General features: G+C 49.1%; 1 protein-coding gene, 1 non-coding gene and 1 pseudogene across 8 annotated transcripts; all 3 read left to right on the top strand.

Annotated features, from left to right (window-relative positions):
- The first annotated feature begins 20,277 nt into the window (after nucleotides 1-20,277).
- Nucleotides 20,278-20,869, top strand: LOC115893904 (annotated as a pseudogene).
- Nucleotides 20,870-21,986: 1,117 nt separating this feature from the next.
- On the top strand, nucleotides 21,987-22,048 carry LOC115894069. The gene has a single exon (XR_004054121.1). It is a non-coding gene; the product is annotated as a U7 small nuclear RNA (small nuclear RNA).
- A 15,433-nt stretch (nucleotides 22,049-37,481) lies between these two features.
- On the top strand, nucleotides 37,482-51,506 carry GFI1B (growth factor independent 1B transcriptional repressor). 7 transcript variants are annotated; one of them, XM_010372818.2, is made up of 8 exons: nucleotides 37,482-37,604; nucleotides 38,108-38,485; nucleotides 46,631-46,750; nucleotides 47,253-47,390; nucleotides 48,160-48,431; nucleotides 49,023-49,160; nucleotides 49,720-49,885; nucleotides 50,685-51,506. In XM_010372818.2, exons 3-8 carry the CDS (start codon nucleotides 46,651-46,653, stop codon nucleotides 50,861-50,863), a joined length of 993 nt encoding a protein of 330 aa, XP_010371120.1. In that variant the 5' UTR covers nucleotides 37,482-37,604; nucleotides 38,108-38,485; nucleotides 46,631-46,650; the 3' UTR covers nucleotides 50,864-51,506. The 7 variants fall into 7 exon arrangements, with proteins under 7 accessions (XP_010371120.1, XP_030774909.1, XP_030774905.1 ...); XM_030919049.1 differs by having other exon boundaries at nucleotides 47,312-47,390; nucleotides 49,654-49,885; nucleotides 50,685-51,504; XM_030919045.1 differs by having other exon boundaries at nucleotides 49,654-49,885; nucleotides 50,685-51,504.
- Nucleotides 51,507-59,724: the final 8,218 nt, after the last annotated feature.

Here is a 59,724-nt window from a genome sequence, read left to right as displayed (position 1 = left end):
ATGGTTGGTCTACAATGGACCTGTGACTTGAGCTGGACTAGAGTATTCCTTCCGGTCTTTATAGATGGGTGTTCTTTTTTAAAAAAAGCAATTTTTCTCTTTCCTTTGGGGTCACTAAACTGCGATGAGGAAGCTGTGGTCTCTCCCTTCCCCTGTCCTACAGCAAGGTGTGTGACAAGTCGAGTTAAAGAGTGAAAGAGAAACAGAGATGGAAAGAGAAATTCATGCTGCTATCTTCTGCATTTCCAGAGTCCCTGAAACCAGCTTTGCCCTGGCCTTCCAAGTTCCATGAAGCAATAACTATTTTGGCCAATGCTAGTTTCACTGGATTTCTGTCCCTCATAAACAAAAGGCCTTCTGAATGTAGTGGGATTCAGAGGCCTTTGGAAGGGCACCACCAGTCAAAAATATTTCCCACTCTGTGCCCGAAGTTCATCCACTTGAATTGCTTTTTGGCTTTAGCTTTCAGCTGTCTGTGCGGCAGCCTCCTGGCCAGGTGCCCTGCCATTAGTGGGCATCCCCTACAGGATGGGGTCTGAGCTTCTGCTGGTAGTCCCCAAGGCCCTCTGCAGCCCTGGCCTCGCTAGCGCATTGGTTTCCCCTTGCTGTCTAGCACTGTGTCCTCTAGTACCAAGGAGCGCCCAGAGGCTTCACAACGCCCTTCGTTGGCTCAGGCCGTCTCCTCTCCTTCCGCACCAGATGGCCTCTGCAGCCTGTGCTGGTCATTCTCCATTTGCCCTTCTCTGTCTGGACTCCCCTCTAAGCCACACCTGCTAAGCATGTCCTCTCCCTCCTCTTGGATTTCACCAAAGTGTGGCAGGGTCAGGTGAGCGAGGAAGAGCCTTCCCACCTGGCCTGGCCTGGCCGTGATGCACAGCTCCTGCTGCGTGGCCTGTCTCACCCGTGCTGTTAGTAATGGTTCCCCTCACTCACTCTTCACACTCAGAGGTGATCACGGATCCCCACAGCTCACTAGTCCTTAGGTGCTTCAGCACCTTCTTTTTCTCTGAAGCTGCTCACACCTGTCTTTTTAATTATCCCTTGGAGGGTGCTACTGTTTCCCGCCAGGATCCCAACTGCTACAACCCCTTGGAGAATCTGCCTTCAGCCCGGGCTACTCACTGTGAATCAAACCAAACCCACAGATACACACACACACACACACACACACACACACACACACACACACACACACACACACACACACACACACAACCTGATTGGACCTGGATCAGGGCTGGAAAACTTCCTCACACTGAACCAGCCAGATTCTCCTTCTTGAGAATTTGAACTGAGAGACCCCAAGAGTGAGATACATTGTGTTGGTGGAGGATTACAATTTTACACAGCTGCAGGGGGATCATTCAAACTGCTGTACTCCAGGAGAGGCAGATCACTTAGAAAACACCTCAAACAGGTGCCCTCAGGGGTTGTGCAATAAGATGGAACTGTGCTAGTCCCTGGGGGGATAATATGGAGTTGGACCCAGCTGTGGCCATCAGCAACACTCTGGACAGCAGAGGTTAAGCAGGAAGAGCTACTAGGAGCCTTGCTGAGGAAGCCGGCATGCCCAGACCAGCAAGGAGCAGGTGTGGCAACAGAGAGGAAGGAGATCTGCAGGACTAACCCATTGCCCGGGAGGCCTGCTTGGGTTTGGAAGATGCCCCTGTATCTTTTTAATAAATTCCACTTTTTCACGCCTGTAATCCCCACACTTTGGGAGGCTGAGGCAGGAGGATTGCTTGGGGCCAGGAGCTGGAGAGAAGCCTGGGCAACATAGCAAGACCCCATCTCTACAAAAAGTGAAAATTAGCCAGACACAGTGGCATGCAACTGAAGTACCAGATACTTGAGTGGCTGAGGCAGGAGGATCACTTGACCCCAGAACATTGAACCTGCAGTGAGCCACGATCGTGCCACTGCACTCCAGCCTGAGTGACAGAGTAAGACCCTTCCTCTAAAAAGTAAAAATAACACACACAAAAATTCCACTTTTACCTGAGCTAGAAGATGTTCGCTTCTGTTCCTGACAACCAACACCACCATGGAGGCTGGAGGTGGCCAAGAATGCTTTCCTTTCTTTGTCACCCAGATCATACCTGTTCTTCCTCCACGATTCAACTCCAATGTGATCCCCACCAGGAAGTCTTCTTGGGACCCCCAGGATGGCATTGAAGGCCCCTGCCCTGAGCCCACTACCCCTACCAAATGCACACCTCCATTCCTTCCACCACACCACCTGCTTACTCAGGTTGTGCTTGTGGGCCTGTCTCCTAAGCTCTCAAGAACTCTGCTGCCCCCAGGAGGTGGGATGGATAAGAAGGCCCTTGAAACCTCTACTTCAAGGTCAAAAGACAGGAACAGGCCAGGCTCGGTGACTCACACCCGTAATCCCAGCAGTTTTTTTGTTTGTTTGTTTGTTTGTTTTGTTTTGTTTTGTTTTTGAGACAGAGTCTCACTCTGTCGCCCAGGCTAGGGTGCAGTGGCATGATCTCAGCTCACGGCAAGCTCCGCCTTCCGGGTTCATGCCATTCTCCTGCCGCAGTCTCCTGAGTAGCTGGGACTACAGGCACCCACCACCATGCCCGGCTACTTTATTTTTGTATTTTTAGTAGAGACGGGGTTTCACTGTTTCACTGTGTTAGCCAGGATGGTCTCGATCTCCTGACCTCGTGATCCGCCCGCCTTGGCCTCCCAAAGTGTTGGGATTACAGGTGTGAACCACCGCACCTGGCCAGTCCCAGCACTTTGAGAGGCCGAGGCAGGTGACCCCCTGGAAACCAGGAGTTCAAGACCAGCCTGAGCATCTTAATGAGACCCCATCCCTACAAAAAAATTTTAAAAATTAGCCAGGCATAGTGGTTCGCACCTGTAGTTCCAGCAACTTGGGAGTCTGAGGCGGGAGGATCACTTGAGCTCGGGAGTTGGAAGCTGCAGCGAGCCATGATCTGTCACTGCACTCCAGTCTGGGCAACAGAGTGAGACCCTGTCTTAAAAAAACAAAAAACAAACAAAAAAAAGCTTAGAATAAATCTTTCAAGACTTAGGCTAAGACTAAGGCTAAGTGGGAGCAGTGTCAGGGGCCAAGAGCTACTCTTGCTGCATGGCTCGGTGTCCATGGTAGCTCAAGCGCCCACAGGGCTGACCGCCATCTTGGTTTGCTGTTATTCCAACAATTGGAGTAAAATTTATTGTCTTACAGTTCTAGAGGCTAGAAGTCCAAGATCAAGGTGTCAGCAGGGTTGGTTCCTTCTGAAGGCTTGGAGGAGATCTGGTCCCTGTCTCTCCCCCAGCTTCCGGAGTTTGGCTGGCCATCCTGAGGCTCAACCCATCCTCCTGCTTTGTTCCTTGGCTTGAGATGCATCCCACCATTCTCTGCCTTCATATTCACACGACATTCTCCCTGTGAACTTGTCTCTGTGTCCAAAATTTCCCCTTATTATAACCACACCAGTAACGTTGAGTTGAGAGCACACCCTATTCCAGCATGACCTCATTTTAACTAATTACATCTGCAGCGACCTTATACATAGTCACATTCTGAGGAACTGCAAGTTAGAACATCAACATGTCAATGTTTGGGGGAATAAATTCAGCCCACAACAGGTCCCAAGGGCTGAGTTAGTCACATTACTATCATGGTTTGTGCAGGGGCCCTCTCTAATTTTTATACTTGCATTTGTTTGTTCCCTTTTTTTAATTTTTAATTTTTATTTTTTTCTTGAGATGGAGTCTTGTTCTGTCGCCTAAGCTGGAGTGCAGTGGCACAATCTCAGCTCACTGCAACCTCTGCCTCCCAGGTTCAAGCAATTCTCCTGCCTCAGCCTCCCGAGTAGCTGGGATTACAGACACAAGCCACCACACCTGGCTAGTTTTTGTATTTTCAGTAGAGACGAGTTTCACCATGTTGGCCAGGCTGGTCTCGACCTCCTGACCTTAAGTGATCCACCCACCTCAGCATCCCAAAGTGCTGGGATTACAGGCGTGAGCCACCACACCCGGCCCTGTTTGTTCCCTTTTATCTTCATTCGCCACATCCAGTTTCCTCCTTGCACATAAGCAACCATTGCCATGCATATCATGTGTGTCCTTTGGTCTGTATGTTTCCTTGCAAAATGTATGTGTGTGTATTTTTAATTTATGTAAGTGGAATTATGTTATAGGTGGCAATCTGTTTCTTACTTTTCCCCCCATTCAGCATCGTTATGAAGCTCCATCTAACTGCTGAGAATTATTCTGTAATGTGAACCTACCCTAATCTACTTTCCACTCTCTCAGGGATTGACACCTGCAGTAGCACCAGAAGTAACATTGTGACAAACATCACTGTACACTATACTCTATGCACTGTACACTGCACACTATAAACTATACACTATGCACTATACATTGTACACTGTACACTATGCACTATACACTATGCAGTATGCACTATGCACTACACACTATACACTGCACTATACATTGTACACTGTGCAGTATGCACTATACATTATGGACTGTGCACTATACACTGCACTATGCACTGTGCACTATGCACTATACACTATACACTGTGCACTATGCACTACACACTATACACTATACACCGTGCACAATACATTGTACACTGTACACTATGCACTATGCACTATACATTATGCACTATGCACTATACACTATGCACTATGCACTACACACTATGCACTATACACTATATGCACTATACGTTGTACACCATACACTATACACTATGCACTATACCCTATGCACTATGCACTATACACTGCACTATGCACTATGCGCTATACACTATGCACTGTGCACTATGCGCTATACACTATGCACTGTGCACTATGCACTATACACTATGCACTATACACTATGCACTATGCACTATACACTGCACTATGCACTATGCACTATACACTATGCACTGTGCATTATGCACTATACACTATACACTATGCACTATGCACTACACACTATACACTATGCACTACACACTATACACTATGCACTACGCACCGTACACTATACAGTACACACTACACTACACTATGCACTACACACTACACACTATATGCTGTGCACTGTGTACTACGCACTACACTACACTATGCACTATACGCTATGCACTATGCACTACGCACTACACACTATACACTATGCACTACACACTATGCACTATGCACTACGCACTATGCACCATACACTACGCACTATACACTATGCAGTATGCACTATACACTATGCACTATACACTATGCACCATACTGTTCCCTTATGGATCCAGCTCAGAATTTATTTGGGATACACAACTGGGAGGAAAACTGATAGGTCATAGGGTGCATGGACTTACTTTTTTTTTTTTATCTTTTACAGATAGGTCTTGCTCTGTTGCCCAGGCTGGAGTACAGTGACTCAAACACGGCTTACTACAGCCTCTACCTCCTGGGCTCAAGGGATTCTCTCCTCTAACCCCCCAAGTAACAGGATCACAGGCTTATGCCACAATGCCTGGATTTTTTTTTTTTTTTTTTTTGTGGAGGCAGGTCTTGCCATGCTGCTCAGACTGTAGACTTACTTTTTTTTTTTTTTAAGTTCCGGGGCACATGTGCAGGATGTGCGGGTTTGTTACATAGGTAAACGTGTGCCGTGGTGGCTTGCTGCACCTATCAACCCATCACCTAGGTATTAAGCCCAGTGTGCACTAGCTTTTCCTGATGCTCGTCCTCTCCCCGCCCCCACCGACAGGCCCCAGTGTGTGATGTTCCCCTCCCTGTGTCCATGTGTTCTCATTGTTCAGCTCCCACTTATAAGTGAGAACATGTGGTGTTTGGTTTTTTAGACTTTTTTTTTTTTTTTGAGATGAAGTCTTGCCCTTCTCCCACAGGCTAGAGTGCAATGGTGCGATCTCGGCTCACTGCAACCTCCGCCTCCTGGGTTCAAGTGACTCTCCTGCCTCGGCCTCCTGAGTAGCTGGGATTACAGGTGCATACCACCATGCCCAGCTAATTTTTTGTATTTTAAGTAGAGATGGGTTTCACCATGTTGGCCAGGTTGGTCTCAAACTCCTCACCTCAGGTGATCTGCCCACCTTGGCCTCCCAAAGTGCTGGGATTACAGGCATGAGCCACTGCACCCAGCCTAGACTTACTTTTAAGATACACCACCAAATTATTCTCCAGGACACCTGCCCCAGCCTACACTTTCACCAGAACCCCACAAAAGTGTCCATATCCCTGTCCACACTTGGTATTGACTAGCTCTTTAATTTTTTCAGTAAAACGGGCTAAAGGGACATGTTCTTGTTTTAATTGGCCTCTCTTTGACTTAATGAGATGGAGCATTTTTATATCCTTGTTATGAGTCTGTGGGTTACTTTCTCTATAGATTGCTGACTCTTATCTTTTGACCATTTTTCCAGTACAATTACTGTCTTTTTCTTGATTTGCTGAAGTGCCCTATGTATTCTATACATGTGTCTCTTGTTGGTTATAGATATTTCTTTCTTTTTCTTTTTTCTTTTGTTTGAGACAGAGTTTTGCTCTGTTGCCCAGGCTGAAGTGCGGTGGCCCAATCTCAGCTCACTATAACCTCTGCCTCCCAGGTTCAAGCGATTCTCCTGCCTCAGCCTCCTGAGTAGCTGGGACTACAGGCGCCTGACACCATGCCTGGCTAATTTTCATACTTTTAGTAGAGACAGGGATTTCACTATGTTGGCCAGGCTGGTCTTGAACTCACCTCATGATCTGCCTGAGGCCTCCCAAAGTGCTGGGATTACAGGCGTGAGCCACCGCACCCAACAGGTTATAGCTATTTCAAGTGTCTTCTCGCAATCTGTTATCTACCTATTACCTATTTATATTATGCCCCATTGGAAAAGGTCACTAACTTGGGTGTCATCAAATTCACTTCTTTTTCTTTTTGACTTACTCTTTGGGTTTTTGAGATTTTGTTTAACAATGCCTTTTCCAACCCTTAATCACACACAAAAGAAATGCTTAAGCTTTCTCTGTTTGTATGGGGTTTTTTGTTGTTGTTTGTTTTTGAGACAGGATCTTACTCTGTCACTCAGGATTGAGTGCAGTGGTGCAAACATGACTCACTGTAGCCTTGACCTCCCGGGCTCAGACCATCCTCCTGCCTTAGCCTCCCGTGTAGTTGGGACCACAGGAGTGTGGCACCACACCCAGCTAGTTATTTTATTTTATTTTATTAGAAATAGGGTCTCACTTTGTTGCCCAGGCTGGTCTTGAAATTCTGGGCTCAAGCAATCCTCTTGCCTTGACCTCCCAAAGTCCTGGGATTACAGGTGTGAGCCACCCTGCCTTGCCATTTGTATGTTTCATATTTATATTGTTACATAAAAATATATTTAAACATAAAATATATATTAAAATAAAACGTAAAAAATATATTTATGTTTTACATTTCACTTTTAGGTCTCTGCAGAGGCCGTGAAAAATGTGCTACTCAGTTTTTCTGCTAACTGTTGAAGGCCTAGCTGCCGCCACTCTGGATCTATGCCCCATTTGCAATGAAGCCACACATCTCGTGAGCCACTCCCAGCGTGTGACTAGGCACAGCAGGGGCCCTAACGCAGGATAGCTCTGAGGAGGTGTGGGACTCTGACAGTGGAGTACATGGGCCTGAGAACTCTTCATCAACCTGATCAAACCTCTCTTGGAACTGCAAAGCAGTCTGAGACTCTTCTCCCAGTCTATTATCTCCCTATTAACTATCTATATTGTAGCTCATTGGAAAAGAGTCATTAATTTTGATGTTATCAAATTCGCTTCTTTTTTGACTTGCACTTTGGGTTTTTGAGATTTTGTTTAGCAATGCCGCTTTCAACCCTTAGTCACAACCAATCCCCCTTTCCTCACAGGTTTCAGATCCATATCATAGCTGAAGGCTCTCTTTGCTCTGTCCAGCTCCTCCTCTGTGTGGGACATTTATTCGAGTTTTAAAATGTCCTTCCCAAAAGTCTACTTTAGTATTATTCTATTATGTATTTTTGAGACAGTGTCTCACTCCAGTCCAGACTAGAGTGCAGTGGCCTGACCATAACTCACTGCAACCTAGAACGCCTAGGTTCAAGCCATCCTCCTGCCTCAGCCTCCCGAGTAGCTGGTACTACAGGCACACACCACCACACTGGGATAATTTTTTTTATTTTTTGTAGAGGTGGGCTCTCACCATGTTGCCCAGGCTGGTCTTAAACTCCTGGGTTCAAGCAAATCTCCCACCTCGACCTCCCGAAGTGCTGGGAATACAGGCGTGAGCCACCGTGCCTGACCTGTAGTGTATTATTGATTTATTGTTAGATATTTTATAGTTTTTAATATTATTTTGTGTGTGTTTTTTTTTTTTAATTTTCAACTTGGTTGTTATTGAAGTAGAGAAATTCTATTGATTTTTGTAGGTTGATCTTATGTCTTGCACCTAGTCAAACTCTCTAATTTTACTAGTTTGTCATTTTATTTTTATTTATGTTGAGTTTTCTAGGTATATTATCACATCACCTGAAAATAAAACAGTTTTATCTCTCCTTTTTTTTTTTTTTTTTCTGGAGATGAATTCTTGCTCTGTTGTCTAGGCTAGAGGATAGTGGCATGATCATGGCTCACTGCAGCCTCAAATTCCCAGGTTCAAGTGATCCTCCTACCTCAACCTCCCTGGTAGCTGAGACTACAGACATGCCTGGTTAATTTTTTAATTTTTTTTTGTAGAGGTGAAGTCTCCCTGTGTTGCCCAGGCTGGTCTTGAACTCCTGGACTCAAGTGAAATTCCCGCCTTGGCCTCCCAAAGTACGGTCATGAGCCATCACACTCGGCCTGTCTCTTCTTTTTACATTATAATTCTTCTCATTTCTCTTTCCCTTTTTATAGTGTTGGCTGGGACCTCCAGTACTATGTCAACCAGTAGTGGTGATATTAGGCATCTATCATTATTCCCAATCTTCAAGGAAATGCATATAAATTTTCTACAGTAGGTATAATGTTTGCTTTCAGACTTTTGTCTATGACTTTTACCAAATTAAAGAATAAATGTGGGCCTTATCCAATGCTTTTTCTGCATTCATTGAATAGTCAGAAATATCTTTATTTTAGCCTATCAATGTGGTGAAGTACACAGATACATTTGTTTGATGGTAATTTATCCTTGCACTCCTAGACAAGCACAACTTGATCATGCTGTTTTTTTTTGTTTTTTTTTTTTTTTTTTTTTTTTTTGAGACGGAGTCTGGCTCGGTCGCCCAGGCTGGAGTGCAGTGGCCGGATCTCAGCTCACTGCAAGCTCCGCCTCCCAGGTTCACGCCATTCTCCTGCCTCTGCCTCCCAAGTAGCTGGGACTACAGGCGCCCGCCTCATCGCCCGGCTAGTTTTTTGTATTCTTTAGTAGAGACGGGGTTTCACCGTATTAGCCAGGATGGTCTCGATCTCCTGACCTTGTGATCCGCCCATCTCGGCCTCCCAAAGTGCTGGGATTACAGGCTTGAGCCACCGCGCCTGGCCGATCATGCTGTATTTTTAAAAACACTTGTTGATTTGGTTGATTCATGTTTTATTAAGGATTTTTGCATTTATTTATGCGCTTATGGTTCTTTTAATTGGAACATATAGACCATTTACATTTAATATAATTATCAGCGTAGTTGGGCTTCAGTTTACCTTCTTGATATTTGCTTTCTATTTTTCCATCTGTTCTTTGTTCCTTTCTTTTGTCTTTTTCAGCCTCCTTTTGGATTAATTTAGCATTTTTTAGAATTCCATTTTTCCACCACTATTGGCTTCTTTGCTGTGCCTCTTTGTTTTATGCTTTTAATGATTGCTTTAGAATTTAAAATGTGAATCTTTAACTTATCACCATCTATATTCAGTGGCTACTATACCATTTCAGATATAATTTAAGAGCCTTATAACAATATACTTCTGGCCAGGCGTGGTGGCTCCATACCTGTAATCGCAGCACTTTGGGAGGTCGAGGCAGGTGGATTACTTGAATCCAGGAGTTCGAGACCAGCCTGGGCAACATGGCAAAACAGTGTCTCTACTGAAAATACAAAAATTAGCTGGGCATGGTGATGAGTACCTGTAGTCCCAGCTACTTGAGAGGCTGAGGCAGGAGGATTGCTTGAGCCCAGGAGGCGGAGGTTGCAGTGAGACAACATGGCACCACTGTACTCCAGCCTGGGCGGCAGAGTGAGATCCCATCTCAAAACTAAAATAGGCCGGGCACGGTGGCTCATGCCTGTAATCCCAGCACTTTGGGAGACTGAGGCAGGCAGATCATGAGGTCAGAAGATTGAGACCATCCTGGCTAACACAGTGAAACCCTGTCTCTACTAAAAATATAAAAACATAGCTGGGTATGGTGGCACGTGCCTGTAGTCCCAGCTACTTGGGAGGCTGACGCTTGAACCCGGGAGGCAGAGGTTGCAGTGAGCCAAGATCGCGCTACTGTACTCCAGCCTGGGCGACAGAGTGAGACTCCGTCTCAAAAATAAATAAATAAATAAATAAATAAATAAAATAAACTATACACTTCTATTTCCTGCCCCCTGTTCTTTGTGCTATTGTTGTCATAAATTTTACTTCTACATAGGTTATAAAACCCTAGGTAGGGGTTTATATTATAAAAATATTGTTATTATTTTTGCTTTAAAGAATCAATTTCTTGTGTGTCGCCAAGGCTAGAATGCAGTGGCACGATCTCAGCCCACTGCAACCTCCACCTCCCAGGGCTCAAGCAATCCTCCTGCCTCAGCCTCCTGGGTAGCTGGGACTACAGGCATGTGCACCACCACACCCAGATAATATTTGCATTTTTTGTAGAAACAGGGTTTTGCCGGCAGGGTGCAGTGACTCACTCCTGTAATCCCAGCACTTTGGGAGGCTGAGGTGGGTAGATTGCTTGACATCAGGAGTTGGAGACCAGCCTGACCAACATGGTAAAACCCCATCTCTACTAAAAATACAAAAAGTAGCCAGGTGCGGTAGTGCATGATTGTAATCCCAGCTACTCAGGAGGTTGAGGCAGGAGAATCACTTGAACCCAGGAGGCAGAAGTTGCAGTGAGCTGAGATCATGCCACTGCACTCCAACCTAGATAACAGAGCAAGACTCTGTCTCAAGAAAAAGAAAAGAAAAGAGAAGAAAAGAAAAGAAAAGGAAAGGAAAAGAACAGGATTTTGCTATGTTGCCCAGGTGGTCTCAAACCCCTGGACTCAAGTGATCCTCCTACCTTGGCCTCGCAGAAGTGCTGGGATTACAGGTGTGAGCAATCACATCTGGCCAATTTTTTTTTTTTTTTGAGACTGAGTCTCCCTCTGTTGCCCAAGCTGGAGTGCAGTGATGCAATCTCGGCTCACTGCAACCTCCTCCTCCCGGGTTCAAGTGATTCTTCTGCCTCATCCTCCTGAGTAGCTGGGACTATATGGCACGCACCATGCCCAGCTATTTTTTTTATTTTTGGTAGAGATGGGGTTTCACTATGTTGGCCAGGATGGTCTCGATCTCTTGACCTTATGATCCACCCGCCTTGGCCTCCCAAAGTGCTGGGATTACAGGCATGAGCCATTGCACCCGGCCAAATATTTTTTAAAGAAACAAAAAACTGGCCAGGCGCAGTGGCTCACGCCTGTAATCCCAGCACTTTGGGAGGCCGAGGCAGGCGGATCACAAGGTCAGGAGATCGAGATCGTCCTGGCTAACACGGTGAAACCCCGTCTCTACTCAAAATACAGAACATTAGCTGGGCGTGGTGGCGGGCGCCTGTAGTCCCAGCTACTCGGAGGCTGAGGCAGGAGAATGGCGTGAACCCGGGAGGTGGAGCTTGCAGTGAGCCGAAATCGCACCACTGCACTCCAGCCTGGGCGACAGAGCAAGACTCCATCTCAAAAAAAAAAAAAAAAAGAAAAGAAAAGAAAAAACTGAGAAAAAATGTTTTATATTTGCCCACATATTACCATTGCTAGCATTCTTCATTTCTTTGTGTAGATCCAAGTTTGCATCTGGTATTATTTTCCTCCTACTTAAAGAACTTCCTTTAACATTTTTTAATAAAATGAACATGCAATAAATTCTGTTGACCTTTCTCTGAAAAAGTATTTTACCTTCAATTTTGAAAGATATTTTTGCTGGGTATAGAATTGTAGGTTGATGGTTTCCTTCTTTCAGCTTTTTTTCCTTTTTTTTCTTTTGAGACAGGATCTTACTCTGTCACCTGGGATGGAGTGCAGTGTTGTGTTAATAGCTCACTGTAACCTCAAAGTCTTGGGCTCAAATAATCCTCCCATCTCACCCTCTCAAGTAGCTGGGACTATGAGTGCATGCCACCATGACCAGCTACTTTTTAAAACATTTTTTTTAGAGATGAAGTTTCACTATGTTTCCCAGGCTGGTCTCGAACTCCTGACCTTAAGTGATCCTCCCACCTTGGTCTCCCAAAGGATTGGGATTACAGGCACTAGCTACCATGCCCAGCCTCTTTCAGCTTTTTAAATATGTCATTCCATTCTATCTTAATTGACAAAATTTCTGAGGAGAAATTTGTGGTAATTCTTACCTTTGTTCCTTTTTTTCTGAACGTAATTTAAATTCTTAACATAAACTGATTGGTTGATTGGTTTGAAATCATCCCGAGTGTATTAGTAAGAGTTCTCCAGAGAAACAGAACCAACACGATGTGTGTGTGTGTGTGTGTGTGTGTGTGTGTGTGTGTGTGTGTGTCTAAGGAATTGACACACATGATTTTTGAGTCTGGCATGTCCAAAATCTGCAGGATGGGTTGGCAGGCTGAAGACCTGGGAACAGCGAAGAACCACTGTTGCAATTCAATTCTAAAGGCTATCTGTTGGCAGAATTCCCTATCGCTTGTGGAAGGTCAGTCTTTTGATCTACTCAGGCCTTGAATTGAATGGATGAGGCCCACCCACATAGTGGAAGGCAAAATGCTCATCTCGTCCAAAAACACGTTTGACCACACATGTGGCCGCTCTGGCCCAGACAAATTGAGATGTAAAATTAGTCATTATACTGAGTGTCTAGGAAAACAAGTTTCTTGGCCTCTTAAACTATGGTTTTGTTGTTGTTTTTTAAACCATTCTAAGGTAAAACTTTCTTCTTCCAAAGAAAAGCTACCATCATACCCTTTTCCACTTCCTCTTTTTTTTTTTTTTTTTTGGCAAAGAAAACATTGATGTAGATTAGAGAACTGTCATTTCCATGGATCGTCTTCTAAAAAGCCTTGCTTAGCAAATAGACCTGAAAATTTAAAAATCATGTGTCAGCATAGGATACGAATGTGGGCAAAAGTGACAGGCTGTTCAATAAATTCCAGGAAATATCCTAAAGGGGCCAGTCCCAGACAGAGATTCCAGGAACCCGTGGATGCTCTTCCGTCCTTCCCTGCCAAAGTACAGCAGTTTGACTTCTCCAAGTGCACCCTTTAAAATGTACCACCTGGGCTGGGTGCGGTGGCTCAAGCCTGTAATCCCAGCACTTTGGGAGGCCAAGACGGGCGGATCAAGAGGTCAGAAGATAGAGACCATCCTGGCTAACACGGTGAAACCCCGTCTCTACTAAAAAATACAAAAAACTAGCCGGGTGAGGTGGCGGGCGCCTATAGTCCCAGCTACTCAGGAGGCTGAGGCAGGAGAATGGCGTAAACCTGGGAGGCGGAGCTTGCAGTGAGCTGAGATCCGGCCACTGCACTCCAGCCTGGGCGACAGAGCGAGACTCTGTCTCAAAAAAAAAAAAAAAAAAAGTACCACCTGTTGCTGGAGGTACATTCAAAACAACACATATATTTCAAGCCTTCCCTTTTTGGGAAGAATTTTGACCAAAGAATGCATTAGTTGTCTATTGCTGTGGAGCAATTAATTCTGAAATGTAGTTATTAGAAACATAGAATTGGAACAACACCACCTATTATCTCACAGTTTCTGTGGATCAGGAATATGGGTGTAGTTTAGCTGGGTCCTGTGACTCAGGGCCCCTCACAAGGCTGCAGTCTAGATGTCAGCTGGGGCTACAGTCATCCCAAGGCTTGACAGGGGAAGGATTCACTCCCAAGCTCACACACAGTTGCTGACAAGATACAGTTCCTTGTCGTGTGGGCTTTTCCATAGGGCAGTTCACAATATGGCAGCTGGCTTCCATCAGAGAGAATAAAAAAGAGAGCGCAAATAAGATGGAAGACAGGGTCTGTCATAACCTAACCCTGCAAGTGTGCCATCCCATCACATTTTCTATCGTAGAAGTCACTAAGTAGTCTCAGTGAGTGCCTAAGGAAGTTACTGCTCACACTCAATGAGGGGGGGCCACACAGGTTGTAAATTTCAGGATTTAGGCATCTTTGGGGGTGATTTGCTTCCAATGCTTAGCATACAAATGTGCATGGCCTGGAAAACACCTTTCTCTAAAAGGTGTTTTAGACACCTCCAGACAAAGTAGCAGATCCTTCTGTGGTCCCCATAGTACTCTTCTGTTCATACATCTACCATCCCAGTCATCACAGTAATAATGTAGCAGCTAGCACTTACTGAAGAGTTGCTATGAGCCCATATTGTTCTAAGCACTCTACACGTATTAAGTGAAGAGTATGTAGTCGTTTATGTCTCAATGCAGAGAAGCACTCTTTCATTCAACAATGACGTACTAGCATCTCCTCTGTGCTTCTTTGCTAGGCATGGGGGAACTCAGTAGTGAACAAGAGAGAGTCCCCAGACTCTAGAACCTTATGTAGACCAGGATGGGAGATAGAGACATACAAGCACAATCGTAATAGACCAGGATGGGAGATAGAGACATACAAGCACAATCGTAATACAACCCAGTGCATGTTGTATTAGCGTAAGTCAAAGAGTCATAGCATAAGTCAAAGACGCTTTAGTAGCAGACACCCAGACCACTTTTGTCAGTGGTAGCATTTCAATTCAGATATGAAGAAGAAGTGGTAGTTGGCCAGGAAAAGAGAGAGAAAGTTAGGAAGTAGGAACATGTGTAATAGTAACAGGAATGAGAAAGCCAGGAGCAGCTGAGAAGCAACCAGCATGACTGTAACCAAGCATGCTGGGGAAAGAGAGGCAAGAAATACTAATGTCAGCCAACAGGCAACGTGTATTGAGTACCAAGCAGTTTCCTATGGTTTTGCATGCATATATTTACCTTCAGAATAATCCTGTGCAGTAGGTGTAATTTTACAGGTAAGGCAACTGAGTCAGAGAGACTTGCCCCAGTCACCAGATAATGAATGTCTGAGTCACAACCACTGGAGACACAGCAGGGGCAGATCACGAGGGGTCATGTGAAGATGTTTGACCTTGATCCTGAGCTCAGTGAGGAGCCTTGAAGGATTTTAATTGGGTCGACATCTGCTGGGGTGTGGAGAATGGGGCCAGGCCAGGAGGCAGGGAGGGGCTGTTTAGAAATAGGATGCAGTACACCAGGGGAATGGTGATGATAGCCTGGATTAAGGTGGCAAGATGGGAGATAGAGGAGAAAGAGGATGTGTTAGGCTGTTCTTGCATTGCTACAAAGAAATATCTGAGACTGGGTAATTTATAAAGAAAAGAGATTTAATTGGCTCACAGTTCTGCAGGTTGTACAGGAACCATAGCAGCATGTGCTTCTGAGAAGGCTTCAGGAAGCTTCCAATCACGGCGGAAGGCAAATGGAAAGCAGGCACGTCACACAGAGATAGCACAAGCAAGAAAGAGAGAGCGAGGAGGTGCCATACACTTTTAAATGACCGGATCTCATGAGAAGTCATTCACTATCAAGAGGACAGTACCAAGAGAATGCTACTAAACCATCCATGAGAAATCTGCCCCCATGATCTAATCACCTCCCACCAGACCCCGCCTCCAGTATTCGGGATTACATGTCAACATGAGATTTGGGCAGGGACACACATCCAAACTATATCAGAAGGTGAAACTCAGGATTTTGGCTGGGGTGTGGGTGGTGCCATTCCCTGAGGCATGAGGTGGGAACTGGACTGGAGAACGTGGGCTGACGTCACTTTGGGACCAGCTCAATTGAGATGCCAGAGAGACAGGCCCAGTGGACATGGATTTGGAGTTTAGACTTGAAGGCAGAGGCCAAGATTTGGGAAGTGCCAGCATTCCGAGGGTAAATGAGAGACTGGGAGAACTGACCATGGCAGCTGAGGGTGTGCAGTGTGTGAGCCGGGCCCTCTGGTGAAGACAGAGAGGGCTGACTTATTGACTTATTGGGATCCTGGCTCTGCAACCAAGCTGTGTGGCCCTGGGTGAGTCTCCAAGCCTCAGTTTCTCCATCTGTAAAATGGAGATGACACCAATACCTTAAATTCTCAGCTCAGAAGTTTCCAGGACAGTGATATGGTTTGGCTGTGTCCCCACCCAAATCTCATCTTAAACTGTAGTTCCCATAATCCCCATGTGTCATGGGAGGGAAACTGTGGGAGGTAATTGAATCATGGGGGTGGTTCTCCCATGCTGTTCTCGGGATAGCGAGTGAGTTCTCACGAGACCTAGTGGTTTTATAAGGGGCTTTCCCCACTTTGCTCAGCACTTCTCCTTCCTGCTGCCACATGAAGAAGGACGTGTTTGCTTCCCCTCCTGCCATGATTGTAAGTTTCCTGAGGCCCTCCCAGCCCTGAGGAAGTGTGAGTCAATTAAACCGCTTTCCTTTGTAAATTACCCAGTCTCGGGATTTCTTCACAGCAGCGTGAGAACAGATTAATACGGACAGTCCAGTGAGAGACACGCGTGAATACCTAGCAGAATGCCCACACAGCGTGAAGACTGAGTAAATATTGTTATTGTTGTTGCCTGCTGTATTCATTTCCCAGGGCTGCCATAACAAGTTACTGCAAACTGGGTGGCTTAAAACAACATATTATTCTCTCACAAACTCTCGAGGCCAGAAGTCCCAAACCCAAGGTGTCAGTCAGCAGGGTTGGTTCCTTCTGAAGATTCCGAGGGAGCAGCTGTTCCCTGGCTCTTTCCGAGCTTCTGGTGGTCACCGGTCATACTTGGTGTTCCTTGGCTGTGGCTGCATCGGCCCAGTCTCTGCCTCCATCTTCATGCAGACTTCTCCTCTGTGTCCCTCTGTGTTTGCTCCTCTTCTTATGAGGACCCCAGGCATTGGATTTTAAACCCACATCAACCCAGTGTGAACTCAGCTGAATCAAACTACATCTTCAAAGACCTCCTTTCCAAATAAAGTCACATTCTGGGGTTCCAGGTAAGTCCCCTATACCTGCTGTCAAGGAGCATGGACCCATCAGATGACATGGGAAGGACCGACCCTACTGTGATCAAGGCCGGGTCCAGCCCAGAACCAACCTACAAAGTGCTGCAGGAGAAAGAGGTCAAAATCAGAGTGATGAGGGCAACTTACTGGTGAGGGTGAGACTTGAACTTTGCTTCTGGTTTCATCAAGAATTTGATCAACGGTGATGGAGCAGATGGACTTTACGACAGTAGGACCCAACTTGAGCAGAGATGCATGGAAGCAAGATCACAGAAAGCTTGCTTGCTTTATAAATGATCAGGTATAGGGAATAGGAGGCAAGAAAAGCCATGTATGAAGGACCCTGGGCTAAACAAGCAGCCTGGACTGTATCTGTAGGCAACACAGAGCCCCTAGAAGTTTGTGAGTTCAGGAAAGAAGGAAAGAGCTGTCTGTTGAATGTTGGCAAAGGCTTCATCTTGACATTGATGCCTGCCAATGTTATTTTATTTATTTATTTTTTGAGACAGGGTCTCACTCTGTCCCTGGTTGGAGTGCAGTGGTGCAATCATAGTTCACTACAGCCTCGAGCTCCTGGGCTCAAGTGATCCTCCCACCTCAGCCTCCCAAAGAGCTGGGAATATGGGCATGTATTCCCAGGAGACATTCCCAGGCATGTATTCCCTGGATACTTTTTTAATTCTTATTTTTTTATTTTTATTATTATTATTATTTATTTATTTATTTATTTTGAGACAGAGTCTCGCTCTGTCGCCCAGGCTGGAGTGCAGTGGCCGGATCTCAGCTCACTGCAAGCTCCGCCTCCTGGGTTTACGCCATTCTCCTGCCTCAGCCTCCCGAGTAGCTGGGACTACAGGCGCCCGCCACCTCGCCCGGCTAGTTTTTTTTTTGTATTTTTTAGTAGGGAAGGGGTTTCACCGTGTTAGCCAGGATGGTCTCAATCTCTTGACCTCGTGATCCACCCGTCTCGGCCTCCCAAAGTGCTGGGACTACAGGCTTGAGCCACCACGCCTGGCCTTTAATTTTTATTTTTTTAGAGATTGGCCCTAACTATGTTGCCCAGTCTAGTTTCGAACTCCTGGTCTAAGAGATCCTCCCACCCCAGCCTCCCAAAACATTGGGGTTACAGACATGAGCCACTGAGCCTGGCTCAATTTAAATTTAAAATTATGAGTGTTTTGTCTCCTTGGGTAGGCTGCCTCCTCTCTCAAATCCCTGATCACATCTCTACACACCCTCAGCAATAAATTGTGCAGGACCACACTCTCAGCGTGTTGGATGTTAGAGAGTTTCATGGTCACTGTGAGACCATTTCTCACTCCCCCAAGCAGCAGCATTCACAACTAGAGGTTTTATTTTAGCTGCGCCTCCCCTGAAGCATATGCAGTGACCATTTGGAAAAAGATAAAGTTAGATCCCTCTCCACACCCTACACCAGAATAAACTTTAAGTGTCAAAAGTGAAATCATACAAGTGCTAGAAGAAAACATGTGTGAATTCTCTGTAATCAGGAGGGGAGGGAAGAAAACCTTTCTAAAAATGGCTGAACAGTCAGAAACAATAGAAGACCAGTAAGTTAGGCGACCTCAAAAAACCAAGGCAAAACAAAACAAAACAAAAACCTTTTGCATGGTAAGAAAAAAGTAAGTGAAGTCGAAAGATAAATGATAGACGGAGAGAAAACGTTTGCAACTTGTATCACAAACGGCCTCTCTAATATACAGAGAACTAGTATATCACAATCTTAACTGTGAAGAGTCAATTATTTGTGGGGCCAGGCGTGGTGGCTCACGCCTGTAATCCCAGCACTTTGGGAGGCTGAGGTGGGCGGATCATGAGGTCAGGAGATGGAGACCATCCTGGCTAACATGGTGAAACTCGGTCTCTACTGAAAATACAAAAAAAAAATTAGCCGGGCGCGGTGGTACACGCCTATAATCCCAGCTACTCGGGAGGCTGAGGCAGGAGAACGGCGTGAACCCGGGAGGCAGAGCTTGCAGTGAGCGGAGATCGCGCCACTGCACTCCAGCCTGGGCGACAGAGAGAGACTCCATCTCAAAAAAATAAAAAAAAAAGGGAAATACAAATTAAAACTACCCTGGGATGCCCTTCCTGTCCTATCAGATGGGCAAAATTCCCCCAATTTTTTTTTTTTTTTTTTTTTTTTTTGAGACAGAGCCTTGCTCTGTGGCCCAGGCTAGAGTGCAGTGGCGTGATCTCGGCTCACTGCAAGCTCCGCCTCCCGGGTTCACACCATTCTCCTGCCTCAGCCTCCCGAGTAGCTGGGACTACAGGCGCCCGCCACCACGCCTGGCTAATTTTTTGTATTTTTAGTAGAGACGGAGTTTCACCGTGTTAGCCAGGATGGTCTGGATCTCCTGACCTTGTGATCCGCCTGCCTCGGCCTCCCAAAGTGCTGGGATTACAGGTATAAGTCACCGTGCCTGGCCAAAATTCCCCAAATTTGACAACCCACCTTGCTGGCAAGGCTGTGGGAACAAATCTACACTTCTGGGAGTGGGAGGACAGAAGGCACACGCTCTCTAGACAGGAATTTGGCCATATCTAAGGCCATTATGTGTGCATTCTTTCTTTGCTATGCATCTTCCCTACACACCTACACCTACACACACACACACACACCCCTACACACACATGTGTGTGTGCATACAGGATTTTTTTTTTTTTTTTAAGACAGAATCTCACTCTGTCACACAGGCTGGAGTACACTGGCACCATCTCAGCTTACTGCAACCTCCACCTCCCGGGTTCAAGCAATTCTCTTGGCTCAGCCTCCCAAGTAGCTGGGACCACAGATGCGAGCCACCACGCCCAGCTAATTTTTTGTATTTTTAGTAGAGATGAGGTTTCACCATGTTAGCCAGGCTGGTCTCAAACTCCGGACCTCAGGTGATCTGCTCACCTCAGCCTTCCAGAGTATGGGATTACAACTGTGAGCCTCCTTTCCTGGCCCGTAAAAGATTCTTTCTTCCCTGTCTCTTCCCTTCTCCGCCATCGTGGTGTGTGTTTGACTCTGCTTCTCGCCATGTCTTCTCACAAGACTTTCAGGATTAAGTGATTTCTGGCCAAGAAACAAAAGCAAAATCATCCCATTTCCTAGTGGAATCAGATGAAAACTGGTAATCAAATTAGGTACCACTCCAAAAGGACATATTGAAGAAGGACCAAGCTGGGTCTCTAAGGAATTACACATGAGATGACACATATTATGTTGTATCAAGGTCACCATCATCACCATATCAAGCTGAAAATGTCACCGTATCTGGACAGTTGGACATGTTTTATTAGGAATACATTTTTGACAAGGCACAATGGCTCATGCCTGTAATCTCACCACTGTGGGAGGCCAAGGCAGGTGGATCACTTGAGGTCAGGAGTTTGAGGCCAGCCTAGCCAACGTGGTGAAACCCCATCTAAATACAAAAAAATACAAAAATACAAAAAAAAAAACAACAACCAGAAAACAAAAAACAAATAGCTGGGCATGGTGGCACAGGCCTGTAGTCCCAGCTACTTGGGAGGCTGAGGCAGGAGAATCTCTTGAACCTGGGAGGCAGGGCTTGCAGTGAGCTGATATGGCACCACTGCACTCTAGCCTGGGTGACAGAGTGAGACTCTGTCTCAAAAAAAAAAAAAGCAAAAAACAGGAAACTATTTTTTCTCTTTGTTTACATGTTGTACACTAGTAGGCTGGCTTCAGTAATACATATACAAGAACTTGCATTTCAAAAAAAATTATTGGTCGGACATGGTGGCTCACGCCTGTTATCCCAGCACTTTGGGAGGCCAAGGCGGGCAGATCACAAGGTCAGGAGTTCAAGACCAGCTTGGCCAACATGGTGAAACCCCATCTCTACTAAAAATACAAAAATTACTGGCGTGTGGTGGCACGCACCTGTAGTCCCAGCTCCTCAGGAGGTGGAGGCAGAATAATATCTTGAACCTGGGAGGTGGAGGTTGCAGTGAGCCAAGATCATGCCAGATGCATTCCAGTCTGGGCGACAGAGCCAGATTGTGTCTCAAAACAAAGTATTATTATTATTATTTTCTCTTTTTCTCTTTTTTTTTTTTTTTGAGACAGAGTCTTGCTCTGTCACCCAGGCTAGAGTGCAGTGGCACTATCTCGGCTCACTGCAAGCTCCGCCTCCCAGGTTCACGCCATTCTCCTGCTTCAGCCTCCCAAGTAGCTAGGACAACAGGTGCCTGCCACCATACCTGGCTAATTTTTTTTTTTTTTTTTTTTTGGTAGAGATGGGGTTTCACCGTGTTAGCCAGGATGGTCTCGATCTCCTGACCTCATGATCTGCCTGCCTTTGCCTCCCAAAGTGCTGGGATTACAAGTGTGAGCCACCATGCCAGGCCTATTTTCTCTCTTGAGATGGAGTCTCGCTGTCATCCGGGCTGGAGTGTGGTGGTGCGATCTCAGCTCACTGCAACCTCTGCCTCCCAGGTTCAAGCAATTCTCCTGCCTCAGCCTCCCAAGTAGCTGGAATTACAGGCATATGCCACCATGCATGGCTAATTTTTGTATTTTTAGTAGAGATGGGGTTTCACCATGTTGGCCAGGCTGGTCTCGAACTCCTGATCTCAAGTGATCCACCCGCCTCAGCCTCCCTAAGTGCTGGGATTACAGGTGTGAGCTGCTGTGCCCGGCCAAAAAAATATTTCTTATGGCATTATCTGCAAAAGTTGAATATTGGAGACAACGCAAATGTCAATTAATAGGGGACTGATTAGTGTTACAGTTCTTTTAGAATTTGTCTAGCAGGCTTTCTGGTTTTTGCCCAAAAGCCTCTAAAAAAGTTTAAAAAAAGAAAAAAAATAGGGGACTGATTGAATAAACTATAGTGCAGTAAGATGCAGAGATAAAAATGCCAATTTTGTCAAAAACCAAGATTTCCAATGTAAGAGAAAAGAGACACAAATATAAAATCAAGTATTTTTAAAAAACCTATAACGCAGGCCAGGCATGGTAGCTCCTACCTGTAATCCCAGCACTTTGGGAGGCCGAGGTGGGAAGATCACCTGAGGTCAGGAGTTCAAGACCAGCCTAGTCAACATGGTGAAACCCCCCGTCTCTACTAAAAATAAAAGATTAGCCGGGCGTGGTGACGCACGCCTGTAATTCCAGCTACTTGGGAGGCTGAGGCACGAAAATCGCTTGAACCTGGGAGGTGGAGGTTGCAGTGAGCTGAGACCATGCCATTTCTCTCCAGCCTGGGCAACAAAAGCAAAACTCCATCTCTAACTAAATAAACAAAATGAAATAAAAACCTATAATGCTGAGAAATTACTTAATGGGTACAATATACACTATCTGGTGATGGATACACTAAAATACCAGACTTCATTATGACGCAATCTATGCATATAGCAAAATTGCTCCTGGACCCCTTCACTGCATACAAACAAAACCCAACAGTGCTAAATTCAAACCGAGAATATCAATAGGAACTTGTGAAAATTGTCTGAATCAAAATGGAACCACTTGTATTGAAAGCCCTGACAAACAGAGCTGGGGAAGGCCATGATGGGCGGGTTCTCATGCATCAATGCCTGGTCACAATCACTATCACAAAAGATTTTGCAAAAACCACAACCTTGCACAAAGATGGTCACAATTCTACACACACAAAAATACTTCTATGAGGACATCTGCCCAGCAATGGCCTGTCCAATCTTGGACTGTGCTATCCTTGTTATTGATCCTTGTAGCCAAGGATAATTATCTCAAAACAATTCTTCGTCCTTTTTTTTTTTTTTTCGGAGTCCCGGGCTGGAGTGCAATGGCATGATCTTGGCTCACTGCAACTTCTGCCTCCCAGCTTCAAACGAGTCTCCTGCCTCAGCCTCCCAAGTAGCTGGGATTACAGGCACCTGACACTATGCCCAGCTAGTTTTTGTATTTTCAGTAGAGATGGGGTTTCGCTATCTTGGCCAGGCTGGTCCTCATTTTTTCTTTAAAAACCTTTACCTTCCTTTACCTCCCAGAATATGTACATGTTAATAATTTCCTATGGCACCCATATTCCCATTGCAACACATATACCTGAATAAACATTATTTTCTACTAGAGAGTATTTCTCTTTGTTTTTTGTTTAGATTGACAAAGTCATAATTACAAAAATAAATTTTAAAAAATCAGTTTCCTAGTTCTGAACACTGAAACAGCTCAGAGGCAGGTGCCCAGTAACAAGAGCTCCTGGCCATGGCTTTAGATCCCAGCCCTAACTAAATAGAACAAGGCTGAAAGAAATGGCTGCTTCCAGAAATGCAGCAGGGGAAGTACAAGTGGGTCACCTTCTTGTGTGAGAAAGCAAGGACATGCTCGAAGATTGATGGGGAGATGTCAGACCCATACAGAAACCAGCCTGGATGAGCCATCTGTGACAAAATTTGAGGAAACTGGGCCGGGCGCGGTGGCTCAAGCCTGTAATCCCAGCACTTTGGGAGGCCGAGACGGGCGAATCACGAGGTCAGGAGATCGAGACCATCCTGGCTAACACGGTGAAACCCCGTCTCTACTAAAAATACAAAAACTAGCTGGGCGAGGTGGCGGGCGCCTGTAGTCCCAGCTACTCGGGAGGCTGAGGCAGGAGAATGGCGTAAACCCGGGAGGCGGAGCTTGCAGTGAGCTGAGATCTGGCCACTGCACTCCAGTCCCGGCGACAGAGCGAGACTCCGCCTCAAAAAAAAAAAATTAAAAAAAAAAAAAATTTGAGGAAACTGTAGTGGGTTGAATAGTGGCTCCCCAAAAAAGACAGGTCCAAATCTTAACCCTCAGTACCTGTGAATGTGACCGTATTTGGGAAAAAGGTCTGTGCAGATGTAATTAATGGTCTCAAAATGAGACCATCTTGGATTAACCGGCTGGGTTCTAAATCCAATGTCTTGTGTCCTTACATAAGACAGAATGAGGAAAGACATAGACACGGAGTGGGAGGCCCCCATGAAGGCAGAGGCAGAGATTGGAGGGGCGCAGCTACAGGCCAAGGAATGCCAAAGATTGCCCACAGCCAGCAGGCACCTGGAGAAAGGCCTGGGTCAGGTTGTCCCTTGGAGACTCCAGAAGGAGCCAATCCTGCCGACACCTTGATTTCCGACTTCCAGCCTCCAGAATTGAGAGGCAATAACTTTCTGTTGTTTTAAGTCACCCAACATGTAATTGCTATAGTATCCACAGGAGCCATAAAATAGAATTTCTGCAACTTAATGTAAAACGTTGAATAAATAAAAATCCATGAGTTCTGGCACATGTTTACCTATGTAACAAACCTGCATGTCCTGCACATGTATCCCAGAACTTAAAATTACATTTTTGAAATCCATGAGTTCATCGTGATGCTGAGGTTTAAGGGGGAAAAGAGAATAGACAAGAAAAATAGGCCAGGCACAGTGGCTCACACCTGGTTTCTCGGCACTTTGAGAGGTCAAGGCAGGAGAATTACTTGTGGTCAGGAGTTTGAGACCAGCCTGGGCAACATAGTGAGACCTCACCTCTACAAGAAATAAAAAATTGGCCAGGTGTGGTGGCACGTACTACAGTTCCAGCTACTCAGGGGACTGAGGTGAGGTGGAAGAATCACTTGAGCCGCAGGAGTTGAGACTACAGTGAGCCGTGATCACACCACTGCACTTCAGCCTTGGCAACGAAGTGAGATCCTGTCTCAAAAAGAGAAAAAAAAAAAAAAAGAAAGAAAGAAAAGAACAAGAACAAGAAAAGAAAAAAGAAGAAAAAAACCCAGTTACATCACCTTGCTATGAACATCAGCAATTAAGGATTAATGAGAGAAGACAAATCACTGACACTCTCATTTTTTAGAACTTTGGTTCATCCCCAGCTAATGACAGAAAGCTCTTCTTTACAGATAATAAATGTAGAAGAAATGATAGAATTGGAATTGGAAGAACAGTAGTTTTGAAGTCACCAGTAACGTTATTGATTATAGCAAGGAGCCGCAGTGGATGCCGAAACCAGTAGGGGAGGCTGTAGAGAACAGGATGTTTGCTTGGCCATGAAGTCCTAACCCACAGATTGCTTCTTAATTCGCTGTGATGATGGAGAGAACTGGGTGTCACCATTTTAACCAGACTCAGCATCACTAAGGTGGAATGACCTGTTGTTAGGTACCTCCTGATGCAGTGAAGCCCACAGCATCACTTGTGAAGTATCCGTGCCTAAAACGTCTCATCTGAATCCAGTTCAGCCTGGGACCTGACTGCCAAGACACAGTGAGATCTTGAGAATAATGTTGGCCGGGCGCGGTGGCTCAAGCCTGTAATCCCAGCACTTTGGGAGGCCGAGATGGGTGGATCACAAGGTCAGGAGATCAAGACCATCCTGGCTAACATGGTGAAACCCCGTCTCTACTAAAAAATACAAAAAACTAGCCAGGTGAGGTGGCGGGCGCCTATAGTCCCAGCTACTCGGGAGGCTGAGGCAGGAGAATGGCGTAAAACCCGGGAGGCGGAGCTTGCAGTGAGCTGAGATCCGGCCACTGCACTCCAGCCTGGGCGACAGAGCGAGACTCCGTCTCAAAAAAAAAAAAAGAAAGAAAAGAAAAGAAAAGAATGTTTATTCAGGAATAGGCATTGCAATGGGAATATGTGTTCCAAGACCCAGGGTGTTAGGGTTTGAATGTCCTCTTCAAAACTCATGTTGAAATTGCCGTTGGGGGCCGGGCGCGGTGGCTCAAGCCTGTAATCCCAGCACTTTGGGAGGCCGAGACGGGCGGATCACGAGGTCAGGAGATCGAGACCATCCTGGCTAACACGGTGAAAACCCGTCTCTACTAAAAAATACAAAAAACTAGCCGGGCGGGGTGGCGGGCGCCTGTAGTCCCAGCTACTCGGGAGGCTGAGGCAGGAGAATGGCGTAAACCCGGGAGGCGGAGCTTGCAGTGAGCTGAGATCCGGCCACTGCACTCCAGTCCGGGCGATAGAGCGAGACTCCGTCTCAAAAAAAAAAAAAAGAAAAGAAAAGAAATTGCCGTTGGGAAGGAATTAAGACGCAGGGCCTTTAACAGGTGATTCGGTCATGCCCTCATCAGTAGATTAATACTGTTACCATGTAGAGAATTAGTTCTTTGCGGAGGGAAGTTCAGCCCCCACCCCTGTTCTCTCTGTCTTCTGTGCTTGCCTGACCTTCTGAGTTTCTCCATGGGATAATGCAGCACGAAAGCCCTCACCAGATGTAGCCCCTCAATCTTCCCAGCCTCCAGAACTGTGAGCCAAATACATCTCTTTTCTTTATAAGTTACCCAGTCTGTGGCATTCTGTTATAGCAGCAGAAAACGGACTAAGACACAGCAGGTGGAGGAAGAGGTTAAATGGCACCATGACGAAACAATGAGAAAATCCCGAATGCTGAACCTTCTACTGGACTGGCCTGGGCTCTTTTAGGGGGAAAAAAGTCATTATCAAAAGAAAGGGACAGGGGGTGCTGTTCCATCCTAAAGGAAACCAAAGACATAACACATTCACGCAATGCTTGCAACTTGGCTGAATCCTGATTCTAAAAGAGCACCTGTAGAAGAAAACTGGGGGAAATTGCAAAAATGTCCATATGGACTGGATATTTGGCAATATTTGGGAACTACTGATAATTTTCTTAAGTACGATAATGACATTGTAGTTGTGTGATTATGTATGAAAGGAATATCCTTATGTTTAGGAGATATATGCACCAGTATGGGTGAAATGTCATGATATCTATTATCATGTGTGTATATATATATTTTTTCTTTTTTCTGAGACAGAGTCTTGCTCTGTCACCCAGGCTAGAGTGCAGTAGGGCAATCTCGGCTCACTGCAACCTCCGCCTCTGGGTTCAAACAATTCTCCTGCCTCAGCCTCCTGAGTAGCTGGGATTACAGGCATTAATTTTTGTATTTTTAGTAGAGATGCAGTTTCACCATGTTGGCTAGGATAGTCTTGAACTCCTGACCTCAAATGATCCACCTGCCTTGGCCTCCCAAAGTGCTGGGATTGGAGGCGTGAGCCCCCGTGCCTGGCCATCCTTTTTTTTTTTTTAAATTTGAGACAGCATCTTGCTCTGTCACCCGGGCTGGAGTGCACTGGTGATCATAGCTCACTGCAGCCTCTGTCTCCCAGGGTCAAGTGATCCTTCTGCTTCAGCATCCTGAGTAGCTGGGACTACAGATGCATGCCACTACACCTGGCTAATTAATTTTTTTTTTTTCAGTAGAGACGAGGTCTCACTACGGTGCCTAGGCTGGTCTCGAACTCCTGGGCTTGAGCAATCCTCCCACTTCAGTCTCCCAAAGTACTGGGATTATAGGTGTGAGCCACCAGACCTGGACTGCAATATATGTATTTTTAATGTTTTATTAAAGTAAAATATAATTGTATACACTTACATATGCATGGGGGACAGAAAGCATATTTGGCAGATGCTAACTATTTGTTGAATATAGGTAGTAGATATCAGAGTGTTCATTAGATAATATTAATTCACTTTTTGGTCTGAAATTTTATATAATATAAATGTTAAAAAATATTTGAAGGTCAAAATATAATTAGAATATTCGGTAAGAAAAGTTTGAGATCCTAATCGCAAGGTAGGAACATTCCCTGGGTTCTAGATCTTACTTCACCCCCTTGTACCTCTGCTTTCCCCATCTGTGAAAATGAAAGCCTCACACACAGAACACACACTTTATCATCCTAATTGTTTTTAAGCGTATAGTTCAGTGGCATCGGCTTAAGTACATTCATATCATTCCACGACCAGCACCACCATCCATCTCCAGAACTTTTTCATCTCGCAAAATCAAAACTCTGTCCCCATTAAATACAAACTCCCCAATCACCTGTCCCCCAACTCCTGGCAACCACCATTCCACTTTTTGTCTCTATGATTTATTTTATTAATTTTTTTTTTTTTTTTTTTTTTTTTTTTTTTTTTTTTTTTTTGAGATAGAGTCTCACTCTGTCTCCTAGGCTGGAGTGCAGTGGCACGATCTCGGCTCACTGCAACCTCTGCCTCCCGGGTTCAAGCGCTTCTCATGTCTCAGCCTCCTGAGTAGCTGGGACTACAGACACACACCACCAGGCCCGGCTAATTTTTTTGTATTTTTGGTAGAGATTGGGTTTTGCCATGTTGGCCAGGCAGGTCTTGAACTCCAGACCTCAGGTGATCGGCCTGCCTCAGTCTCCCAAAGTGTTGGAATTACAGGCGTTAGCCACTGCGCCCGGCCTGTCTCTATTATTTTGACTACTCTAGGTAACTCAGGTAAATGAAATGACCATATTTGTCTTTCTGTGACTGGCTTATTTCACTTAGCATAACGTCCTCAGGGTTCATCCAGGTCATTGCCTGTGTCACAGCCTCATTCCTTTCTAAGACTGAATAATAATATTCTGTTGTATGGACAAACCACATTTCATGTATGCATGCATTGTCGCTGACACTTGGCTTGCCTCTACCTTTTGGCTGATGTAAATAACACTACTGCGAAGGTCTCTCCATGCACCTGCTTTCAGTGTATCTGGGTCTATACCCTCACGTGGGATTGCTGGAACCGGGCGAGATGATTTGTAAAGGATTCTTTCCTGTTTTCCAAGTGAGCTTGTTACAGGTGCCCCTTTAAAACTGCAAACCATTCATCTTGCAGAAATGTGTTAACAGATCATTTTCACAAGCCCACTCTCCCCAGCATCTCCATCGTCCTTGGCGAAAGGAACCTCTTTTTATCACCCCGACTCTCATGGGTTGCTAAAAAGCAGCAGGAAGAGAACAATGTTCATCCTTCAGGAGAATTCTCATAAAACACCCAAAATCTCTGAAGGCAGCCGGTACATGCAAAATAGATGTAAATCGCATGCAAATCCTGGCTGCTAGAGGGCTCCCTGGTGTTGATTCCCCTACTTTGGCCTCCTGCCTTCCAGCACATTCCTAGTGCTGACCAGTGTTGAGATGGAACCCCATCGATGGGAGAAGAAAGGGATCTTTCCCAAATGGGGTTTTTTTTATTTCCAAGTCTTCTGCAAAGGGGAGCACATTCTCTAAAGTCTTCCCACAGTGCTCTTCATTTCCTTTGAGGCGTTGCTTCCTGGGTCTGGAGACTGAAGCTAAGCCCTGGGTCCAGGGCTCCCTGACCCAGACAGGAGACAGGGCCTCTCCCCATCAGTAGCCACAGGAAGCTCCTCAGTTTGCTGAACCTGCGCAGACACCAGGCCAGCACCTGCTGGGGGTGCTACTCGAAGGGGCTTGACTGGGGAGGTGAGGACCCACTGGGAGATTTGTACCCTTCTAAGGCTGGCTAATGAACACACACACACAAACACACACAAACATACACACACACACACACACACACACACACACACACACAGAGCTTGTTGGGAAGAGCACAGAGTTACATGCATCCATGACCACTCTTTCTGATCTGTGACGTGCAGTATGCTGCTCATGAGAAAAGGTTGGCGGGGGGCCGTGTCTGTGCCCTAGTGGATCAGGCATATTGCCCCTACTTATGTGGTTGGCCATGGTGCCAGCCCTGCCCGGGGGTTGGTTCTTGGTTTTCTATCATATGCTCAGTAATTCCCTGCAGCAAAATGCTCCAAAAGACGAAAAGATGAGGCATATAAAGCCCTTCCACCCTGTCTGGCCTGGGGTGAGCTTCAACAAACTTTCACTCGCTCCTCCTTCAACTCTGCAGCCTCAGAGTGGGATTTCTGTGAGTCTCTACGGAGAACGCCAATGCGGAAGTCATCGAGAGTTTATGGGGCAGTAACCAAATGTCAGGTGTTTCATTAATAATCAACCTGCCATGTAAATTAGCACCACTCACCCGGTAAGAATCAAGCTGACGTCACCTAACCCTAACCCTGCCGCAACTAAGACTGCTCTTAACCATCCAGCTAAAGAGAGAAAGGGCAGAGTTTTATAGTCAGCTATTGAATATTTCTGCTGAGAAATAATAACTCATGATTTTGCTCAGGCCAGTCTTGAACTCCTGGGTTCAAGCAACCCTCCATGTCAGCCTCCCCAAAGTGCTGAGATTATGGGTGCGAGCCACTGTGCCCAGCCCAGATGGACTTCTCAATCTTCTTGTTATTTCCTCAACCTAGGGGCCCATGGGTTTGACACCCATGCCAGAGTTTTCGGGGGGCGTCAGGCAGGCCTCTCTCCTGTACTTTGCCTGCACCCAGAGTCCCTGACTCCCACCCAAGTTCCCTGTGTCCCCCCACATTCCTTCCATGCTCCTCTGAGGCACACCAGCCATCTCGAGAAGTGGATGCACCCCAAACCTCACCCCATGACCTCCCACCCCAATACTGCCCTTCCCCATCTGAGGTTCCCTAAGGCAGGAGGGTTGAAGGGTTTAACGTCCAAGCTGGGGCAGTTGTCATCCGCCTGTGTGGTTACTCAAAAGCAAAGGGTCAGTGTGGATTAATTTGAATTGAAAACATTATAAACACAGACAAGTGGGAAAGAGATGGAGACAGGGAAAGGGAAGCACGGAGGGAAAGAGGGCAAGAGAGACAGAGGGAGAGAGAGAAAGAAACGAGAAAAATACACTTCAAAAATGTTACTGTTGGCCAGGCATGGTGGCTCACGTCTGTAATCACAGCACTTTGGGAGGCTGAGGCAGGCAGATCCCTTGAGGTCAGGAGTTCGAGACCAGCCTGGCCAACATGGCAAAACCCTGTCTCCACTAAAAATACGAAAATTAGCTGGGTATGGTGGCACGTGCCTGCAATCCCAGCTATTAGGGAGGCTAAGGCAGGAGAATCACTTGAACCAGAGTGGCAGAGGTTGCAGTGAGCTGAGATGGTGCCACTGTACTCCAGCCTGGGTGACAAAGCAAGACTGTCTTAAAAAAAAAAAAAAAAAAAGTTGGGTGCAGTGGCTCACACCCGTAATCCCAGCACTTTGAGAGGCCGAGGTGGGCAGATCTCTTGGACTCAGGAGTTTGAGACCAACCTGGACAACACAGCAAGACCCTGCCTCTACAAATTTTTTAAAAATTAGCCAGGTGGCCAGGAGCGGTGGCTCACATCTGTAATCCCAGCACTTTTGGAAGCCAAGGCGGGAAGATCTCTTGATGTCAGGCATTCAAGACCAGCCTGACCAACATGGTGAAACCCCGTCTCTACTAAAAATACAGAAATTAGCTGGGTGTGGTGGTGGGCACCTGTAATGCCAGCTACTCGGGAGGCTGAGGCAGGAGAATCACTTGAACCTGGGAGGTGGAGGTTGCAGTGAGCCGAGATCACACCACTGCACTCCAGCCTGGGCAACAGAGCGACTCCATCTCAAAAACAAGCAAACAAAAATGAGCTGGGTGTGGAGGCACGTGCTTATGGTCCCAGCTACTCGGGAGGCTGAGACAGGAGGATCACCTGAGCCCAGGAGGTCAAGGCTGCAGTGAGCCATGATGGAGCCACTGCACTCCAGCCTGGGCAACAGAGTGAGACCCTGTCTCAATGAAAAAAAAGTTAATAGGGGTGGGACAGAGGTGCATATTCTTCTTATTATTATTTCAACTCTGATCACATATTACTCTTGTAATTTAAACAGCATGTATTTGTACACAGATAATTGTTTTCACTTTTTTCAGGCTGGTTTTTGTTCGAGGAAAGATAGGCAGGAGTGCCACCATGTGGTGGGACGGTGAATTGCTTCCCGTGTGGAGCGGAGCGCCTGGGTCGTAGTGTGGGGAGTCGTGGAGGGCAGTGCCAGCCCCGATGACAGGCAGGATTTGCAAGCGAGGCTCCCGCACCTTGGCTGCCTGCAGCCCCTGGCAAGGAGCCTGGACCTAGAAAGAGGTCCGTAGCCGCCGATGACCAGGTGGACATTTCCTACTTGGCCTGCTGCCCACTGCTGTCCACCCTTCAGCGCACTAGCAGCGGGACAGAGCCAGTAGGCACTTCTCTGGCACCAAGATGTACATAGAGCAGACTGGCTCCAATGCCCAGCCGGCTCTCTGGGAGTCCCTGGAGGGCAGAGACTACAGGGTCCATCGTCCCATTCCCAGGACTGTTGGGTTCAGCTCATGACCGTCACATTCTGTGGTTGTTCTGGGCCAAGGCCAGAAGCTGCCCAAGTTCACACAGCTGATGCCCGGGAGTGTCGTAGCCTCGGTGTCACCCAGCACAGAACATTCACCCCCAAGCCCCCACGACCCCCGCACAGAGCTTCCCCAGCCCACCTGCACCTGCCAGAGCTGTCCGTATAGAGGGCCCGTGGCCCGGCCTTAGCAGTGGTGGTTCCCATGTATTTAGCCCTGATATGGTCCCTGCAGACCAGCATGTGCTAAGGCCCAGCCCACACCCGTTGTCCACGGACAGTGGACCCATGACGTTCCTGCCCTTAAGGAGCCACCAGTCTCACCGAAAAGCAAGTGAGGTTCCATGAGTAACTGAGCGAGACAGGAATCCAAGAGTTGTCATGGCTGGGCCAAATCCTGTAGACAACAGATGACTCCCTGGATTGTGGGGCGTGTGGGAGGGTTTCCTGGAGGCGTTGAGAGCTGGATTGGGCTGTGAAGGACGGGGCTGAAGAGAAAGAACCATTCCAGACAAGGGGAACAGGTGAGGCAAGAAAGGACACAGCATATCCAGGTGATGATGAGCGGACAGTTAGAAGGTAAAAGGTAGAAGCCATGGCCCCAAACGCCTCTCTGGCCTTATTGTGTTCAACGACAGCTGTTGTTCCGGCTCAAACCCATCTTTTCCTCTACACTTGAGTCCTCGTCGTTTTGGCAGGAAAGTCGCCAGCCCTGGCCAATAAGAGGCCCATATCCCTCCCCCTGGCCACAATGATTGGTGCTGGGATGTGCTTGTGACCGGGCTGGGCCAATCAGAGTCAACCCTAGCAATCTTGCTGAAGCAATTGAGGAGGAATCTCTCTCTCTCCACTGGGGTTCCTAGGCTCGCAGATGAGAGTGGATAAAGTGCGTAGAGATCACCGCGTGAAAGGATGAGGTCAACACAGCGGGAAGCAAAGCCGAGAGATGAAGAGTCATTCATTCATTCATTCATTCACGCTGTGAAGATATCACTAGTGTCTCCCACACTCTGTCCTAAGCCCCGGAGAGTCTAAGCTCTGAGCTGTGTGCCTGGAAACACAGTTCCTGCTCTTGTAGCATGGACATTCCTTGTGGGAAGTCAGAGCAATAAATAAATGAATTAAAAGATAGGAAGATGGCCGGGCGCGGTGGCTCACGCCTGTAATCCCAACACTTTGGGAGGCCGAAGCGGGCGGATCACGAGGTCAGGAGATCGAGACCAACCTGGCTAACATAGTGAAACCCCGTCTCTACTAAAAATACAAAAAAATTAGCCAGGCATGGTGGCGGGCGCCTGTAGTCCCAGCTACTCGGGAGGCTGAGGCAGGAGAATGGCAGGAACCTGGGAGGCGGAGCTTGCAGTGAGCCAAGATCAGGACACCGCACTCCAGCCTGAGCGATGGAGCGAGACTCCGTCTCAAAAAATAAATAAATAAATAAAAATAAAAATAAAGAAACCCCATCTCTACTAAAAATACAAAAAATTAGCCAGGTGTGGTGGTGGGCACCGTTAATCCCAGCTACTCAGGAGGCTAAGCAAGGATAATCGCTTGAACCAGGGAAGAGGAGGTTGCAGTGAGCTGAGATTGGGCCATTGCCCTCCAGCCTAGGCGACAGAGCCAGACTCCATCTCAAAACAAAACAAAACAAAACAAAACAAAGGTAAGAAGATAAGCAAGGTATTTTCAGATAAGTGTGAATGCTAAGAAGAAAGGGGTGAGTGAAGGAATAGAAAGTGACTGGGGTGGGGAGGTCCTACTTTAGTTGAAGATCAAGGAGGTCTTTCTGCAGAAGTAACATTTCCGCTAAGACCTGGTTGACAAGAAGGAGACAGCCTTGGGGAAATCAGAGAGTTAGGCCATCCAGGCAGAGGGCACGAGAAGTGCCAATGACCTGAATGAGATTCCAGACAATATCATTTGAGCATCTGGATCCAACCATGTCAGAAGCTGAAAATTTTCTATGACCTGAACTAATTGTTTTATTGTGGTTATTAAATGAGTTTAAATTGGGTTTCTGAGCTGGGCACGGTGGCATGCGCCTGTAATCCAAGATACTCAGGAGCTTGGGAGGATTGCTTGAGACCAGGAGTTCAAGACCAGGCTGGGCTATAGAGCAAGACCCCATCTTTTTGAAACTTTCTGTAACTTGCATCTGGAAAAGTGCTGTTATTTGAAAGGGTGCTGACGTCGTGAAAAACATGGAGTACCGATTTCTGAAGCTGAGATTTCTGTCCTAAAGGTACAGGGAAATTATTGAAGGTTTTTAAACCAGGGAAGAATCTTCCTGATCTTTGTTCTTTTTCTCTCTCTAGGCTCAGCTCTCAAATGTCCTAACTTTCCCTCCCCTTCCTTCAGTCTCTGCACTTCTTCCCCAGTGAACTCGCCTGCTGTCAGCTCCCTTCAGGGGACCTCCAGTTCTTAGCACATGCTGTTCCTCTTTGAGATACTTTTCCCTACCTTCCTTCTCCCAGCTAACTTACCCTAGGCATCAACTTAGATATCACTTCCTTCACCAACCCCCCAAGCCTGGGTCCATTTACAAATGCCCCAGACATCTTTTGTGTACCGTGTTTATATCACAGCACTTGTCACCCCAAATTGTAAATTTCAGATTGCTCTTTGCTACCCTCTAGACCAAGAAGAAACATGTAAAGTCTGGCTGTTGTTTGAAACCCCAGCATGTGTGCCTTTTTGTAGGCACATGATGCACACGCCACACACATTAGATAAGGGAGGGAGGGAAAGACCTGATACATGAAAGGTACCCAATGGTAACTATTAAATGGATGAATAAACTGATGAATGGGCACAGGAATGTGGAAGTGATTTAGCTCTTCTGAGAGACTAAATGAAGGTGTTGACTCCCGGGTTGCTCACTAAGGGAAGTGCTGGTAGCTTTTCAGGCAGCCCTGGAGGGGACATAGAACATGGGAGGTCCAGGGCTCTGTGGGCCTGGGTGAGGCTGACTGGGGACTCCTGGCTTCAACTGCTATGCCAGGAGACTGGTGGCCTGGCCACTGCTCTCCCATCAAGGGGAGTCCGGGTGGCTTCATCTGCAGGCGGGGTCCCAGGTCTGGGTCTGGGAAGGCTGTCCCTGAGTCAGTTAGGTAGGGACCCTAAAGTGGGATTACAACCTTAGAACAGCAGTTGAACTGCAAGTGCCTGCTACAGCAACTTCCTATTAGAAAACACCCTTAAAAAATGGAGGAAGCATTTGGTGAGATAAACCCTGAAACACCTGAAACCATTAAAGACGTCAATAAAGGCTGCAGACAAATTTAGGAAGCACTTCCATGAAATCGTGTTTCACAGAAAATGACTTGCTGATTTACAGTAGCAAAATGTGGATATGTGTGTATAACGACGTGAGAACATGAGGAAACTGCGGACTTGTTGACTTGGAAAGAATGTTTTAAGTTTTCTGCATAATGACAAACAGTTCTAGCTGATTGTTGGCAATGTACAACATCCACAGAATACTCAAGATGTGTCCCCTGGCTGGGTGCAGCAGCTCGTGCCTGTAATCCCAGCACTTCGGGAGGCTGAGGCAGAAGGATCGCTTGAGGCCAGGAGAGTTCAAGATCAGTCTATTGTGAATACTGCCGCTATAAATGTAAGTGTGCAAATATCTCTTCAAGTCTGCTTCCAGTGATTTTGGGTCTATACCCAGAAGTAGATTCACTCACTTTTGACTTTGCATTCTCTGAACTTTGGAGGAGATATTTGAGAACTTCTAAATTTCAAATAAATATAATGATTTAGACCAGCCTGGACAGCATAGCAAGACCCCATCGCTACAAAAAATTTAAAAAATTAACCAGACGGCCGGGCGTGGTGGCTTATGCCTGTAATCCCAGCACTTTGGGAGGCGGAGGCGGGTGGATCACGAGGTCAGGAGATCGAAACCATCCTGGTGAACACGGTGAAACCCCATCTCTACGAAAAATACACAAAAATTAGCCGGGCGTGGTGGCGGGCACCTGTAGTCCCAGCTTCTCGGGAGGCTGAGGCAGGAGAATGGCATGAACCTGGGAGGCGACAGAGCTTGCAGTGAGCAGAGATCACGCCACTACACTCCAGCCTGGGCGACAGAGCGAGACTCCGTCTCACAAAAAAAAAAAAAAAAAATTAACCAGGCATAGTGGTGCGCCTGTCTGTAGTCCCAGCTAGTCCAGAGGCTGAAAGAGGCTGAAGCAGGAGGATCTCTTGAGCCAGGGAGGTCGAGCCTGCAGTGAACTACGATTTCAACACTGCACTCCAGTCTGAGCTACAAAGCCAACTCCTGTCTCTAAGAAAATAATAATAATAATAATTTTTTTTTGAGACGGAGTTTTGCTCTTGTTGCCCAGGCTGAAGTGCAATGTTGTGATCTGGACTCACCACAACCTCTGCCTTCCAGGTTCAAGTGATTCTCTGCCTCAGCCTCCTGAGCAGCTGGGATTACAGGCATGCGCCACCACGCCCAGCTAATTTTGTATTTTTTGTAGAGATGGGATTTCTCCATGTTGGTCAGGCTGGTCTCAAACTCCCGACCTCAGGTGATCCTTGCCTGCCTTGGCCTCTCAAAGTGCTGGGATTACAGGCATGAACCACTGTGCCTGGCCAATAATAATTTTTTAAAAAGATGTTTCTTTCCACCAAGAGAGGCAATGGGGCTGGAAGCAGAGGTCTGCTGTCTGTGGCCTAGGGCTGGGACTGACATCCCAGCATTACTGGAGCCTGGTGACCGCAGGGTTGTGGCCTCCTGGCTAGCGCTCCAGGACTGGCCCAGCAGAAAGACCTCGCCTGAAACACCCCTTTTTCTTCATCTTGATCCTTGGACTTGCAGTTTAAATCAGGGCTTCCTGTCACCAGACTTGTTTTCTTTATGAGGGAAATACAATCTCTCCAGCACCCGGGCTGGAAGAGCAGGCAAAGCAGTCTAACAGTGCTCTGTGTGTGGCGTTCTCATCTTATGCAAAACCTCCTGAAATAAATCAGTCATCCTGCAAGCGGGAGGAGGCGGGGGCCAGAGGAGGAGGGAGAAGGTAGGGAGCCAGGAGATGGGACGCGCTGCCAAATGGGAAGAAATGCCCCAGCCGGCTCAGCCAAGCTTTCCCGCTGCCACTCCCCGCCCCCCCTCCCCCCCGCCCATCAATGGGACACCCCAGAGGCCCCCATTGGCCTCCTCATCACTTTGTCTGCCACCAGAGGGCGGCACACGCGGGCTCTGGCACCTGGCCTTCAATCTGTATGGCAGCTTCAGCAGGCCAAGCGTCTCCTGGCCTCCGAACTCACTGCCACACCTCCACGGTGCCTCTACCCTCTCAAAGGTCATATCTGGGGGAAATGCAAATTTGATGTTCCTTCTGAAATGTGAGCTCTGCAAGGACAAGGGGGGCCTCTATGAATGTGGCCAGCTCGGGAAGTAGGGGCTTTGCACAAGCCTGGCTCTCACAAGCCTCAGGGTGCTGAACTTGGGGAGGGAGAGATGGGAGGAGGGAGAGAGGAGGGAGGCAGGGAAAAACGGAAAAAAAAGGAGGGAGGAAAACAGGAAAGAGAGAGAGAGGAGAGGAGGAGAGGGAGGGAGGGAAGGAAGGAAGGAGGGAGGAAGAAGGAAAATAAGGAAGGGAAGGAAGAAGGGAGGGAGGAAGAAAGGAAGGAGGAAGAGAAGGAAGGAAAAGGAGGGAAGGAATAAAAAAGGCAAGAGAAAAGAAAGAAGAAAAAACCAAAGAGCCATGACTTCTCTCTGCAAAATCGAGTTTTATAAGTTAGTACTTTTTTAACTTTAATTTTTAAAATGTAATAATTTAGCCATCACTTTCTTTTTGTGCAGATGTTATTCAAAATTTCCAGCAAAATTCTGAATTGCTCTGCAGAGAGAAAGCGCTCCGCTCCAAGTGTCGAGGGTTAGAAATGAGAATTCGAAGTCTTGCATCCTGGAAAGTTTTGATAAGCAAATACGGCTGAGCTCCCGCGCTCTCTTCATTGGCTGCTTCTTCACCGCCAGATTTTGACACAAATAATCAGATTGAAAATCAGGGAGGGGAACAGAAGAGGAAAAACACACAGAGAGACAGAGAAAAAAGGAGAAGTATCTATCTGTGCAAAGAGTCACACAGTTGACAGAGCGGAGGCCAGTCCCGAGACAGGTTTTGCAGTTCCCACCTCGGGAAGCTCCGGCAGAACCCAGGCGAGGGACAGCTCCGGGCAGGTGAGTGCTGGAGGATGCGTTTCTGCGCTTTTCTTTTGAAGGGTGCCTGCGCGCCGCAGGTGGCTTTGCAGCAGGTTCCCTGGCTCCTCCTGCAGTCCTAGGAAGGGTGAGGTGGGCTGGAAAAGCTCTGGAAGGCAAGGAGCCAAGGGAGAAACAGGGTGAGGACGTAACCTCGTCTGAGACACTCTGCTAGGAATTGCACCTTTGCTGGCTGTGCAGAAACACTTTTCAAAACTTGATTTCAGGCTGACAGACGTCACCTTCGGGCACAAAGTCATACCCACAACCCAGCTGTCCCGGGGACCTGGGCAGTGCTCAGGGCGACACACTTCCAAGTGCCTGAGTTGTGTTCCCCCTCGGAGACAGTCCCAGACTGGGGACTTAACTAAAGTTCCTAGGACACGTTTTTTTTGTTGTTGTTGTTGTTGTTTTGTTTTGTTTTTTGGTTTTTTGGTTTTGTTTTTTTTTTTTTTTTTTTGAGACGGAGTCTCACTCTGTTGCCCAGGGTGGAGCACAGTGGCGCGATCTCACTGAAACCTCTGCTTCACAAATTCAAGCAGTTCTCATGCCTCAGCCTCCCAAGTAGCTGGGATTACAGGCACGTGTTATGACACCTGGCTAATTTTTGTATTTTTAGTAGAGATGGGTTTCACCATGTTGGCCAGGCTGGTCTCGAACTCTTGACCTCAAATGATCCACCCACCTCGGCCTCCCAAAGTGTTGGGATTACAGGCATTAGCCACGGCGCCCAGCCAATTCCCAGGACACTTTGAGAATCAGGCACTCTCCCCCTCCAGAGCCTACTAAGGGGAGATGACTAAGGCTGCCCTCTCCCACACACTGCCCAGGCTCCAGGAACAATAGGAAGAACCATGGGGAGCTACTGTTTCAGCTCTCCTTTCCCTGTAGACTGTTGTTAGCCCTTTCCACCTATTTTTGTAGGAAAAAAAAAAAAAAAAAAACAAGTTTAAATGTTAAGGCATCTGGGGAGACATGTTGACTCTAAAATAGGACTTGTAAAGAGAAGGTCTGCAGAATTGACGTGGGTATGTGCCTGTGCACATTTTTCTGGGGAGAAAGTCCACAGCTTTCGTGAGTTCTCAGGGAGCAAATTCAGTTACAATCTGTGGGCGTGAGTCTGGTAGATATTAGAAGCTAGCTGAGCTGCACCTGACCGCCTGGACGCGCCTGCATGTTTCTTAGTAGGCAACAGGTAAAATATTTCTTCCAAGTCTAGCAAAGTGTCAAGTTTCTTGTCCTCAGAAGTGTTGCAGAAGGAATTCTTTGGACAAGAAAATGCATAATTCTCCTTGCTCTTTTTGTCAAATTTTGGTCTTCTTGAAAAGCGTTCTTGGGGAACATTGGAGAGCTGTACCTCGTTTAGGTTTGATTAACGGAATCACTCAAAACCGGTGCAGACCATTGCCGCAAAGCTTTAAGGAGGGCAGGGTAGGGTGGGTGGGAATCTTATTGGACAGTACAAGGATTTTCAAAGGCTCTGGGACCAGATGGCTCCAGAATACCCAGGGAAAACAGCCTGATCAAATGGAATTCTTCTCTGTCTGTGCCCCAATATCCAGACCCTTGGTTAAAACAACAGCAAGCGCCACCCCCCTTAGTCTAGAGGGAGGCTTTTCATGTGTTCCTTGCCAGGAATTCAAGCCAATGGGAGCTGCTTTAGTCTATAATATAGAGATATGCAGAAAGAGTTTCATTCACTCACTTTTCTTTTTATTTTGATAAAACACACATAACAACGTTTACAATTTTAGCCATTTTCACGTGTACCATTCAACGGTATTAAGTACATTCACATTGCTGTGCGACCGTCACCACCATCCATCCACAGAACTGTTTCATCTCGTAAAGCTGAAACTTCATACCTGTTACACAGTAACTTCCATTCTCTTCCCCTCCCACTGGCAACCTCTATCTTTTTCTGTCTCTACGAAATTGCCTATTTTAGGGGCTCATATAAGGAATCACACAGTATTTGTCCTTTTGTGACTGGTTTGCTTCACTTAGCATAAATCCTTCAGGTTCATCCATGTTGTAGCATGTCCAGCATTTCCTTTCTTTTTAAGGCCAAATAATGTTCAATCATATCGCTAGACCACATTTTGTTTGTTTGTTTGCTTGTCTGAGACGGAGTCTGTTGCAAGGCTGGAGTGTAATGGTGCGATCTTGGCTCACTGCAACCTTTGCCTCCCCGGTTCAAGCGATTGTCCTACCTCAGCCTCCTGAGTAGCTGGGCTTACAGGCACCCACCACCACACCTGGTTGATTTTTGTATTTTTAGCAGAGGCAGGGTTTCGCCATGTTGGCCAGGCTGGTCTCAAACTCCTGACCTCAGGCGATCTGCCCACCTCGGCCTCCTAAAGTGCTGGGATTACAGGCGTGAGCCACTCAGAGAGGCCATAGACCACATGTTGTTCGCGCATTCATCTGCCATGAACACCTGGCCTGCTTCCACCTTTTGCCTATTGTGAATAGTGCTGCTATAAACATGAGTATGCAAATATCTATTTGAGTCTCTCCTTCCAATGATTTTGGGTCTATACCCAGAAGTAGATTCACTCCCTTTTGACATTGCATTCTCTGAGCTTTGGAGGAGACATGTGAGAACTCCTTCTAAATTTCAAATAAAAATAATGGTTTAGACCAGCCTAGGCAACATGGCAAAACCCCGTCTCTACAAAAAGTACAAAAATTAGCCAGGTGTGGTGGCGCACGCCTGTAGTCCCAGCTACTCGAGAAGCTGAGATGGGAGGATCGCTTGGGCCTGGGAGGTGGAGGTTACAATGGGCCAAGATCAAACCACTGCACTGCAGCCCAGGTGACAGAGTGAGACCCTGTCTCAAAATAATAATAATGATGATGATGATGATGATAATGATTACTTTCTGCTGGGGCCCCTGGGCCTGACCCGGGTGCATTTTCCCCTGACTTCTTGGACAAGTCTTGTTGTTTCCCCTTGAGTCTTTTTTTTTTTTTTTGAGACAGAGTCTCACTCTGTCACCCAGGCTGGAGTGTAGTGGCGCCATCTCGGCTCACCACAATCTTCGCCTTCTGGGTTCCAGTGATTCTCCTGCCTCAGCCTCCCAAGTAGCTGGAATTACAGGTGTCCACCATCACACCCAGCTAAGTTTTGTATCTTTAGTAAAGACAGGGTTGCCTGTCTTTACCATGTTGGCCAGGCTGGTCTTGAACTCCTGACTTCAGGTGATCCGCCTGCCTTGGCCTCCCAAAGTGCTGCGATTACAGGCATGAGCCACCACGCCCGGCCTCCCTTGAGTCTTTAAACATAAAGGAAGTCAAAAGGGTCCTCTGTAGTTGACCCTGAGAACCAGCTGAGTCTTACCCAACCCTTCCAAAAAGGGAAGCCGAGTGACAAGTCTTTTAGTCAAGGTGGTTCAATCTCTCACTGAAGGTCAACGAATTCTACGTGGGATTTTAGAGCAAAAGGGAAGTTTAGAAATCTCTTAGCCCAACCGTCCCTTTTGAGAGATAGGAAAACCAAGCCCCAGGTTGGTGGCTGATGTGGTCACAAACTCCAGGACCCCAAATCAGACTCAATTCCTTGGGGAACACAAGGGACCTCATTACAGGGACAGCACAGGCCTGTTGATCCAAGTCCTACTGGAAGTTAGGGCACTGGCTCCTGCCAGGGTGCAGGGTTGCCTGTCTTCAAGAAGCACTGACTGAGATTCTGACTCAGGGTCAGGGGGGCTCTACCAGGATCGGGGGTTATGACATGATGTTAACAGTGGGCCTCTTTCCGGAGGTCCGATACTATCAGGGCCTCTGTTTTATGAAGAAATCCTAAGCTTCTTTCATAATCTCTGCTCTTAGCTCTTTCTCAGAACGGAGTTCGTGTGAATCAAAACCAAGTGGTTGTTAATTAACTACAGTATAGGTGATTGGTTCCTGTTTTTTCTTTTAAAAAAAAAAAAAAAAAAAAAAAACCTCTCCTAACAGGGGCCAAAAGGAAGTTCTCCAGGTGCATTTGGTCCCTCTGTAAACTGGAAGGCTTGACCGTGGCTTTGGCTGTGTCCCTGTCAGTTGCCAAGCTCAGGGGAGAGCACACTGGGGGGAGGCAAGAGAGGGGGTGTGGGGCTCAGGGGAGCTCACCAGAGTAGGCATGAGAATCACCTTCCTAAAGCTGGAGAACTCCAGAAGCCAGCCCCACCCTGCTCTGTGCCTAAGTGAAAAGTGCTTGGCCAGGGCTCGTGAGCGCTAGAAAGTGTTCTCGTTGTGGCCGTTGGAGTCAGTTGACCTGAGGTCTCCTTGGGCCCTGAGCCCAAATGAAGATCAATGCTTCCTGAAATCTATCCCTGGCCTGGCCCCACTGAAAGTCTTCAGAGCCACGTGGGTCTTTTAGGAGCCTGGAAAAGACTTGGGGGTCAGAGGGTTTGATTTTTCTCGCTTTTTTTTTTTTTTTTTTTTTTTTTTTTTTTTTGAGACGGTGTCTGGCTCTGTCGCCCAGGCTGAAGTGCGGTGGTGATGCGATCTCAGCTCACTGCAACCTCCGCCTCCCGGGTTCAAGCAATTCTCCTGCCTCAGCCTCCTGAGTAGCTGGGACTATAGCGCGCGCCACCACGCCCAGCTAATTTTTGTATTTTTAGTAGGGACGAGGTTTCACTGTGTTGGCCAGGCTGGTCTTGAACTCCTGATCTCGTGATCTGCCCACCTCGGCCTCCCAAAGTGCTGGGATTACAGGCATGAGCCACCGCGCCCGGCCTCATTTTTCTCCCCTCTTGCCCCAGCACCCCACATTTCCCTCTGTACTGCAGGTGGTGTTCACCAGGTGCTGTGAGGACCTCTGACAGTGCTGGGTGGCACAGTGGCTCGAGAGTAAAATCCTAACAGGCCAGAAGCCCTGGGTCGGTGTCACTTTCCTTTCTATACCTCAGTTTTCCTACCTGCAACCTGGGAAGACACTGCTTGACACAGGCACGTGAGGGAGTTTCAAACTGCTGTTTTCATCCCTAGCACATCGGCTCCACTCCCTCTGCAGAGAGAAAGCCATGCCGGGCACTGCCCAGCACTTGGCACCCAGTCTGCACCGAGTAACTGCCCACCTCCTGGGCTGAAAGTCAAGAGCATGGAGGCCTGGGGCCAGACAGACCCCAGTCCCGCCCTGCTCACTCTGCCCCAGGGTCCTGAGCCCTCCAGGCCTCAGCTCCTCCTTTATGAAATGGGACAGCAGCAGGACTCAGCATCTGGATTGAGCATCAGGATTAAAGGTGTAATAAACACCTTTAACAGCCGCCTGCCAGAAGGGTTGACCGGCACCTCCTATCACAGAAGCCTCGGCGAGTACCTTTGGTTCTAGCTGATTTCCTCCTAAATATTATGTGGGAAAAAAGATCATCTTTTGATATTTTGATAGGCAAACCATGCCCCTCACAGGCCCCCTCAAAACAAAGTGTGAGGGGAACGCTGCACCCCCAGCCCTCCTGCTGCTCACTGGGTCCCCTCCTCTCCCCCTAGGGTCTGGCGTCCCCAGGGGCTTTCTTGAAGCATAGAAGAGTTAGAAGCGGGAAGGAAGGGGGGTGTGGGGAGCCCCGGTGAGGGAGGGGGAGGAGGCAAGAGGAGGAAGACGTGTCCCTGGGAGATAAGGCCGTAGGCTGCCCCCGGCCCGAGCCTGTGTTCAGAGAGCCGAGCATCTGACCGCGGGAAGGGACCCCAGAGGGCTTCAAGGTCCTTTCTCCTAATTTTAGAGCTCAGAGAGTACAGGGCCTTGAGCGCGGCCCTGGCTTCGGGGAGCTGCTGCAGCCTTTGGCACAGGGCTCACCCCGTCCTTTGAATGCACCTGCAGTGGGCTGGGTGCTGGGATGCGGGGATGGGCACATGCTGAGCGCCTCCCATGCTCGCTCCTGATGGATAAAGGTCCTTTCTCACACCCCACAATCCCATGGGGTTGGATTGGGATCCCCATTTAGCAGATATGGCCACTGAGGCTTGGTGATGAGTCTTACAGCAGGCAAGGGCTGGGCCTGAGCTTGGCCCTCTGTGCAGAGCCCCCAGTCCAAACTCTTGATGTCCCCAGGCTCTGGGCCAGGGGGAAGCAGGCCTGGGCACAGTCAGGTCCCTCTTCTGCCTGGCTCTGGGTCATCCCTTTGGGGAAGGGGTGAGTCCCTGGCCCTTTTCCAAGCTGCATTCTCTAATCTCCCACCTCCCACCCTGCTCCTGGGCCAAGGCCTTATCGCCCTGGCCCTCACTGCTGTTCTGAAGCAGCTGTGATCCCTTTCCCGCCTTCTCTGGACCCTATCACCCCTGCAGCCTTGCATGGCGGCTGGCCCAAGGGGATGCAGGGTGGGACTCTTCCGAGGCCTCAGGCGTGGGCCTGGTGTTGGTCTGGGTGCAGCATGGGGGCAGAAAAGATAGAGGACCACAAGATGATGCTCTCCAGGAGCCCCCAGGGGAGCCTCACAGGCTGAAAGCAGGGATGTGAACCATTCTGGGGGCAGCTGGGGCTCTCAGTTCCAGAGGACTCTGCAGGGGAAGCCAGGAGTCCCGGGGTGGTCAGATTGGTCCAGCCCTGTCACTCCCCGACCCTACCTGGGATGGTCCCCCTGACTGATGTGGTCCTTGGTTTCTTCCCCCACTCCCTGACCGGCGGGGTCAGTAGTGATGCTGGGCTGCCCACGGAAGCTAGGGGATATTCGCCTCTTCTCCTGTGTCCGTGAAACTTCAGGCCTCCAGGTGCAGTGGAGTGGGGGCTCCTCTCAGGTCTTGAGTCCCCCCATCCCATTCCTCAGAGAGAGAAGGCCCCTGTCTCTCTAGGGAACAGAGTCTGGGCCAGGGCTGTGGACAAGGCTCAGCCCTGCTCTGGCAGCAGTGGCTTGTACCTTGCAGGAGCACGTGGATTGGCAATGTCCCCTCGTTTGCTTCAGCTTCTCTGCCAGAGCCCCCTGTGATAGACACTGAGCACCTGTGATGCCCTTGTCAGCACTGCAAGCCTGGACATCCCCCCCTTACAGCAAAGGGAATAGGCCCAGAGAGGTTAAGTGTCTGTCCCAGATTGCACAGCAAGTGAGCTGAGATTCTAATCCGTGAACCGTTGATTCCAAAACCTAAGCTCAGACCACCTGTTTCTATGGCCTCTGAAGGTGAATCTCACTGGTACCCAAATGTAACTTTCTAGAATTGGGGTCCAGCGTGTGTCACAGAGGGAGACCTTAGCCCCTGCCTTTCCTTTTCTGCTCCATTGCAGCCCAGATCATGCCAATGGGAGCAGGCTTGTCTAAGCATTTTTTTTTGAAATGGAGTCTCGCTCTGTCGCCCGGGCTGGAGTGAAGTGGCCGGATCTCAGCTCACTGCAAGCTCCGCCTCCCGGGTTTATGCCATTCTCCTGCCTCAGCCTCCCAAGTAGCTGGGACTACAGGCGCCTGCCACCTCGCCCAGCTAGTTTTTTGTATTTTTTAGTAGAGACGGGGTTTCACCGGGTTAGCCAGGATGGTCTTGATCTCCTGACTTTGTGATCTGCCCATCTCGGCCTCCCAGAGTGTTGGGATTACAGGCTTGAGCCACCGTGCCCGGCCTGTCTGAGCATTTTCTAGGGGGCGATGCATTTGTTTCCTGGTGAAGGAGCAGTGAGGGAAGTTAGGATTTGTAGCTGCCGTAACAAAATAGCACAAACAGGTGACTTAAAAACAACAGAAATTTATTCTTTCATGGTGCTGGGGTCTTGAAATCCAAAACCGAGGTGTCCACAAAGTGGATTCTTTCTGGAGACTCCAGGGAAGAGTGTTTTGTGCCCCTCTCCGAGTTCTGGCAGCTGTCAGCACTGCCTGGCATTCTCTGGCTGATAGAAGCATCACTCTCTGCTCTGTTGTCACACAACATTCTCCCTGGGTGTCTGCGTCTCTGGGTCCAAATTTCCGTCTTCTTATAAGGACACTAGTCGTCTTGGATTGAGGGTCCATCCGAACCCGGAATGACCTCGTCATAAGTTGATTACATCTGCAAAGACACACTGTTACTCATAAGGTCACATTCACAGGTTCTGGGTGGACATGAACTTTGGGGCCCACTCTTTAAGCCAGTAGAGCTGGTGTTTGAGCTCAGGAGGAGGTTCTGAGATATGGGGGGTATTGTTCTCTTGTCCTTCCCAACCGCTCCCATCCCTCCCTCTTGCAGGTGTGGGGTGCACACTGAAAATGCCACGCTCCTTCCTGGTGAAGAGCAAGAAGACTCACACCTACCACCAGCCCCGTGTGCAGGAGGATGAACCGCTCTGGTCTCCTGCCCTTACCCCAGGTGAGTCAGAGCCAAGGCTGGCGCCCTGCTGCACTCACCAGGGGCTTTCTGCTCTGTGTGATGGGGGTGCAGCAGCGTCCATCCTGCAGCAGCCTCTTCTTCCAAGTCTGGAAGCAGGAGTGCAGTAAATGTGGGTTGCAGATGAAAGGAGTAGATGAATGAATGATGCCCTCGTCCCTTCTGCCCTGCTGGGGAGATGAGAGTGTCGGGTTGGAGCCAGTACTCAGTTACTGACATGTGGGGCCTCAATGGAGGCTCAATTTAGGGCTGGAGTTGGGTTGCTCAGAAAAACAGACTGGTCCAAAGTCTTCCACGGGGTCTCCTCCTGGCCTCTTCTCGACCCCCTGCCCTGGGCAGAGCCCGGGAGTATGAGCCGCCAGAAGCAGCCGCAAGTGGATGTCTATCTGGGCCTCCTCCTCCTAGGGAGGGTGTGCCCTCCTTGCTCCCTCTGGGCTTCCCAGAAGCTGCGGCTATTGATGCTGATGGTCCTATCTCCCTACAGTGCCCAGAGACCAGGCCCCGAGCAATGGCCCTGTCCTTAGCACCCTATTCCCAAACCAGTGCCTGGACTGGACCAACTTCAAACGAGAGCCGGAGATGGAGCAGGACCAGAACTTGGCCAGGATGGCCCCGGCGCCAGGTACCCAGCTGCGACCCTCTGTCATTCCCCAGGGAGTGCCAAGGGGAGGAAGGATGAAGGGACTCTTGCAGCACAGCCCCTTGGGGCCCTGGAGTCAGGAAGGACCCACAAAGTCACTGGATGCAGCCCGGGCTCTGTGGCTTCCGCTCGGGCCTCCCAGACAGGCAGCTAATTCCCAGATGCGGGTTAGGTGGGGGAAGAGGTAAGAAGCAGCAGCTGGGCCGGTCCATGCAAGGGGTGAGGTGGGCACTCTGGAGTGAGGGTGGGGGTGTTTCTGGACTGGAAAAGCTGAGGAGCCACAGGGACACAGACACCCCCAGCAGTAAGTATTTGGGTTGACAACCTGAAACCCTCCGCATGAGATGATGAAGGTGGTGGTGGGTGGTGGAGGGTGGTGGGAAGTGGGTGCTCTGTGTTTATTTTATTTCATTTTATTTTTTGAGACACGGTCTCACTCTGTTGCCCAGGCTGGAGTGCAGTGGCACGATCTCAGCTCACTGCAACCTCTGCCTCCCTGGTTCAAGTGATTCTCCTGCCTCATCCTCCCTAGTAGCTGGGATTATAGGTGTGAGCCACCACACTTGGCTAATTTTTGTATTTTTTGGTAGAGACAGGGTTTCACCATGTTGGTCCGGCCGGTCTCAAACTCCTGACCTCAAGTGATCCTCCTGCCTTGGCCTCCCAAAGTGCTGGAATTGCAGGCGTGAGCCACCGTGCCCAGCCCCCTGTGTTTAAATGAGTAACCAGGCATGTGTCCCTATCTCCACAGAGGGCCCCATTGTGCTGTCCCGACCCCAGGATGGGGACTCTCCACTGTCCGACTCACCCCCATTCTACAAGCCCAGCTTCTCCTGGGACATCCTGGCCTCAACGTATGGCCACAGCTACCGGCAGGCCCCCTCCACCATGCAGTCAGCCTTCCTGGAGCACTCCGTCAGCCTGTACGGCAATCCTCTGGTGCCCAGCACCGAGCCCGCCTTAGACTTCAGCCTCCGCTACTCCCCAGGCATGGACGCATACCACTGTGTGAAGTGCAACAAGGTGGGCAGTGGGGGGTGTGGGTGGGCACCTGGGCCCTGCTCTGTGCACTCCCTCTCAGCGCACTGGCAGCTCTGGGTGTTCCCTGTGCTGTGAACCTTGGGACTCTGGTGGGATTAATGATCAAAGCGTTTGCCCTCATCACCATTCATTGAGCTCTGACCATGTGCCTGGCCCTGTGCTAAGCAGTTGACAGGCATGAGTGCCAGGAGGCAGATGAAGGGTTAGGGTTCAGAGAGGTTAAGTCACTTCCAGGATCAGACAGCAAGTAGCTATCAGAACCAGCATTCAAACCCAGCTCTGGCCAACTCCCAGCTCTTAACCACCGGGCTATTCAGCCTCTAGAGGAGGCAAGGAGGGGGCTCCAGATCCACTCTCTCACACCCAACTTTGTAGATGGGAGACTGAGCCACAGAGAGGAAAAGGGACCTCCCTGGGTCACACAGCAAACAAGTAGCAGAACTGGCAATCCAGTGTCCCTTCCTCTGTGCACCCTGCCTTGGCCAGAGCTGGGCATGGAAGAGACCATGGGACCCCAGGCCTGTTCCCCTCTCTGCAGCCCCCAGTGGCCTCACACGCTGCCCCTGCTCCCAGGTCTTCTCCACTCCTCACGGGCTCGAAGTGCATGTGCGACGCTCCCATAGTGGGACCCGGCCCTTCGCCTGTGACGTCTGCGGCAAAACCTTCGGCCACGCCGTGAGCCTGGAGCAGCACACGCACGTCCACTCCCAGGTGGGCACCTGGCCCAGTGCGGGACTCCCAGCCCCACTCCTTTTCTGTGCTTCCGCAGGGAGCCTGGGGGCTGCGGCTGGGTCCCTCCCCCTGCTCCTGGGGGTGATACAGATTGGGAGGGGTCCCCTAGTACCCACCTCCCTGAGTCTGGGTCTCCAACACCTGCTGTTAACAGACTTCCTACCCTTAACTAAACCACTGTGCAGACCTCAACCATCCCTGCCTCAAGGAACTCACTCTGGGTTAATAGTCAGGAAATGTGAACCCCTAAAAAAACCTCTGAGATCAGTCAGCCCATCAGTCAATCAACAAACATTTATTGAGTTTTATTTTAAGCGGTATACCGTGAAGATTACAAGGAAAAAATCCCACAGGAAGCCAACGAGACTCCAAGCCCCAGTTTCACCTCAGAGGCAAAGATGAGGGGTTCCTGGGTCCTGCTCCTGCAGGCCCTATCCTCCAGGCCACCCCAATGGAGTGTCCTATTCCGCAGGGGATCCCGGCCGGGTCCAGTCCTGCGCCTGCGCCTGATCCCCCGGGGCCTCGTTTCCTCCGGCAGGAGCGCAGCTTCGAGTGCCGCATGTGCGGCAAGGCCTTCAAGCGCTCGTCCACGCTGTCCACCCACCTGCTCATCCACTCAGACACGCGGCCCTACCCCTGCCAGTTCTGCGGCAAGCGTTTCCACCAGAAGTCGGACATGAAGAAACACACCTACATCCACACAGGTGAGTGAGTCTCACCTGCCTGCGCCCCCTGGGCAGAGCACCCCCACCTTTCCCTGAGAGATGCATCAGAGGCCCCCAGCGTGAGGCTGGGGGTGGGGTCTAGTTACAAAGTCGAAGGCCACTGATGATGGAGGGCTGGGCGCCTGTGCTGCTTAAGTGCATTTAATGCATGGAAAAATTACAGGAAGGAAACAGCAAAATCTCAACACTGGTGATCTCATGGCAGAAGTGAGACTAGCAGCTGAATTGCTCATTCATTTGTTCGCTCATTCACTCACTTGCTCATTCATTTGTTCATTCATTTGCTCATTTATTCACACATTGGCTCACTCATTTGCTCATTCATTTGTTCACTCATTCATTCATTTGCTTATTCATTTGTTCACTCATTCATTCGTTCACTCATTCTCTCACTTATTTGCTCATTCCTTTGTTCACTCATTCATTGGCTTATTCATTTGTTCACTCATTCATTCATTCATTTGCTCATTCATTCCCTCCTTGCTATTAGCTGAGTGCCTCTTTTGTGCCAGGTGTACCAGACTTGGAAATGTGTTGATAAACAAGATGACTCGGCTGCTGCCCCTAACCACCCTATAATCCAGTAGGGGTGGGAGGAGGGTCCAAGTTGTGTCTTTGCTTCTCTCTCCTTTCTAATTATTTTCTAAAGTGAATGTGAGTTGGCCACGAGAGAAAACATAGGGAGTTACTGGAAAATGAACCCGGGGGCGGGGCAGTGGAGCGGCAGGCCTGGTGAAGAGGCCCTGACCCCACCCTTGCTGTGCTCCCCTCCCTGCAGGTGAGAAGCCGCACAAGTGCCAGGTGTGCGGAAAGGCCTTCAGCCAGAGCTCCAACCTTATCACCCACAGCCGCAAGCACACAGGCTTCAAGCCCTTCAGCTGTGAGCTGTGCACCAAAGGCTTCCAGCGCAAGGTGGACCTGCGGCGGCACCGCGAGAGCCAGCACAATCTCAAGTGAGGCTGCGCCGGCTCCCAGCTCCTGGCCAGCCTGCCCTGCGGTCCTGTCACCTGGAGGCCAGCCTCTCATGCCCAAATCTCCAGTGTCCTGGAGGTGGGACTGGACAGGAGTCTTCCAGCTTGTTTTGAGACTCACAAAATTGTTGTGCCACCTTGGGCAAGTCACTCTCCTTCTCTGGATCAACATTTCTCCTGCTGCCAAGTATGGGAGCCTGGCTGGGTCTTTCTGAGCAGAAGTTGTTTCCAGGTGTGCTCAGGCGCCTTCCTCTAGCAGAGCACAGAAAGCTAGAATACCCCCAGGGAGACAGGGATGAGGAGAATAGACGACCAGAGCTAGGACTCAGACAGACCCTCTGCCTGCCTGCTGCCCACTGAGCTGGGACCTGGTCACCTTGGATTTTAGCGGGCCTCTTTCTGGCTGCAATGGCCAGAGTCGGAGCTGCCTCCCACTCCAGACAGATGCCTGGCACCCCCTCTGCTTCGGCCAGATGTGCTGGCTGACCCTGACTTCCGACCAGCACTCAGCTGGCCACTGAGGATTCCAGCTCTACAACCAGGCCATGAGGCTGGAGAAACTGGCAGTTATTGCTGTCAAAAGCCTGTTCTCTCAATTGCTGTCAATAAAATTAAAGATACAGATTTGCCGTCATGTGACCAGCATTAATTGCCTATGAGGTCCAGGGTACTACACGGGGCTTTGGGGGATGATGGGGGGAGGCTTGAGGAGCAGAGAAAGCTATGGAGGCACTCACAGGCAAGTTGCGGAGACCAGTATTCAGCCCCCACGTGCACAGACCCACTGAAGAGCCGGTAGCAAGCAGAAGGGGCCCATGCGACAAGACCACAGGGGTGGGCAAGGCTAGTGCAGCTGGGGCGGTATCCGTTTCCTGTGGCTGCTGTGACAAATGACCACAAACTTAGTGGCTTAAAACAACACACACTTATTCTCTTACAATTCTAGAGCCAGAAACTCAAAATGAGTCTCATGGGGCTAAATCAAGGTGTTAGCAGGACTGCGTTCCTACAGGAGGCTCCCAGGAGGGTCTGTTTTCCTGTCCCTTTCACCTTCCCAAGGCCGTCTGTATTCCTCTGATCTTGGCCCCTTCCTCTGCCTTCAAAGCGCATCACTCGGACCTCTGCTTCTGCCTCCATCTCTGTCTTCTGCCTTCGACCTGCTTACCTCTCTCTTATAAGGACGCTTCTGATTACACTGAGCTCAGGTATAAATCGTCCCATCTCAAGATCCTGAACGTAATCACTGTGGTCGGCTAAATAATGACCGCAAAGATGATATCTACATCCTAAGCCCGGAACTTGTGAGCAGGACGTTACAGGGCAAAAGGTCCTAACCCCGGAACCTGTGAGTGTAACGTTATAGGGCAAAAGGGACTTTGCAGGTGTGATGAAGTTAAGCCTGGTGCTGCACCTGTCTAGCTGTGTGACTTCAGGTGAGTTCCTGAACCTCTCTGGGGCTCAGCTTCCTCCTCTGTATAATGGTAAACACAGCAGTCCCTTCCACCGATTCGCTGAGACCATTCTCACAAAGTGGCATGAAGGACCAGCCCAGCATGTAGTAAGTGCTGCCGAGTTGTGAACATCCCTTTTTGAAGTCCTGTCCATCCCACAAGGCCCACTTAGCCATCTCCTCCATGAAGCTTACCTCGGTCATCCAGCCAGGAGGTCTTCTCTCTCCTCTGATACTGAGAAACTCAGTCTCCTTGTTTACAGCTTAGGAGCCATTGAATGTGGAATGCAATTATGTGTGGATAACTTCAGGAGGTCTTCTGTCTGAGCTCCAGCCGCACCCACCCCCCTCCATCCCGCACCAATCCTGTGCCTGGCCCACAGCCATGGACACCTCTGATTGAGCTTGCAGGTACTGAGCTAAGCCAAGGGTTTCCACACATTGTCTCTAACCCACACAACCCTCTACAATGGAATGCCATTCTCCCATTTTACAGATGGGGCAACTGAGGCCCAGAGAGGTCAGCCATTAATAAAAAAACATAGATATGGGCCAGGCGCTCATGCCTGTAATCCCAGCACTTTGGGAGACCAAGGCGGGCAGATCGCTTGAGGTCAACAGTTCGAGACCCGCCTGGCCAACACGGTGAAACCCCCGTCTCTACTCAAAATACAAAAATTAGGTGGGCATAGTGGCACGTGCCTGTAATCCCAGCTACTTGGGAAGCTGAAGCAGGAGAATTGTTTGAACCTGGGAGGTAGAAGTTGCAATGAGCCAAGATCATGCCACTGCAATCCAGCCTGGGCAACAGAGCAAGACTCCATCTCAGAAACAAACAAACAAAAAATAGATGTGAGGGCTTACCCTTTCCAGGTGTGCTCAGGTGCCTTCCTCTAGCAGAGCACAGAAAGCTAGAATACCCCCAGGGAGACAGGGATGCCGAGAGTAGACCAGAGCTAGGACCCACAGACAGACCCTCTTTCCTAGAGAAAGAAGGATGCTTTCCAAAGAAACGCTGCTATTGTCAGATGGTTTCTGTGTATAGTGTGATTTAGCCCTGGGTTCATGAACCGACTTGTTTAACGTGTATTTGATTGATTGCCAACTTATGAGGCTCAACCTGTCACAAAATGGCAAATGTCCCATGCAAATGCCCAATTCCCATCCATTGTGGACTGCTCAAACCTGGACAAAACTAGAAGCTGTTCACCTGGATCGTCAGGGGAGTGAAAGACAAGTCTTCACACTCATGTTTGTGGTTGCAGAGAGGCCCACAGAGCTGGCTGGACATGGCTCAGACCTGTTCTGGTGCTCCCCAGGCATACGCCACAAGCCTCCGGGGGTTCATTTGTTTTAGACGGAGTAGAGATTACATTGCTCAAATAACTGGGAGGAACTCTGGGTTAACGTTCAGTCTATTGCAACTGCTTCTTAGAGCCTATAACGTGTAAAACACTTGTGTCCATCCCCGAGGGGAGGATTTGGGTGTTCAGTGTTTTCCTAAGGTTAATTTGAGAACCAGAGAGGGAGAGAGGGAGGTTGGCCTAGTTGCCCAAAGTCACGCAGCAGGCAAAGGCACAGCTGGGATGAGAAACTGACTCTGAGTTGAGGCTATCTTTTTGGAGCCTGTGTACCCTCCCTCCCACTGAGACCCAAAAATGTTTCTTCCAGGTCTCTCCTGTGGTGTGCAAAGGGCTCAGGGCCCCCAAGAGGAATGGGACTCTCACCCACCCCCAGGCTCTGCATTTGGCTGGGCAGAATCCTGACATCCATTCCCTGGCAGAGGCTCTTCCTGTTTCCTTTAGCCAGAATTCCCCTAAGCAAACCTGTCAGGTGAGTGGGGTGGGCTCAGGGCTTGGGATTTGCATGGGAGGGTGATCTACCCTCCTCAGCAAGCTCCCTGTGGGTGTCCTGTCTTGAAATCCAGCTCTTGAAATCAGGAGAAGAGGGACCCTGGTGGCCAGAGCACCAGAGCCAGCAAAGCCTTAGAAACCACCTGTTTCCATCTCTCCTCCTGTCCAGGAGGACAGTGAAGCCCAGCAAGGGGGAAGGGCCTTGCCCAAAGCCACACTTCTGGAGCCAGGCCTAGAATGGGCTCTTGACTCATCTCTTACACACACATGCACACACACACCGATTGGGAGCTGCTTTGCATACTCCCTGTTTGCTAAACAAAACCAAACCAATATCAGGATTTCAGCCACTTCGGCAGCAGGGCGGGGCAAGGCGGAGGAGCTGAGCTGTGAGGGGAAGCCAAACAATGTTCCTTCTTCATCGACTGAGGTTTGGTGAGATCGAGATTAAGCTTGTCGGGCTCCTCCAGGGAGTGGGTGTGTGGGGTGGCGCCAGAGGGAGGCCACAGCAGCCTCAGAGCAGTGGGGGCTGGAACCCCATTTGCATATCGCAGAGAAAGAGGGCAGGTAGTGAGGAAGCCTGTGACACCTGCGTCCAGGGGAAGACTGCAATGGCTGGAAGGCTTGGCTTGGGCTTCCTGGCCCTGCTGAGGCAGTGGATTGGAGCTTGGGGGTTGGTCTTAGCCAGAGGGCAGTGCTGCTGACCCTTCCTCATCCCTGAGAAGCTGCTGCGGGATGGCCTCATGTGCAGAGCTGGGAGCCCCCAGGAGAAGGCAGCCCTGAAGATTTGCAGATGAGCCCCAGTGGGAGCAGAGTTCCCTGGATCTTCCGTCTCCTTCTGGAAGCAGAGGCTATGCCCGTGACACCGGGGTGGAGAGGTGGCCCAGGAGGTGCTGTGGGTACCACCCATCTGCAGTCTGTGATTTCAGGGGAGTTCAAGCTCCCCCACCAATTCTCCACTTCCCGTCGGCTCCCTGCGGCCGACTACCTGGCCTGCAGTTCCTGCCACCGGAATTGCAATGTGACCTGGAAGGCACTGTCCAGCCCTGTGGAGACGGCCCATGGCTTCCATGTGCCACACAAGGAAACAGAAGCCCAGAGAGGAGAGGTGCTAGCCCAAGGTCACATTGCCACTAACAGCAAAGTACGACAGAACTCAGGTTGTCCAGCCCCAATCCAGTGGCCTTCCCAGCAGGGCCTCTGGGTTGCTTGACTCCAGGGGACTCCATGTACATAGAATATGGTGCAAATGGTGTTGGTGGGGTGGCTGGCCTGAAGGGCTCCTTAGACTGTGGCACTGACGCCCTGCTTCCAAGGATTGGATGGGGACACGTGAGACCTCAGGATGCTGCTGGTGACATGACCTGGAATATCAGTTTACTCCATGGTAATTAACAAAACCAATATTTTAATATCAAAACTAACCAGCCACATTAGGGAGTAGAATGCAACATCTGAATTAATTTTCAGATAAAATGTCCTGTTCGTGGTGACAGCTTCAAGCTACACTGCAGGCCCTGCACTCTGCATTTCCTCTGGATGCAGGAGAAGCCCCTCTTCCAAGCAGGCCACATCCCACAGGGCAACCAGGCCCAGGGCCAGGGCCTCCTGAGGGACAGACTGAGAGGTGCCCAGGAAGCCCTCCATGGAAATCACTGATAAGGATGGAAATGCATGTCCCAGGGTGAGCCTGGAGAGTTGTGCGTGTGTGCACTCACACACGTGTGTTGGCCCCAGCCTGTCTCTATCTGCCCATGGCTGGAGTGAGCTGGCCTGGAAGCAGGCGTGGACAGACCAAGGCAAGGAGGCAGGGACCGGGTAGTGGGGCTATAGAGAAGTGGAAGGAAGCAGGGCTCTGTATGATCCAGAAGATCAGGACCTTTCCTGAAGGTTCCCTGGAGATCAGACATCCCCCACCCCATCACCTGGAGAACTGAGCCCCAGCCCCAGCTGCTCACCGTGACCTAGCCTTCAGGGCTGACCCCAGTCCCCTGACTTCAAACCCCTCTCTGCAATCCCTGCCCTATGGGGGCTCCCACTCAGTGTGGTGTGGGTGAGGGCTGTTCCACGGGAAGGAGCTGAGAACATAGAAGAATCTGGGTTGGCCAGAAGTGTGAGAAGGAAGCAGGAAGGAGTGCAGGAAGCGGGCAGAGCATGGCACACGCTGTGCGTCAGGGGAGACTGAAGACCCGCAGGAGTTCCTAAAGGCATTGCAGCCATTGACATGGGCCCGAAGCCCCAAGGGAGCTGATGTGCCATGGGCTGAGCTTTAGAAGGAAGACCCAGGTGGGTGTGCAGTGTGGCCTGGGGGCACAGAGCAGGGGCACTGGCTGGAGGCCGGTCTTGTCAATACCAGGAGCGACAGCAGCTCCAGCCTCAGCGTCAGCCTGGCCTGGGCTTTCCCTGCTCCCCTGTTGAGGCTGCTCAGGGAGGGGAGGGTGGCCCGGCCCTGGATGGAGGGCAGGACCCAGAACAGTGAGGCCCCACCCCTCCCCGCCTCCTGGGGTCACTGGACAAGCAGCAGGGCCCTTCTTGCTATTCCTAAATGGCCTTAAGAGAACTCTCAATGCTGTTTCCCACCCTCAAGCCTTTGGCCCTGGTGTTCCCTCTGCCTGAAATGCCCTCTTCTTGTTCTGAACCCTCTCAGCCTTAAGTCAAGTTCGTAAGAAAAGCTTTTGAAATGTGATCTCCCATGACCCTCCATTCCATTCCTAGGAATATATCTTCAAGAAATAGACATGGGACAGGCATAGTGGCTCACATCTATCATCACAGCACTTTGCAAGGTCCAAGTGGGAGGATTGTTTGAGCCCAGGAGTTCAAGACCAGTCTGGGCAACATAGCGAGATCCCATCTCCACAAAACACACACACACACACACACACACACACACACACACAAAAGTTGGCTAAGCGTGGAGGCTCGCACCTGTAATCCCAGCACTTTGGGAGGCTGAGGAGGGTGGATCAGGAGTTCCTGACCAGGCTGGTCAGGAGGTCAGGAGTTCGAGACCAGGCCAGCCAACATGGTGAAACCCCATCTCTACTAAAAATACAAAAAGAAAAAAAAAAAGCCGGGTATGGTGGTGGGTGCCTGTAATCCCAGCTACTCAGGAGGCTGAGGCAGGAGAATTTCTTGAGCCCAAGAGAATTTCTTGACCAATTTCTTGACCAATTTATTGACCTGAGAAGCGGAGGTTGCAGTGAACCGTGATCATGCCACTGCACTCCACCCTGAGTGACAGAGCAAGACTCTGTCTCAAAAAAAAAAAAAAAAAAAAGAAAGAAAGAAAACGTTGAGAAGTTGTTTTCTTCTGGAAATGCAGATTCAGCTGCAAGAGCTTCTTTGCAGCCTGTTTATAATGGCCAAAAAAAAAAAAAAAAAAAAAAAATCAGAACCATTCTAATGCCCATGGGAGGAGGCTGGCCACACCGTTGGTACAACGGATGACCACATGGCCAGGAAAAGGAGCAAGCATGCTTTAGAAGGCCACCGGGGGAGGAGTTTATCAGGTTGATGTGGAGTGAAGAATGCATGTGGCATGTTAGCGTGCAGGTTCTGTAAGCATCTGTCTGTGTATGCTGAAGAAACACAGCTGAAGAAAGTCCACAAAACCACTGGTGGCAGTTATTTCTGGGGGCTTGAACAGAGAGTTAAGTTTCACTCTCAGTGCCACCATTAAAAGAGACTTGCAGCCAGGCTTTGCGGTGGCTCACGCCTGCAATCCCAGTGCTCTGTGAGGCCAAGGCAGGTGGATCCCTTGAGTCCAGGAGTTCGAGACCAGCCTGGGCAACATAGTGAGACCCTCGTCTCTACAACAAATAAAAAAATTAGCCAGGCCAGGCATGGTGGCTCACGCCTGTAATCTCAGTGTTTGGGAGGCCAAGGTGGGTGGATCACTTGAGGTCAGGAATTCAAAACCAGTCTGGCTAACATGGTGAAAGCCTGTCTCTACTAAAAATACAAAAATTTGGCTGGGTGCGGCAGCTTACGCCTGTACTCCCAGCACTTGGGGAGGCCGAGGCAGGCGGATCATGAGGTCAGGAGATCGTGACCATCCTGGCTAACACAGTGAAACCCCATCTCTACTAAAAATACAAAAAATTAGCCGGGCATGGTGGCGGGTGCCTGTAGTCCCAGCTACTCAGGAGGAGAGGCAGGAGAATGGTGTGAACCCAGGAGGCGGAGCTTGCAGTGAGCCTAGATTGCACCACTGCACTCCAGCCTGGGCAACAGAGCGAGACTCTGTCTCAAAAACAAAACAAAACAAAACAAAAACTTGGCAGGCGCCTGTAATCCCAGCTACTCGGGAGGCTGAGGCATGAGAATCGCTTGAACCCCAGAGGCAGAGGTTGCAGTGAGCTGAGATCGCGCCACTGCACTCTAGCCCAGGCAACAGAGCAAGACTCCATCTCAAAATTTTTTTCTAAAGAGACTTGCATTTGTTGTAGATTTTTGGTAACCAGAAAAATAGAAGTGAAAATAGTTTTGCAGAATAAATGTATTGCCAGAGGAAGCTATTGATATCTTAAGTGAAAATGTGGTTTAGAAAATCAGTACACAACCCACGATTCCATGTTGTTAATTACACATACACACACGGAAGGAAGGGCACAAGGACAGACAGCAGCGTCTTTTTTCTTCTTATTTTTTAGTGTGTATGTTTTATTTTTCTGTATTGGGCATGCATGATAACATTATCACTGGCATGGCAAAAAAGGCTCTCTCCGCTGAAATATAATTTCCCGGCCTCGAGGTTTGCGTCTCTGTCCCCTCCCTCAAAGCTGCAGGCCCCTTCAGGCCCCTGTAGTGCAGTGCACAGCCTTGCAGGCAGGTGCCTTTCTACTTTACAAGTGCTGGCTGTCTCGCCCCCACCCCGCTACTCTGTGAGCCACCTCCCAGCAGATGATGGGTCCCATCCTTTGGGGCCAGCGCCTGCTAGATCCCCGCTAAGTTTAGGATGGGTATGCAACCGCCCGACTCCTTCTTAGCAGCTGGGGCAGGGCCTCCAAGGTAGGTAGAGCGAGAGTCTGGCTTAGGAAGAGCAGGGTGGACACTGGACCTGTGACTCCTCACAGGGTCCCCAGCTCTTCCCCTGGCCTGGGTCGGGGGCTGTCCGGGACCACCTCCATGGATGTCTAGCTGGAAGTGGGCCTGGCCCAGAGAGAGGCAGGACCCAGGGTTCCTGGGGGATGAGGGCTGCAGGGATGAGGGCTGCAGGGGTGAGGGCTGCAGGGATGAGGGCTGCAGGGATGAGGTCTGCAGGGATGCTGCAGGGGGGAATTCTGAGGCAGAGCATGTTCTGACCCGGCAAGCTCAGGTTTGGCCTGATAAGTTTATCGCACGGTGCCGGCTGCCAACTGTCGGTGTGGAGTAGAACCACGGGCCAAGCAGGAGGGCACTCCTGAGCCGATAGTGCCTTCCAAGTGTTATCAGGGGCCTGGTGGCCCAGAGAGAGGGAGAAAGGGACCAGAGGAGGGGGGGGAGAGAGAGAGAGAGAGAGACTTCCAACCACTTCACTCAAAGGACAGGCTAGGGAGGAAG

Source organism: Rhinopithecus roxellana, chromosome 16, assembly GCF_007565055.1.
Source record: "Rhinopithecus roxellana isolate Shanxi Qingling chromosome 16, ASM756505v1, whole genome shotgun sequence".
Taxonomy (NCBI): Eukaryota; Metazoa; Chordata; class Mammalia; order Primates; family Cercopithecidae; genus Rhinopithecus; species Rhinopithecus roxellana.
The sequence above is the reverse complement of the archived record's forward strand: the minus strand, read 5'-3'. Positions and strand labels throughout refer to the sequence as shown.

What these genes read in the sequence shown, in the direction of transcription:
- GFI1B (XM_030919045.1), top strand. Translation starts at nt 46,651, where the DNA reads ATGCCACGCTCCTTCCTGGTGAAGAGCAAGAAGACTCACACCTACCAC. An exon ending in ACTGTGTGAAGTGCAACAAG is followed by an intron (nt 48,432 to 49,022) that starts GTGGGCAGTGGG and finishes CCCTGCTCCCAG; the next exon opens with GTCTTCTCCACTCCTCACGG. An exon ending in ACACGCACGTCCACTCCCAG is followed by an intron (nt 49,161 to 49,653) that starts GTGGGCACCTGG and finishes CCTATTCCGCAG; the next exon opens with GGGATCCCGGCCGGGTCCAG.